At 40.7% G+C, this 72,089-nt stretch overlaps 1 protein-coding gene across 1 annotated transcript; it reads right to left on the bottom strand.

The window, feature by feature from the left end:
- Positions 1-19,166: 19,166 nt before the first annotated feature.
- Positions 19,167-62,208, bottom strand: TRPA1 (transient receptor potential cation channel subfamily A member 1; the record flags this gene model as incomplete). The annotated part of the gene is given in 29 exon segments (XM_084865030.1): positions 19,167-20,014; positions 20,603-20,700; positions 23,120-23,233; positions 23,672-23,740; positions 26,538-26,720; positions 27,129-27,258; positions 29,713-29,882; positions 32,631-32,720; positions 34,733-34,895; positions 35,447-35,517; positions 36,808-36,900; positions 37,433-37,492; positions 38,703-38,796; positions 40,517-40,683; positions 41,295-41,334; positions 41,336-41,382; positions 41,590-41,707; positions 43,501-43,665; positions 43,751-43,920; positions 44,032-44,132; positions 44,553-44,652; positions 45,645-45,693; positions 47,859-47,995; positions 48,450-48,595; positions 49,134-49,242; positions 51,997-52,104; positions 56,692-56,867; positions 59,357-59,516; positions 62,098-62,208. Coding segments are annotated over 29 exon segments (3,444 nt in total). The 3' UTR covers positions 19,167-19,809.
- Positions 62,209-72,089: the final 9,881 nt, after the last annotated feature.

The raw sequence follows: 72,089 nt of genomic DNA, 5'->3' as shown, positions 1-72,089 counted from the left end.
TCACCCCCAGCAACTCCCCTCCTGATACCATCACCTTGGAGATTAGGATTTCAACATATGAATTTGAGGGAGACACACACATTGCATGTATAGATGGAGCCTGGACTAACAGGTGGCAGTCCCAAGCATTACCTGAGAGACTTTCCACCACTGAGCCTCAACAGCTTGGCCATAATTATTTTTATTATATAAAAAAGTGACACTAAAAATATGTGATTAGTGATTTGTTATGACATTTACAAAATTAAATTAGGATAATAAGTTTTTTACTTTTTCATTAGTACACTAACATATTTTCCAGGTTAACCTGAAAACCTTTACTAACATGACTCTTTGAAAGTGTATTGTCAGAAATTGTTCAATAAGTCCAGGAAATATGGATTTCAGCATTAGAGTCTAACTGATACAGAAACCATGGAAGCTCTTTCTCTGGAAGGCTTCAAATCACAATGATTCTGTGTCCTTCCAAATATATTTTTCTAGAATTATTTATTCTCTCTACTTTTACCTAAATTCTATGAGCAACATTTCAAAACTTCTGATGAGTATATGGAAAGTTTTCGTTTTATTTGCATTCTGTGCTGAAACTCAATTTATTTGCATTCTGTGCTGAAACTCAAACTTCTTCCTCATTTACAAGAAGGTAAACTATAAGTAGAGCCTCTAGTAATGAAATTTAACTTTTATTTAGACATGCCGATTAATTTCCTAAAAACCAAAGCTGAGTTTCCAACGTTCTTCATTGTGTTGGGCTGGAACTTTGCTGGTGTTAAACTTTCCCTTTCAACATATTATGCTTATGTAAAGATGATGCATAACTGAAATTGGAGGCAAAATTTTAAATCCATTTCCAAATGTCCACATGTTCCGACGTTAGCCTAGCAGGTTGTAATGAAATACTGATCTTATTCTTAATATTTAGTTACTACCTAACAACATTAGTCTTTGTTAATGACTACATAAAATGAAGTATGTTGAAATGCTTTACATTTCTTTCATAATAGGACAGATTTCTTTATCTCATTATTATGAGGAATTTGATAATTTTTATAATATTCAAGTTGATTTTTTTAAAAATGCCAATGTACAAAAATATTTTTATTTGGTTATTTTCACAACTAGAATTGTTTCTAAATGGAATTATTTATAGCATAGCTCACACAAATAAATGCTTTGGAATTGAATTAGTTTATATAAACACTCATTTAAGTTGGTTTTGCTTCATTTATGGTTCTATGTAGTGCTGTTACTTTTCTCCTCACTTTTAAAATGAAGTGCTTATAGTGGAAATGTTATTATGATATAACAAAAAAGAATCCAAATGAAAGTCACTTTATATGAAATTTGCCCTTCGCCTTATAAAATTAGTGACTATAAAGTTTATGATGCTGACGGTATATGAGGTGTTGGCGGTGGAAATGGCTGGGTGTTTTCATAGGTAGACAAATGTATGTATAGAATGAGTGTAACTTGATCTAGATGAAATTTCACACTGAAAGAAGTAATTTATTGCATATTTGGCCCATTAGATCTGATAGAGGAAAAGTAGTCCAGAAAAAGAATGTGGTACCTCCTAGGAAGAATTTTTTAGATGAATGTTCTGTGCTATTTTGACTTTGAACAAACTGTTTTTTCTTAGTTTCTTGTCAAATAAACTAATTCTCCATCTGACTAAAGTGAGATGGCATATTTTAAAGTTTAATTGAAGGTGAACTTACTTTGGTCAAAGATGGAAGCTTATTTTGGAATGTACATGCAAGTTATATACTTGAATGTAAACAAGAGTGTCTATGATCAAAATTCTCTTTAAAAATTAACTAAGATTGTGGAGTTTGACACAAATCCTCCTCCACATTGTTGGGTTGACTTCTTAAATTGGCACAATTGTCATTAATTTGAAAGGAGACACTAAACGGTCTCAGGGAAACTGTCTGCCAGAATCTGCCTCCCATTCTATTATAGCTGCCATGGCGATGGGGTCTGTCAATTGTGGGTCTTTCTCGTTACTTTAGGTCAGAGGTTCCCAAACTTGTTTGTGCCGTAGACCCCTTGCCATGTTTTTCGGTTTTGGGTAGACCCCCTACTTACCTGATATTGATTTTTTTGTAAATTTCTAACTGTAGTGAAGTTTAGTGTTAAAAACTTGAAATAAAAACACATGTTAAGTTTTATACATTTATTTATTGAATTTAAATTAAAACTACTCAAAATAAAATTTTGTATCTGTTATATAAAATATACGTAACATAAAATTTAATAAAAAATAATGTACCTACTTTTCTCCGGCATTCTCAAACAAAATAACACTGATTCACTATAATTTGTATGATAAACTACCAGTTTATATTTTTTAAATGTTTTCTCAGCACTTTCCTATTCAAGATTCAGGAAACGAATGAACGTATTTTTCTCACATTCATATTTATAGAGTGACCAATTGAACAAGTCGGTGCAAGTTCGCGAAGCTTTGAGACAAAAATTGGCAAGAATGTTTACTGCGCGTATGCTTGTAACAAGATGATACTGGTATATCATTATGTGCAGGTTTTTATCCTACAACTTACACAATTTTATAAACATATATAATAAATTTTTTACTTCATAGGTACTTTTATAAATAATTTATATGTTTTTATATTATAAGATAATATGATGTAAGTAAATAGGTACTATCAGTGTATGTTGAGATCCACTATCGTGGACCCCCATTTTCATTTCATGGACCCCCAAATTTTTTTTTTCACTGACGTAGACCCCTTGCAGGTTGTCATAGACCCCTGGGGGTCGATATAGACCACTTTGGGAATCACTTCTTTAGGTGCTGCCTTAGTGAGACTGGCAACTCCCTACCTAGCCTCCCTCGCTGAAAATGTGTGTATCCTCCTCTCCTCTCTTGTCCTTACCCTCGTCACACTCAGCTGATCACAAATTCCTCTCCCAAAGGCTGTTTTTCTCTTTGGGCCCTTTTCTGGGGCCTCTGAGAATCACATCTCCACCCCAGGCTCCCCATCTCCTTTGTCACCGGTCACATGTCTTTTGTTTCAGGCACACTCAGTTTTTACTTTTCCTGGAACACTTCTGGCCCTTTTACAACCCCATGATTCCCTCTTTCTGGCTGTGCTTTTATTCTACTTAGCCTAGAAACAAACAAACAAACAAAATGACTCAACAGTCAATATTCATCTCAAATACCATCACCTCTGTAAAGCCTCCCTGGTTGGTCCTTCTCTGTCCCTGCAGCATATTTCTTAGAGCATGCAGCATGTTGTACTATAATGTATCATTAATGACACCCTCCCTCCACTAGGCCAAGCTGCCTGTGAGCATTGATGATGGGTCACTGACAGGCTGCATTATGCGTCTCTGTGCCTTAGCACCTGGAATGCAGTAGGTGCTCAAGACATGTTTGCCAAATAATGGTAGAACCAAAACTCCAACATTTGGGAGTAAAACATCCAGCTACCTATGTTTACCAGGTCCATTTCTCTGACCTGAGTAGCAAGCAAACATGGGGAGTTTGGGGACCCTGAAGGGGCTGAGGAGGCCATCAGTCACACTTCACCTGGCTCACAGTGGGGCCAGGACCAGGCCTGGCCAGTGAGATCAATACCAGGAGCTTCAAATAGTGAAAAATGGCCAAAGGAAAGAGAAAGGGACTAGGGGAGGAAGGGTGGGGCATTGCTGGATACTCCGATCACTTAGGTGACTACTCTGTGGAGAAATATGTTTTAAAACAATCATCTGTTGAGGTGAAATTCACATAATACAAAGCAACCGTTTTAGAGTGAAAGATCCCAGGCATTTAGTACATTCACAGGGTTACATAGCCAGGCGGGATGGAGATGTTCTGGAACTAGATAACTACCTAGTTTTAATCGCTCTCCCAGCCACCATTTCACAGTGTCTGGCAATAAATGAAGACATGCATGGCTATCTTCACTCTCAATCTTGAAGCAAATGTGCAGCCCCAGTGTGAGAAATGCATCCAAACGCCTGCATGATTTGAATTCCATCTGGACTCATCCTAGTGTCATTGTGTGATGCAGAGAGAGGAGTAGGAAATGCAGATCACAGGGCAACACTAGACCCAGACCGAAGCCCACACTTGTGCTCTGAAGTTGGGACAAGAAAGACATTTATTGTGGCCATTTTCTCTTTGATTTCAGATAAGATAACACTCCAGGGAATTCCCTTATTTAGGTGAGCACACAGCATGGCAGTAGTGTAACATTGTGCCCTGGGCAAGTGAGTGTGTGTGTGTGTGTGTGTGAGAGAGAGAGAGAGAGAGAGAGAGAGAGAGAGAGAGAGAGAGAGAGACAGACAGAGAGAGAAAGAGACAGGGAGAGAGAGACAGAGAGAGAGAGAATGTATAGCAATGTGCTCTCTTCAGAAGGCTGGCAAACGTTGGTAAGTATAGATATTCGTTGACATGTAGTTATGATTCTTCCTCCTCCATGTTCTCTAATTGTTCGAATATCCCATAGAGTGCCATGCTGAGTAACATTGGCTAGGACAAATATAACATACACAACTACAGTCTAGAGATTGAAATGTGATCAGCACAAAGACTATGTTTCTCTACAAACTACTGAGACCACGTGACTGGGTCTGTATGAGCTGGTGAGTTATGAGTGCAGTGAATGGTGTAATAGGAGGCATGTCAAATCTGCATAGTACAACCGGCTCCCTGTGCCAATGCATCTTATTATTTGGGATTTCTTAGCTTCAGTTTTAGATTATACTTCTCCTACAGGAAATTTCTTTCTTGGCCATTGTGCATTCTGACACATGGAAATACCTCTCAAACTACTATGACCATCCTGTCACCAAGCTAAGACTGTCCTCCCACTGCTCACAAATGCTTGGCTCAGAATAATTTCAAGTGACAACAGGGAACAGGCTGCATTCACCCTCTTAGACAGCACTCCGCTGCGATGCAACTAATGGGCTGTGGGGAGATTTATCCTGATCCCCAATATGTGGTTTCCTTCCAATAACACCGTTTGGCACTTGCCTGTTCGGAGGCCTGACTTCAGCGATGCCGAGAAACCGAACCACACACTCCAGCTCCTGCAAGAATTCACAGCCTCTGAGTATTAGCTTTGTTTTCACAGTGACATCAGTTTGCTCCAACATTCCCATCAGGGAGTCTGTTGTGCGAGGAGACATAAATTAGGCTTTACCTTATTTATTCAGAGTTTCTCCCGAGCAGGATTTTGATGACAATAATCTTTGGAAATCCAAAAGACCCTACCCACCATGGTAGCACAATCCAGCTTCTATCCCATCCGACATCCTTCTGGAAAAAAAAATGCCTCACTATCCCATCTGACATCCTTCTGGAAAAAAAAAAATATTAAAAAGGAAAGGATATTTTAGGCAGGAGACAAACACAAGGGAAAGGAGGGGTGTGGGGGTGAAATTGGGGACAGATGAGAACCCCAGAGCTGCAGGGAAATGGATCTGCTCGCTCGCTTACTCACTCGCTTGGTGCACGGACTGAGTCTCAGTCTTCAGTTTCCTCTGCTTTTCCACCCCATTTACCTCCCCCTCCAGCAAGGTCAGCCGCTCCAAGGAGCAATTTATAAACTTGCAGTTCATATTGTGGTTGCAGTTCCCGGACTGACATGAAATTAAATCAGTCTTGAGTGCTGGACGATGCAAACGCTACCTTTCGAGCTTACTGAGCCTCCGGACTCCTAATAAATCTTGGGGAGGTAGCATTCCACCAGCGACGGCCCATTTCTCCCCTCACGAAAGGACCTCGACGTGGAAGCAACGACGTTTTCTTCAAGGCCACGTTTCATCCCTCGGAGAGAAAGACTTGCAGGGGAGGCACATTTTTAAGCCTCTGGGGCAGGCGCTCGTGAGACTGCGTTAAAGGAGCCAGAACTGCCTCCTCCTCCATCCCAGGCCTGGCCTTGTGGCATGAAGACACCCAGAGAAGTTGACTGCACCCCAAAGTGTTTGCGTTGTTTTTAAGACTCTAGAAACTTGCCTTTGCTCTCAGTGACCCAGAGGCTTATTGGTGAAGGCTCCTCAGAGGCCAAGAAGGAATCACTAGGAAGGCGATGTTGACAGATGTTCAACCCTGAATTATCCCCACTGATGGCTCATGTTTTCTACTGTTTTACAATTTAATCTTAAATCTCGGGACTCAAAGCCAGTGATGCGGTCCTGTGCAAAGTGTTTAGTAGGCATGAACATTTAATGTTCCCCGACCCCCTCTGAGCCAGGCATCACAATAGTCCCCTGTGATGGTTCATTGCATGTGTCAGCTCAGTTAGGCCAGGGGACCCAGGGGACCCCATTTCAGCCAAACACCATTCTAGACGTTGCTGGGAGGGTATGTTTTAGATGAAAGTAGGCTTTAAATCAGTTGATGTTGAGTAAAGCAGGTTACCTTCCATACGGGGGTGGGCCTCAGCCAATCAGTTGAAGGCCTTAAGAAAACGATTTGTGAGGAAGAGGGAATTCTGACTCCAGACTGCTTTTGGCCTCGGGGCTCCAGCATCAGCTCTTCACCTGGGTCTCACCCACAGGTCTGTCCTGCCGATTTCAGACTGGCCGGCCCCCACAATCACACGCACCAACTCCTCAAAATCGTCGCTCTCTCCCTACCCGAGCCCCGAGATTTCTCTGGACAACCCTGACTAATACCTCTCCATTTTAAGGATGACGAAGCAGTCTCAGAGAGAGAAGATAACCCGCCACAGGCCACGCAGCTAGTTAGTGGCAGGACAGGGTGCAGGCTGCTCTTTCCCACAGGGCCATCCCCTTTCCAGTCAAACTCGAGCCCCTGCTCCCTCCCAGCCCGTGGCCAGCAACCCCAGGAGGAGCACGTGAGGAACGGGTTGTGTTTAATCCTGTCATCGGTTTATTGCAAAGCTTTTCACTGCAGCCCGCGTGAAGGAAACCGATTTGCTGGGACGAATGTGGCCACCAATGTGTTATTTCCCTTCATCTAAACAGAGCCTCAGGCACACTTCATTGATCATGCCTCTGAGCTGAAAGGTTGCCTTAGTGCTGGCCAGCAAATATTATGTTTCTCAGGCAGCCCTGTGCTGTCAGCCACATTTCCTGATGTACTCTGATTAGACATATAAACAGCTTCAGTCAAACAGAGCCGCGCTTTGCTGTTAGAAATATAAGATAAGGCTTCCATAAAGATTCATCAACAGCAGCTATGCTGTCTAAGTTGGGCCTACACCCTCAGAGCTCACAGCCGTGTGTGTGTGTGTGTGTGTGTGTGTGTGTGTGTGTGTGTATAAGAAGGGTCAGTGAGCAAAGAACCATGATTTATAATCATGTTTTAATAGTGGCTGGTGCATGGCTAGGGGACACTGTGGGGAGAAAGGTTAAGAGTATTGAGCAGGGTCACAGACAAGTGGCCTTGCATGAACAACCCAGCATGTGGTGGCATAAAAGTAACAGTCTGTTTGTATCTGCTATGAAGTGTTACCTGTCCCAGCTGAGAACAGGGAAGTGGACTGCTGCCTGCAAGGTGCAGAGGCTTAGGAAGGAAGAACCCAGACCCCCCTAAAATGCAAATGAGTGAATCAGATAGGAAAATGAAGCCATCAAAAGCAAACATCTTATACCTGCATACCTTCCTACCTCCCACATGCCTATTTCCCATACATCTCATACTATAAACAAGTACAAGGTGGGAAAAGTTTAGGAATTTTATTATAGACGTGTGTTTAATTGGTATATATTTCAAAACACTCTTCTAACATTTGTGCCGAGGATGGACTAAGTGGCCTAAAGGATTTTTCCAGCTCCAGATTTCTTTAAACAAGAACGTATGCCTTTTTCTTCATTTTCTTTTTTAAATATATTTTTATTGATTTCAGAGAAGAAGGAAGAGAGAAACATCAGTGATGAGAGAGAATTATTGATTGACTGCCTCCTGCATGCCCCACTGGGGATCTAGCCCACAACCTGGCCATGTGCTCTGACAGGGAATAGAACCCTGACCTTATGGTTCATAGGTCAGTGCTCAACCACTGAGCACACAGGCCAGGCAGCCTTTTCTAGGTAATTTTAGGTATTTTTTTCTCAGAAAGATAAAAATGGTTATCAACATCCACGTTTAGGAAGGAAAAGTGAGATGAGAGTAAGAGGACTATCCAGAGTTGCTTGGTGGGGAAATATTGGGTCGGCAGCTAAGTAATTGCGGGTTTCACACATATATGCTTCAGTTGAATTTTTAGGTTTGCAGACGTAGTACAAATGTAAAACACATTTTGTTATTTGATAGTTGGCTATTCAGCTGTTAATCAGTAAAAAAAGTTTTTTGATCTGTTTTGTAGTTTTCGTTTGGCGTTCGTTGAAAAATGGAAAATCAAAAGGAACATTTTCGTCATATTTTGCTTTTTTATTTCCGCAAAGGGAAACCACATCGCAAGCTCATAAAAAGTTATGTGCTGTTTATGGTGACGAAGCCTTAAAAGAACGGCAGTGTCAAAATTGGTTTGCCAAATTTCGTTCTGGTGATTTTTCACTCAAAGATGAAAAACGCTCTGGTCGTCCAGTTGAAGTTGATGACGCCCTAATCAAAGCAATAATCAATTCAGACTGTCACAGTACAACACGTGAGATTGCAGAGAAGCTTCATGTATCACATACATGCATTGAAAATCACTTAAAACAACTTGGCTATGTTCAAAATCTCAATACATGGGTTCCTCACGAACTGAAAGAATCACAGTTAACGCAACGCATTAGCAGCTGCGATTTGCTAAAGAAACGTAATGAAAATGATCCATTTTTAAAACGACTGATAACTGGCGATGAAAAATGGGTTGTTTACAACAATATCAAGCGGAAAAGATCGTGGAGCAGGCCAGGTGAACCAACTCAAACAACATCAAAAGCTGATATTCATCAAAAGAAGGTTTTGTTATCAGTTTGGTGGGATTACAAAGGAATTGTCTACTTTGAACTCTTACCACCCGACCGAACGATCAATTCTGATGTCTACATTGAACAACTAACGAAATTAAACAATGCAGTTGAAGAAAAGTGGCCCGAATTGACAAATCGAAAAGGTGTTGTATTCCATCATGACAATGCAAGGCCACACACATCTTTGGTCACTCGGCAAAAATTAATGGAGCTTGGTTGGGATGTTTTGCCACATCCACCATATAGTCCTGACCTTGCACCATCTGATTACTTTTTGTTTCGATCTTTACAAAACTCCTTGAATGGTAAAAATTTCAATAATGATGATGATGTCAAATCGTACCTGATTCAGTTTTTTGCTAATAAAAACCAGAAGTTTTTTGAACGTGGGATTATGATGCTGCCTGAAAGATGGCAAAAGGTCATTGATCAAAATGGGCAATACATTACAGAATAAAGTTATTTAGTTCCATGAAAAAATTGTCTTTGATTTTCTTTAAAAAATCCGCAATTACTTAGTTGCCGACCCAATATAAGAAGTAAACATACTGGATGAAGTTTTAATGTGCTTTGATATATATATGTAATTTCTAAAGGATATTTTGTTCGCATTCAGAGTGGGTTACTCCCACTTTAATGATCATTTATGAATTTCCTAAATTAACTAATACAATTTCTACTCAATACTAAAAGTAATCGCTAACATTTGTTGAGCATTTACTATGTACCCAGCACTGTTCTAAGCACTTTATAAAAATTAGCGAAGAATATTTTTTCCGCAAACAAAGAGCCTTAACCTTAGCCCATAGAATTATACTTGCAAAATGCAAACCCTTCTTGAATTAAAATAATATTCTCCCAGGTTGATGCCTGGTTTGGGTTAACATCAAATATAAATATCTTTTATTCTCCAGAGATGGTAGCTTTATTTTCTTGGAGTTATTGTAACTAGTGGTCCTTACGTCTCTGAGCATGAAAATCAGGTGAAGAACTTTCCCAAAATGCCAGTTCCTGGGCCAGACCCCTCCCTGCTGAGTCTCTGAGGGCAGTACTAGACATCTGTGCTCTAACAAGGAAGATGCTATTTTTAATCCCTATCTCAGAAGAAGTAACTGAGTCACAGTTAAGTAACAGCCTGAAGTTGCACTGGCAGTAAGTGGTATTGCTGAATACGAACACTGGATGATTGTAGGTTTTTAAAAAATTGTTCTTTAGCTGGTCTTTGTGCCATTTGTGCTTCTATGACAAGCAGCATCTTTTCTTTGTACTAAAAACTCATACTAAAAACGAAAGTGAGATGAGGGTGCACAGAAGATACATTGGGGAACATGGGCCACCTCTCAGGCCTCCAGAGAAATGCGTGCCTCTGGACCGTCCTCCATTCTTTCCTTTAGGTCAGATACCCTTAGGCCTGGTTTATTGGAATGACTGAGAGGGCCCCTCAGACTGAGGAGGGTCCATGTGGGTCTGTGAACTCGGCTGTAGGCTGTAGAGAGGTCTGGGACCAGTCCTGTTAGGGGAGAAAAGACAAGCCGGAACCTAGAATCAGAAGCCCAGGGTGCCAGTCACAGGTCCCTTCCTGTCTGCACAGCCATGAGAAAATCTTGAGTCCTTTCTGAGATCAGGCCTGGCTGTGGCCTTGGACATTTCAGGCCCCGTGAAGGACAGCACACCGGGCATTGACTGATGAGGTTCACAGCTTCCCCGAATGAAGGCTCTGAGCAGAGGTTTGGGCAGGATTTCATGAGCCCATTTGGGAATAAACGCTAATTCGTCAACAGGGACAAAAAGTGAATCTCTGATAAAACCCCGGCATGGGGAGCCTGGGAAAAGGGTCTCACCTTCAGTTCCAGTCGGCTTGTTTGACAGGACACTACCACTCCGAGCCGTGGGTGTTAGGGCAGGACAGGGTGCGCTGCAGAACTAACACTAGATTCTGCGTGTCATTTTTAAAGTTCCCACCACATAGTTTCCCACATTTTCTCAGAAAAGGAATTTCATGTTATAAACATTATGCTCAAGGCCTTTACTGTAACAGTAAGTCATTTCCTTAATGTTGTCTTAATTCCCAAGTACACAACGCAGCGATAAACAGGCCTGGCCTTTGACCGTTTGAAGCTCCGAAGTATTTATGTACAGACCCAGGAGCACTGCCCGCAGTGCACAGGCAAAGGGGATCAGGTTCCCGCGTGTTACAGCCTTCTGTGGTGGCAGTCTCCTGTTTATTCAAGGAAAAGAAGGGCTGTGCTACCACAGACTGGAATCAGACGTAGCCGCTTGCAGGCACGAGAGCTAAAATTAAAGGACCATCTCTGTTATATCAAACAAGCGGTGTTTACTCTGACCTCTCCAGGGGCTAGCCCAGCCCATTTCCTCATCATGTTTATGCAGCATCGCTCCGTTTACATACTTCTTCCCAAACCCTGATGGCAGCTCCACGCACGGTGACTTTTCACCTCCATTAGGTAATAACACCTTTTCCTTATATGTCACGTCCCACACTGATGGAAGAGCATAGTAATCGCCAAATGCATTCTCTTCTGCTGCTGTCCATTGATTACCTAGTAATATCTGAAATAAAAGTGAAGTAGGTGACAGTTTCATTGCCAAATTGCCAAAGAAATAGGACAATTTTCTGCATCCCCATCTTTACAGCATGCAATTCATCCCACCCTCCCAATTAGGTTTAGGCCTCTTCGCCCTACTTCTTACTATGATGTCTTTCAAAATGCAACTGCAATTGGTGAGTAAGCCTTCTTAGGTACAAATCAAGTACCTAAGAAACGCTCATTTTTGGTTTCTGGCTCATCTTCCTATTTCCAGATGTAGTGCTAGAGGGACTTACAGAAATGCAAAGTAAGGAGGTGGTTCAAGAATTAGCAGAAGTCCCTTAAAGAGAAAATTGATCTAGCCTTGAGGGACATCCAGGGGGTAGCTAGAACACATTTTGTAACCCTTTTCTGTTTCGGTTTCTATTCTGATGCAGTTGTAACTCCTGCAACATCTTAAAGGCTTGTACATAGCCCCGAATATTGCTCCTCTCCTCCAGGCTTATCAACCTTGGGCTATGACATCGGGGGAGCAATTCTTTGTGGTGGGAGCTGTTCTGTACCTACAATGTACTATACTCATCAGATGAAAATAGCATTTCACCACCAAAAAATGTCCCTGTCCCCCATTCTCTTCCCTCCATTGGGTACCACCACTTCAATCTTACACTTCTCAAGTCATGGAGGGCAGAGTATGGAGCAGGCTGCATTTCCACCAATTGGGTAAAGGTAGGTACTTCCTGTTGGCCATGTGTGGGCCTTAGAGAAGGGAGTCAGTCACCACCCATTTTGTATAGGACCCCTTCCTGAAGAAGGAAGCACCTCAGCCCAAATTGGCTAGATATAGGCATTGCATATAGAAAGTGAGGGGTGAGAGACAGCAGCCAGCAGGAGCAGAGACATAACCCATGCCAGGGAAGTGCAGTGAGAGGTCCCAGTAGGTGTTCAAGAACTCACAGTAGCATCCCATGGAAGAGTCCACTTTGGATGTCTGCCATACCCACAGGGTACTGATGTTTGAACTGCATTAATCAATGAAAATGTTTCCCCTCCCCTCCCTGTAGGAGCCAGAGGCAGCAGCTGGGGTAGGCCAGGGCAATCCGGATAAATTAGGTTTTCAGAGTGAACTTTTTATTACCTAAAAGTGACTGGACGGTTTTCACCAAGGAGGCAAAAGAAATGAGTCCTCAGTGTGCATTTGTAGGGTCAGACTTAGAGTGAATTACCTGCAGTTTGTAATTTGCCTGGTCTTCAACACTGTCACAGGCATATTCCCAACTCTGAGGTCCTCAAAGTAAGTGGAAACAATGCACATCCTGCATTAAGTTGCCATTACGGGATGGAGCAGACATTCAATAGGAAAATAAAATGCCCTAAAGAAGAAAAATATTGGCCGAAGCTGGTTTGGCTCAGCGGTAGAGCATCGGTCTGCGGACTGAAAGGTCCCAGGTTCGATTCCGGTCAAGGGCATGTACATTGGTTGCGGGTGTGCAAGAGGCAGCTGGTCGATGTTTCTCTCTCATTGACGTTTCTAGCTCTCTAGCTCTCTCTCTTCCTCTCTGTAAAAAATCAATAAAATATATTTAAAAAAAAAAAAAAAGAAGAAGAAAAATATTGGCTTCTGTTCACAGATGCCCTGAAGGTTGCCCAGGCCCCATCCATTTTTGCTTCCTCTCCTGTAAACCATTGACTTTCCCAGGTATTATGTTCTTGCTTCTTACATTTCCTTTAAGTTCTCCATCCTGTAGCCCATGGTGATGAGACACATCACTATCCAGTGTTTTTTCTAGACTCCATGGGAAAGGAACAGCCACAAAGCTCTCACATCACCACCACCACCACCACCATCACTATCATCATCATCATTATCATCCCCTTGGTGTAACAAGGTAATTTTAAATAGTTTTCAAATAAGACATTAAATAATGTCAAACCACCCACTGATAAAGATCTTTCCTTTTCATTTGATGGTCTCCCAGATATTCCTGGGTGGTATTGGTCATACCTATGGACATTTCATCTTTGAGCAGATCTCAAGCTCAGAGCTGGCATTCAATAGCATTGTTTTGCTTTCGTTGTGTTCATTTTTATGACCGCTTTCTATTTATTACAAACAACAGTGCCTTTATTAATGGTAGTGTTTAAAGTATCCTTTAAGTAATAATATTTACAGAGATAAAGGGAGTCAATTTAAAGAACATGTGAAGTTATGGACAGGACAGGTGGTATATGCAGATCAGACACAATCCTGATGATGGAGACTTTTGTCTGAATTTTGGGAGGGTGCTCTGGGGCATTTACTTGTCCCAAACCTCAATAATCTAAATGTTTCTGCTCAAGAAGAATGCTATGACACCTGTGGGACCCCACTACCACTGGCTGGCAACCTGATTGGCACAGGTAGCCAGGCAAGTAATCCTTCCTGCAAAGGATGGAGAGGAGGAAGTGACACCCACTGGTGCCTACACTGCCCTGGTATCAAATGCCCTGGCTCTCCCCCTGGTCCCACAGCCCAGCTGATCCTTGGATATACCCATTGCATCCTGTTCAACAGCCAGGAGGGGTGCCTCCATGGGACATGCTGGTCTCCAGTGTTGAGCTGGTTAACAGCAGCGGCTCTGCAGCAAGAGCTGTGTGGCTGATTTTGAAATGGCTGTGTTTAAAAAGGGGCTGACACATTCCTGAGGATGGGGCAGTTGCCCCCAGGATCCAGTAGCAGCAGGTTCCAGCACCCTGCCTCCCCCACCCCCCCAAAGTCATCCCCTCTGTAAGGATTTGATCCTGTCACTAGCCCCTCCCTCATCTGTTTTCTTCTAAACTTTAAGCTCTAGGAGAGAAGAAACCACAACTGTTTTATTCAACCCTAGGGGCCCAGTGCACGAATTTGTGCACCATGAAAGGAACTGTGGGCCGTGAGGCTGCAGTGGGACCGGGGTGGGTCTCAGTCCATCCTCTGAGCCCCCACCTGGCCCCTCCTGCCACAGCCTGTCTGTTGGCAGCCCGGCTCCTACTGCTGACACTCCCACATGTCGACAGTGCCAGCCCCACTCGCATCCAGTGAAGGTGTGGAGCAATTGGGGCTGACGCCAGCAGCAGATGTGAGCAGGGCCAGCTCTATCAGCAGGTGTAAGCAGCAGCTGCTGCCCCAATTGCCCCTAAGAAGCAGGGGGAACTGGAGAAGCCCTAAGGGGTGATTGCGGCAGCAGCCCCTTCTCACACCCGCTAGTGATGCTGAGCAATCGGGCCCAACACCGGGTGCTGGCAGCAGGTCCCAGCTGTAGCTCTGGTGCCGGCAGCAGGTATGAGGGCCAGGCAGGACCTCTGTGCACAGGAGCAAAGAATTTTCAGTAACCACTAGAGGCTCACCCTAATGACAGCAGCAGGTGCCCTGCCTTAGTCTGGTGTCCTCACTCACTTGCTCCACCATCCCGCTGTGGCTGATGCCTGCCATGTTCTGCACTCTTGCCACCTGCTGCTAATGCCAGCCATGTTCCAAAAGCACCCCCTGGTGGTCAGTGAGAAGGAAAGAGAGATAGAAACATAAATGACGAGAGAGAATCATTAATTGGCTGCATCCTGCACGCCCAACACTGGGGGTCGAGTCCGCAACCAGGGCATGTGCCCTGACCGGAAACAAACTATGACCTCCTGATTCATAGGTATATTCTCGATCACTGAGCCATGCTGGCCAGGCAGGCTAGAGGTTTTTAAATTATGTATCCAGTGGTAATAGTGTGAAGTCTTCAGGAGAGCAGTGCTACTCAGCCTGTGATATGCATGGAAACCACCAAGCAATCTGGGTCACATGCAGGTTCTGCTTTTCTGAGATTCTGCATTCTAATAAGCCCTGGGGATGCTTGTGCTACTGGCCCACTTTGAATAGCGAGGCAGCAGGACATACTAGGTGGAGAGAAAATATTTACCATCCCAATAAGAGGGCAAATGACTCCACTGAAGCCCATCCTACTCCCCGTGAGGGCCACGGTTTGAACAAGGATGCTGTCCAGAGGGGACAAGATAATGTGGGGCAAACCAACACGAAGAGCAAGTTCTGGAGGGAGCAGAGGGCAAGACAAAATATGAAGGATGAACGTATGCAGAGCAGGTCTCATTCAGCTGAAGTTCAGGTGATGAGTTTGTTGGGGAAAGGACATGGGGTGGTCAGATAACCCCTCAATTGGCATATGCACTAAGGTAGCTTCATTTTTTGTCATTAAAACCTAGGTGAGGGGGAAAGAAAGCCAAACTCAGTATTGGTTCAGGTCTAGTTACTATTATCTCTTTTTACCCACAAACTCAAGTTGCTTGGATTATGAATTGTTTTAACTATTTAATTTATTTTTCAGAACGGGATATTAATGTCAGACATTAGAAGGGGGAAAGTAGGCAGGCATAAAAATAGGTTAAGCTGGGTCAGGTGAGGAAATCACAGGACAAAACAATCAGATAGTTAAGGGTTCAGAAGCCCTCTCTCTCCTGCAGACAGAGCCATCTTTCTGACCAGGCCTGTTTTCGCCTGGGAACCTCAGCTTGGCCCCCAAGTTACCGCAGCGGCTGCTGCTCTCTGCTGGCCGCCTTGCCGAGGAGGCTCTTCTCTCCGGTTCCTTGGCAACTGTGTTTTAAGAAACTGTGGGTCACACAGTTCTTAAACGTGGAGCTAGGATTAGCCTAATGGAGGTGTGTTAAGGTTCTCCCACAGCGTCTACCAATGATTCATTTCTACCAGTTATAGCCTGACACATTTTGATAACTTATTTGAAACAAAAACTTCGGTAACTCACATCTTCCTAATAGATCAAGACCTAAATCAGGGGTAAAGCACTATTTTTGCCTAGGTTTCATTTCCCTTAAGTTGTTTGTGTTAAGTTCATTTTGTCACTCTTGTTGTTTACATTTTAGATTTTTCTTTGCTCATCTTTCTATAATACTAGTTTAGATTATTCTCTAGGAATTATAATTTTAAACCCAAATGGAGAGTATATTGCCTTCAGTGATTTTTATGTTTGTGGCCAGGATTTATAGGTTTTATTTGTATAGTCTTGTTTATGTTTTTTGGATTTTTGTGAGTCTTTATGCTTTTCATTTTTTAAAGCTTTCTTTAAATATTGCTTGTTTATTTCTTTTTTTTAGTGTACTGATAGATGTTTATTCTATTTAAATTGTATTTGTGGTTACAATTTTTAAAAGGAATTATCTAACCTATGCTTCAAATGTCAGGTATGAAACAGTGTCTTTAACTTTGATTTGAATGGACTCCTTGCTCAGAAGAATGGGTGATTTAGAATATTTACCATCCCCTGCTCACCGCCCCCCGCCCCCCAGGGCTATGAAATGCAAACACTTGGTTTTTGTAGTTGTAAGAGCCTTTGTTGCTCAATGCTGAAGGCATACTCCGCAGTTACACAGCTCTTGGTCCTTGCAATGTACGGGTTAGTCATCGCCCCATCAACGTGTGTGCTGTGTCACGCATGTCACGCTAGTGTTCCATCTCTGGGAACCTTTGTTAATTAGTGATAATTCATTAGGGTCTCTTCTTCCAGAGGTTAGGCTCAGGCATGACCAGTTAAAATTAAGTTTTAAAATATCACAAAACCATCCAATGCCCAGCCTTGGATGGAAACACATTTCTGCCCTGCGTTTTATTGTTCTTGTCTTATCTGGTGGAATTGTCACATGTCAAATGGTGCTCCTCATTATGGTGAAAAATGAAATGAAAGGTGCTCCCCCCGTCCCCCGCTCTGCCCCCATTACCTTCTGTCCTGAAACAGCCAAAATATACACAGGGCAGCAGCAGGACAGTTTGCCTGTCTCTGGCTTGTTTGAAAAGCACAGCGCAGGCGGGCTGAGTCCAGCTGGGAATTCCCTGGGTCCCCGGTGTTATTAGCAGGGCAGGGCCGAGGCCACCCCGAGCTGACTTTTTGGAATATTTACATGGTAAGGTTAAGTTGGAGGTGTATTTTTGTTTATGTTGCCTTAAATTTTCTCCTTTTAAGGTTATGCTAGCTGCTTAGAGACTAAGTGGTTGTTTTTCTTTATCAGTGATGCATTTTTTTTCTTTCATTCGAAAGCATCTGATACTTCTTGCCTTAATCAAAAGTTGTAATTACACATAGAAAACTAAGTATGCTAGCATAACTGTAACGGGGGAATTGTGTGGATTTCCCTTCTTCTTTGCTAGTGGGAGTGGGGTTTTGGGATGCTGCTAGAATAAGAATTTCCAGAGGCCCTTAAGGGAGGATGAGATGTAGTAGAAAGCTTTATGTACATGGAATTACATCCCTGGGTTTCAGAAGCCCTATTTCCCCCAAACCAGTCCTGGAAAACGTGCAGCTGGGGATCCAGCAGAGCCTAAAAGCAAAGCCAGGGTCCACAGTGTCCGTTCCATGGGGGAGCTGAGCATCAGGCTAGTAGTCCATCAGTCCAGTGTGTGGGGGTCCACATGACTGTGGGCCATGTGGGCAAGTGTGAGCACAACATAGGCCAAGAGTCAGGCAAAAGCAGCAAGAGAGCAAGAAAGAAAGAGAGAGAGAAAGAGAGAGAGAGAGAGAGAGAGAGAGAGAGAGAGAGAGAGCGAGAGAGAGAGCGCGCGCACCAAGAGAAGGGAAGGCGCTCCTTTGTTCAGGAGCTTGTATGGGGTGCACACAATGACAGTGAGCAGTTGTTGGAAGCCCTGTAGTAGATGGACAGAAGGTGACATGGTCATATCTTGTAGACATAATGTCCATTGTGAAGAGGTAAGATAGAGAACAAGAACCATAGCATGATAGCACCTCTATAAATAGAAACACACCTAAACAACACTGTGCAGCATAACGTAGGGATATATACATGGCCAACGAGATTCACCAGAGTGGGTGTCCCCTGGCAAAAAAACAAACAAAACATGAGAATTGGTGAAAAGAGGAAATAAATTAGGAGCAGCACCTTGAGTGGGATGAATGTAGGGTACACCACTTCCCCACCCCCTTATCCATGGATCAGAGTTCTATCCGCCTTTTGTCTAAAATCAGGTTCACACATTTTGTCCAGTTTGATGGAGAGTTAAGTTAGACCAAAGTCCATTATTTATCATAGCCAGAGAAAGAAATGTCTTTTACCCTTTTAAAATTACTTTAATAACTGTGCATTTTTATTTTCTTCTATTTCTATTTCAATGTTTTAGTTTTATCATTTTTACACATGGCTTATAAATGGCAGACAAGGGTCATGATCACAAAGAATGGTAAATACCTTTTCAAATAATTTATATCTTATTTGTCATTTACTGCAGCCCGGATGTTTGTGTTCCCCCCAAATTCATATTAAAACCCTAGCTCCCAAAGGTGATTGTATTAAGAGTTGGGGTGTTTGGGAGGTAATTAGGTCACAAAGGCAGAGCCCTCCTGGGTGAGATGAATGCTCTTAGCCAAGAGGTTCCAGAGAGATCCTTCCTTCTTTTCACCATTTGAGAATAAAACAACAAGTCTGTGACCCTGATAAGGGCCCTCACCCAGCCATGTTGACACCCTCATCCAGGACTCCTCGCCTCCAGAACCATTGTTTATATTTTTTTAAAAAGAGAGAAGCACCTTGAAAAGATGACTGAAGAGGCCTGTGTCTGACACTGGACATCAAAAGAGAAAAGGGCGTATGTGATGGAGGCATTTTTACAAATCTCAAAAAAACTAAATGCAATGGACATCTCACAATAATCACTGAAGTCACTGTATAGGTTTTACATTTATTATGATAAGTAAGAAACAAAAATACAGAAATAACACATGCTATCTGTAGTAAAAGTCATGCATATCACAAGGCCTGTGGATCTGAGCCTCAACTCAGAGTGGCATCAGGTGTGCTGGGAGCAGAAGGGTGGGGCCGTTTATTACGATCAGAGCAGAGCACACAGGGTTCCACCCACAGGATCTCCCAACACAAAAGAGTATACCAAATGGAAGCAGCAAAGGCGACTCTTCACTGTCTAATGCATTACATATTATATAATTATCATAATTATCGAGCAAGACCCTAGTATTGACATTTGCATTCTAGCTCAGCAGTTGCATTTATTACTCCTTATCATCAAAAATGCATGTTCTAGCAAATCACTTTCCACCCATTCAAATAGTGAGAGGTAAAGTCCAACTTGAACATATCAGCAAGGATATTCCCAATGCAGAGGGACTGGCAGAAAATGTGATTAGAAGGAGATAGTTTACTTCTACACAGGATGTGGTTTCAGAGGGAGGGAAACAGAATCAGCTTTCTGCTTTTTCCTCTCCACACTGGATATCAGCGTGTATATCTGCGCGTGTGTGTTAATATGCAGGGGATGCAGAGGCAGGAAGCCCACTGAGAAGGGTGACTCCTGCTAAGGGTTCTGTGTGCGGGCCCTCACTGCTTTCAGCACAGAATTCCACTTGCTGTTTTTTTGCTCCATCTGCTCTCTCTTATACCGGTCTTGGAAAGAACTGTGGTTATCTTCGTCCTCTGTCTCCGAGATGATTTCCATCTTCTGAATGATGAGTTTAATAAGCTCGTGCTGTTTTTCCAGAAGAGAAGTCACGTCCTTCAGCCTAAAGGGACACACAGGTTTCATGAGTTTATTTCAGCCCTCCACATGCACAAGGCCTGGGGACCAGAGTGCTAACAGGTGTCGGGTTACCTGTGCTCAGGTTACAGCCTCTGGACGCTCAGAATCCTGGTCAGGAACACATATTGTCAAAGTATAAGCGATTTTACTACAGTTATACTCTTGGTTCACGGCTGGTTTGTTTCAGTTTCCATTTTAAAGATTAACATACTGTTGCACAGAAAGGTTAAGTGCCTTGAACTCAGGTAAATGAACCCCACAGTCCTTGCACTTAACCACTGTACACTATGCATCTGCTCCTGGGAGCCTCCCAGTCTTTCAGAGCTTTGATGTGTGATGGGAGATGGCTCATGAGGGATGCATGCACCCAGGATACTGCTGGGTGAGTAGCAGCAAATAAGTTATTGGGGAATTCAGAAACTCATGATTCCCAATCCCCTGGCAGCATCAGGGAGCTAAAGCATGCTTTAATACAGAACATAAGCACAAATATACAGTGTAACCCTTTATCATGCATCATTAGTTAAGAATTCTGAGTTTCTCAAATACAGATAAAAGAAGAAATATGTACCGGTATTTCTGCTTCATTATTTCTACTTCTAATGCTGTATCCGCATTTGGTATTTCTTGTCTTACTTCTTGGGTGCAAAATATTTGATGAAATATGCACTGTGGGATAAAAGATGAATAGTTATTCACATTAAACTCAATTCGGGAACTATTTCTTGAACATGTGCCATAATTCAGCTTCTGAACCAGGGCACACTCGCACAGATATCTAACGATAGCCATGCCCTCAAGGAGCTCACAGTCTGTTGAGAAAGATAGACATGCAAAGAGCTGTAAAACAAAATTATACACATAACAAAGCAAAGTACAGGATATATAAATAATCCAAAAGAAGGGGTAAACTGGAGTGGAGGATTGATTAGGAAAAGGTTTAAGTGAATAATTTTCATGGGGAAATTCTCATGAAAAATGTCCACCGTAAGTGGCAGTATTTCACCCTGGCCTGTGTTGCTCAGTGACTGGAGTGCTGTGTGCACTGAAGGGTCTTGGGTTCAATTCCAGGTCGAGGGTACAGCCTGGGTTGCAGGTTACATCAGAGCTACTGGGGCATATGCAGGAGGTTATGGGGCTATGTGTCTCTCTCAAATTGGTGTTTCTCTCTCCTCCTCTCTCTCTGCCTCCCACTTCCTCTGAAAAGCAATAGAGAAAATATCCTCAGGTGAGGATTAACAACAACAAAATAAGTGGTGGTATTTCACACAATATAAGCTATTTCTCTCAAACTGCTCAGCATCGTATGGGACACAACTGAATTTCACATGGGGACATTTCTGAAATGCTATTTTAATATTTTAAAAATGTAGGATCTTTAAATGATTGGTGAACTAGAGAGGATCAAGGGCAGATGTGAAATGACCAGGAGTGAGGTAATTCTAGGAGTCCAGGCAAGAGGAGACCACCCAGGAAGTCTGATGGCCTAAACCTGTGATTGACTGAAGCGAGAGGATAGGAAGAGGGAGGAGTGATGTCAAGGCTGCCATCTGCACAGGCAAATGGTGTGGATGTCAACTGACATAAGGAACTTTGGAGAAGGATAGGCTTTTCCACCCTTTCCCTGTAGGGGATGTTGGGAGGGAGTGATTCGTGGGAAGAATGAAAGGCATGAACTTGTTTTGTAAGTTTGTTTTGAACATGCTGAATTTCAGGAACTTCAGACACACCAGGAAAGATGTCAAGTCAACAGCTGGATACAGGGGCCCAGAATGCACAGAAGAGCTATAGTCCAGAGAAATCAATCACTGAGCTCCTGTGTTAGGTGGCAATTGCAACCATAGATGTGAGTGAAATCAGATAGGGCGATAGTGTAGTCAGAATAAAGCATAGGCTGACATTTAGGTTTCCTGTGTCATGTTATGACTACACAATGGCAACTTAATCTACAAAGAACTCAGAAAGAATATTCATAGAGAGGGAGCCCAGGGATGGTTAAGATTAGCATCCAGTACTTCTGACTCTTAGTATAGTCCCTTTCCCATTATAATACAACTAGAGGCCCAGTGGACGAAATTTGGACATGGGTATAGGGGGTGGTTTCTCAGGCCTGCCTGCACCCTCTCCAATCAGGGACCACTTGGGGGATGTCTAACTGCCCGTTTAGGCCCGAACCGGCAGTCGGACATCCCTTTCACAATATGGGACCACTAGCTCCTAACCACTCATCTGCATGCCAGCCTGATTGCCTGCCAGCCTGATCACCCCCTAACAGATCTCCTGCTGGTCTGATCGCTCCTAACCGCTTCTGCCTTGGCCGCCGCCACCACAGCTTTGTCCAGGAAGATATCTGGAAGGTTGTTTGGTCTAATTAGCATATTACCCTTTTATTAGTATAGATGGACTGGATTAATCTCTGTGTATTTTCTATATATATACTCCATGGGTATGTATCTGTGAATATGTACACGTGTGTTCTATATAGGCACATAGACACACACATACATAAATCTGCACATATATGTAAGTGATATGTGGTTAGGAAAAACAGCACACCTGCATTGCAAAAAGGATACTTAAACAGTACACCCACCAAGTGTTCTCAGGGGGACTTGGCACATGTTTAACACTGAAGCTGTAGCTGAGCCACTTGGAGACAGGCCACTACACTGCCCATCATTTTCTCATCCTGGCCTGATCCCGGCTTTTAAACAAGCTTATTTGTTTCCCACAGGCAGAGTGACTCAAGGTGTGTAAAAAGGGCCTGGTTGATGTGGCTCCGTGGTTGAGCGTAGACCTATGAACCAGGAAGTCCCAGTTTGATTGCCAGCCAGGACACATGCCCAGGTTGTGGGCTCGATCTCCAGTAGGGGGTGTGCAGGAGGCAGCTGATGGGTGATTCTCTCTCATCACTGACATTTCTCTCTCTCTCTTCCTCTCTGAAATAATATATATATATATATATATATATATATATATATATATATATATGTAAATAAATAAAAATGAAAAAATGAAAAGGCACCCTTTGGGATACACAATGAAGCAGTGTCGCACTGTCTATGCCATGTTTGTTCCATGTACTTACTAGTAACCCACGGCTGTATCTGGCTCTGTTGGGATAGACGATGATGGACTTCTGATCCACTTGGCGTAGGAACCAGAGAGGCAGCTTCTTCTCTAAGTTGGTATGGAGTTCCACCTAAAGCACATATTGGATTTATCGATAGGGATCATTCAGTAGTAGCTGGAATTTTCACACTGCACAGACCAAAGTGTTAGCATATCTACTGAACACTGACTGCTGTGTCACTGACTGCTGGAGGGGGGGGGGGGGGTCTGTTTCCTTGGCCCCTGGCAGCTGGTCACCTGCCCCTACCTTTCACCACACCCACCAGCGTGATAACGGCTAGCTACCTGGTTGACCTCAAGAGAGGCTTAGGCAATTTCTCAATTCTTCTGCTGAGATTATTGTAGGATATATATATATATTTTTCATTTTCATTCTCTGGGGACCACAAGTGCACCAGAGAACATGCACAGCAGGCACGGCACTCAGAAAACGCCCAGGCTCAGCAGCTGTTCTCAGGACTCAGCTAGCCTGCATGTGAACGGTTTGCGTGGTGCTGAGGACACTCACCTGCATGGCAATCCTCTTCAGCAGGGCGTGCTTCTGGACCTCGGCAATGTCCCCGACTGCCAAACCAATCTGAAGCACAACACGGCATTGAATCACAACCAGCGACATGGCTCACGTCAGAATGCACTTACCATCTCCCTGGATGCTGCCAGAGTGGCATGGAATTCACCAGCAGGGCCCTTGAACACTTTGCTCCCACAACCCATGGAGAGCCGTGAAGCCTGTATAACTCTTAACAGCGGTGGCCACTGTGGTGGGTCCAGTAATTGAGTTATTGTGAAAAGTTAAGACATAAAAATTAACCTGAAATTCATTTTAATTTCAAGTAAAAATATGTTCTTTTGGAGGGAGCCAGGAGTGATGTGATATCAAATGCCTGGAACTGCAGGAGTCTAGCATCTAGGTGGACAACATAGGAAAGTTAAAACATTAAGATGAGGGGATGAAGAGATTTACATATTATATATGTTTGGCAGGAACAGGGACACTTTAAGGGTGCTTGAGGCCTGGTAAAAACAAACCCTCCTACAAATCCATGGCTGGGTAGAATTAGGTGAGGGAAGTTGTCAGCTCAGTTCTACTGAGTCCAAGTTAACTCACTCTTCCACTGTGAGACACTCAGGACCTGCCTCTGCTGACCCCACCCCCTGCTTGCTGAGGCCAGAGCAGCTCACAGTCAAGTAAACTCCAGCAGAAAGGGCTCTGTCTATCCGTCCAGGTTACCACTCTATGCCCAGTGCATAGAATGGCACAGGACACATAGTAGGCACACAAAAAGAGCTGCTGAATGAATGAGCAGTGAAAGCATATTCCAGGTGTACAAATACAGTCTGCAAGTAGCTTTTATCTGGCAGAATAATGTTTTCTGTTATTAATTTGCAAATCCTATAATGTGAAGTCTCTCTGGCTTAGATCTTACATCAGAGGTACTTGCCTGGCTCTGAAGACATCTAAGCCTGAGTCTGCTGAGCTGTGTGTCCCATAATTTATTAATACAAGTTATAAGCTTGTAAGCCTCACAATTTACTAATTAAAATAAGCAATATATTAATATTAAATATTAATCAAATACTATTAATATTTAATAGTAGCTAACACTAATTGAATGCATATATGTTTTAAATTCTTCATACTAGCTCATTTCAGTCTCACAATAACTTAGGAAGTAGGTTTTATTATTGTCTTCCTCTGATTTGTGTCCTCAAAACTATGGTAACAGACTCCGGTGATTGGGTGGGGTAGCTGGCTAAGAAAGTCTGCCCAGCAGAGATGATGCTTGGCCAGAACGTTGAAAGCTTAAAAAGAGTTAATCAAGGTGGGGGTTTTCCAGGAAACGGAAGAGCAGAACCCAGGAGGCAGGAGGAAAGCCTGGCACACCCAGGGACTGTGCATGCTGCAGCGTGTCTGGATAACACCCGCAGACAGCAGGGAGTTGGGTGAAATCTGGGTCGGATTCAGATCATGAGGATCTTGTGTGTGGAGCTTAAGGACTGAAGCTTTAGAAGTCATAGAAATATAATTGAAAGAGACTGACGGGCCCACTTTTTCATGATCAGGGCATGACTGTGGTGATAATTTGTAGGAAGGATTAGACAGAGAAATGAGATGAGATGGAGGAACTCTTCAGCCTTCGCAGCAGTGGGGATGAGGCACCATGAGGGCGCGAGCTAAGAGGAAGTAGGGGGAAGGGGCAAACGTGTATTTTATGGCAGGAGTGAGGAAAAGGGGCTGGGTAGGTGGAGAATCGGAGTCAGTCTGAGGAAGGAGAACAGTGTCAGTCTTGGCCCTGTGGGTCTGATTTTGCCCTGGGACAAGCAGGTAGTGAAGCTCACTGTGCTGGCCATGCAGATCTGAGGGTGGCACCGACCTGAACTACTGCTAACCCAGGTTCTCCTCTGAGAATGGGCTTCCGAACGGAAGTGAGTCTGAGAGACGAATGTGGGCTTCTTCATTATTCTTAGTTGCCCTCTTTTATTTTTCTATGTCACCAAAATAAAACTGGAGTTGTACCAAGTAAGTGAATCAAAACATTAAGTAGTCTATATTATTATTTTTTCTTTTTGGGAATACTGCCCAGCACAGTCCCTGGTGCATAATCAGGCTCCAAAAATGTGTGTGGACAATGTGCACATTCGAGTAAACTGTAAGGAAAAAACGTGCCCTGTAATGCCGGCTAGGACTCTCCATGGACCTGGGATGCATTCCTGCCTGCACCAGCCAGGGTGCTCGGGGCTGGACAGGTCCTCTGTGGAAAGGCAAGGACATGTCCATATCTGCTGGGGCAGCCAGCCTCTGGCTTTATAGCAGGGGCATCTGAATGTCGCAAATACCTTTCACCCCTCATCCCACACTTAAATCTCTGGTCCATGAGAGATTAAAGAGATGCGTTCTTCCTCCTTCACTCCATGAAGGTCTCTGCCTAACCTTTGCCTTACCCTGCTCCCAGCAACCCCAAAGCAGCACCCACCATTCATCTTTATATCCATATTCTGCCTTGTACTTCTTCATAGCATTTATCACCCCCAAGACATCATGCTGCATACTTATCTGTTTACTGCTTAACTTCATGACTAGTTTATAATCATGTAGGGCTGGGTATTCATCTGTCTTGTTACCTCTGTGTCCCAGCACCTGGGTGAGTGTCTGGATCACTTCGGAGTTTCTTGATAAGCATTTGCCAAGTGAATGCATCTTTGCATCCCGTGGGCCCCACGTTGTGCCCGGCACACACAGGCCTAAGTGAAAGGATGGATTTCACAGGTGTCCCTTTTTCCCTTCTTGGAGGGAGATGGAGGAGGATCCGAACAATTACTGCAAAATGCCTCAAATGATCAAAAAACAGGAAATTCAGGGATACATTACTTACAAGTAAATTCATGAGGACGATTGGAACAAACATTGTGAAGGAAATAAGCTGTATAAAGGACAGAAGTGGATACGCCAGTTCATTTCTCAGAAACGGCTCTAGGAAGGCATCGCGATAATTAATGTCTCCTAGCATCATGCTGAAGGTCTGGATTATGGAAAGCACTGGAGTGCTGAAAGCGTCCTGAGGAGAGACGGGAAGGGAACCATGAAATGCAAAATGCATATAATGAAAAATGGTTCCTGGAGAGCAAAATGATAAAAATCCCATTTAAAATATTTTTAAAGTCATAGGACTACAGCTGCTAAAATACAAGGATAAAAACTACCAATAAACTGATGGCAAAGTCATCAAAATGATCTTTTCTGCACACAAATCATTGTGCATAACACATAAACGTTTTGACAATGGAAAAAAAAAAGTCATGTAATAAAGCAGTGAAAATCATTTGAATGCCACTATATCAGATAAAATGAAAGTATTCAAATATTGTTGTGCTACCATTGATTTTATATACCACTGAGACTTCAGTATAAATATATACCCCCAATATTTACAGCAACAAAATGAACCACAGGCACAGCTCCTCACCTGTATACTGAGGAGGACATAAAAGCTGAGTCCAAAGGCCAAAAGGAGGAAGATAAACACGACTGTGGATCTCAACAAAGTCTTCATAATTACTTCCAACATAACGATGAAAATCCCACAGTTCTCAAATCTAGGAAGATTTGAAAAAATAAAATATTTATTCACTTTTTTTTTCCCAAATGGAACTCCCATTTGACCCAGTAATCCCACTTATAAGAATATATCCCAAGAAATCAGAAACACCGATCAGAAAGAATATATGCACCTCTATGTTCATAGCAGCACAATTCACCATAGCTAAGACCTGGAAGTAGATGAGTGGATTAAAAAACTGTGGTACATCTACACAATGGAATACTACACTGCTGTAAAAAGAAGGAACTCCTACCATTTGCAATAGCATGGATGGCCTAGAGAGCATTATGCTAAGTGAAATAAGCCAGTCAGAGAAATATAAATATCACATTATCTCACTCATTTGTGGAATATAATGAACAACATAAACTGATGAACAAAAATAGTCCAGAGACAGAGAAGCATCTAACAGACTGTCAAACCTCAGAGGGAAGGCAGGGGAAGGTTGGGGGAGGGATAGAGATCAACAAAAGGACATGCATGCATGCATTTAAGCATAACCAATAGACACAGACAGTAGGGGAGTGACGGTGTGTGCTGGGGGAGAGGCAATAGATTATTACACATACATAAATAATACCTTAATCGATAAAGAAAAAAATTTTTAAAAATTTTAAAAAACCTTGCAGGAAAAAAATACATTTATCATTCTTCTGGCCCAGTGTATTTCATTCAGGGTCAATATTTATCATGCATTAGGCACTAGTTTCCACAAATGAGATAACTAAGGCCAGTTACTTTCCAAAATGAGATAATTCATGAAGAGTCAAGTCTTACTTTCAATCCACTCACACTATCTGCCTTTTTTCTTTTCCCTTCTTGTTAATGTTTTATCTTTTGTTGTTTTACCACTTGCCAAATTAGGAGAGAGAAATCATCACTTCCCAGTAGCCAAGATGCTGCTATCAGCTGATGAGGGGATGAGAGAGACGAGTTGTGTGGTGCCTTGGTGGGGAGTGATGAAATGAGCTCACGCTCCTGGAGGCACTGTTGCGGGCACATACATACCCATGCTTCACTCTCCCATCCTGTAGCTCCCTACACTTTCCTGTGTCTCCCCAGCAACCTACATTGTGAAATGTCTGGTTAGATAATGGGTGTCTTCTGATCACAAACTAGTACTTTCCCTTTGACAAGACACCCTGTTAAAAGGGGAGTCACAAGATTTTAAAGCTGAAAGGGACATCAGAGGACGTAGAAGCTCAGTTTCTAGAGACATCCAGGAGCTTGCTCAGGTCACTAATAGTGACAAAGCCAAAGAGTGGCACTGCCTGGACCTGTGTGGATGCCTCTTGCCTTCCAGGTCAGTGCTCTTTCTACCAAATCTAGTCCTTTCCAGGGCTAGGGGGAGTGAGGGGAGGGGGGAGGAGGAGAGGGGGCACGGGGAGCAGGGCTCAGCCCTACTGCACTGTGCTCAGAACAGCAATGCAGACCTATGGTAGACCCGGGGTTGGACTGACTTTGGTAAAATGAGGACATCTGACTTACCAGCTGAGATCTTGGGCAAGTTACTGACTCAGTGCCTCAACTGCTTCTTTTGTAAACTATGAGTAAATAACATTTACCTCTTGTTATTGTAAAGATGGTGTGAAATAACATTTTAAAAAATCCTCACCTGAGGATATGTTTAGAGAGAGACAGAGAGAAAGAGAGATAAACATTGATGGGAGAGAGAAACATACATAGGATTGAACCAGAAACCCAGGCACGTGCCCTGACTGGGAATCAAAACAGCAACCTTTTGGTGTATAGGACGATGCTGCAAAGAACTGAGCCACCTGGCCAGGCTGAAATCACACATTTAACTCCACATTAGCAAGTGTGGGAGGTAGGGGAGCCCGGTCATTCTTTCCCCTCTAGAATTAAGAGTTCCGGGGGTTGACAATTTTCCCTCCTATCACTTTTACTCCCCATACCTAACACTTCCTTTTAATTGTTTTAATCTAAAGTAAATAATTATCAAATGATAAATAAGGCAAAACAAGAATAGCCAATACTTTTATACCCATTTACTCCCACGTTTAATCTAGATTTGACCAGACTGGTAGTTCTTGATTCGAGGTGATTTCCACCCAGAGAATAACTGGCAATTATCTGGAGAAATTTTTTATTGTCACACGGGTAGGGGACAGTTACTACTGGTTTCTAGGAGAGAGAGACCAGAGATGGTACTAAACATCCTACAGTGCATAAGACAGAGCCCCACAACAAAAATTATCTGGTCCCAAATTTCAGTAGTGCCAAGGTTGAGAGATACCTGGTCTAAACTCTGAACTCCAAACCTCCCTCCCCTTTTCCTTAATAATATAAAAGAAATCTTCACAGTTTACAACATTGGAAAAGGAATAAGCCAGCTATATGTTTATGGGATTTATAATAGTTCTCTTTTCATATTAAACATGCCTAAAGGACGTTTAAAGGATATAGAAGTCATTGAATTCAGTTTTACCTCTGAAGATACAGTAAGAAGTTCATCCAATAGCAGTAAATGGCAATTGCTCCGCATTGCCACTGCACGTGAGCTGGTATACTGATGAACAAGGGCGACACGAAAATGATGCTCGTTGTGTAGATAATCCATTCAGTTCCATTGTTATGATCCAATAAGTAATTCCTTTTCTGGGGTTGGAAAGAATGAAGAATTATCCCATGTAGAGATCAAGACATGACATCTTATGGATAGGTATATATTTGTAATGAGCTATAAGAGTTTTTGGCCGAAACCGGTTTGGCTCAATGGATAGAGCGTCGGCTTGGGGACTGAAAGGTCCCGGGTTCGATTGCGGTCAGGGGCATGTACCCTGGTTGCGGGCACATCCCCAGTAGGGGCTGTGCAAGAGGCAGCTGATTGATGACTCTCTCTCATCGATGTTTCTAACTCTCTATCTCTCTCCCTTCCTCTCTGTACAAAATCAATAATATATATATATATATATATATATATATATATATATATATATATATTTTTTTTTTTTTTTTTTTTTTTTTAAAGAGTTTTTGGTTGCAGCTGGGAATTTAGGACCAAGGAGCCAGCTCCTGCCACTCTGAACTGAACTGTGCTCTGAGTCCGTATCATTGTTGGAGGTGGCCCAGCCTCTTCTATTGACCAGGCACCTAGGCAGTCTGATGCCTCTACAAGTTTCTGGGCTTTCCCCATAGAGTCCACTCCATCTTAAGGAAAACTCTTGTGGTGGAGGGATGCAGGTTGGCTTCATAATTCCTTTCTGCCTGTATATAGACATGCATGTGGAATTCCTAGGATACAAAGCAACTAATTCTGATTCTAAGGTGTTTTGAGACCTGTGCTAAGACTAAAATACCATGCCGATTTGGTGTATTTTCTAAATATTCTTAAAGATGTCATGTAGAATAGGCCATTATCAATAAGAAAATGTGGAGACCAAATCTGTAGTTTTCATGTCTGAAAATGGCAAGAGATATTACATAATATGCCCTAAATAATTTAACATACAATAGAGAAATACAGTCTAACTCTCAAAATTGTGACAATTTCCTGAAACTATGTACATACATAGCAAGGATATTCTTTACCACCAGTCCTTTTCAACATTGTACTTTAAAAGTACAATAAGACAGAAAATAATATGTATTTAGAGTGGGATGAGAAAATTGAATTGTCTTTGTTTGTAGATGACATGATCATCTATGTAGAAAATACAAGATACTTGACAAAAACTTCTAGATCTAATAAATTATAGCAAAGTTGCAGGATACGGATTACTATGCAAATCTCAATTTCTTTCCTAAATACCAGCAATGAACAAGTGGAACTGGAAATAAAAAACACAATATTATTTACATTAGCACTCCCAAAAATGAAATACTTAGGTATAAACCTAATAAAACATATATATCTATATGAAGAAAACTTCAAAACTCTGATAAATGAAATTTAAGAACTAAATAAATGGAGAGGCATTCCATAGTAATGAATAGGAAGACTCAATATTATAAGACTAGAGGGGTCCCTCTGCCTGGCCTCTCCCATCTCTTAATCTGAGACCCTTTGGGGGATGTCAGACTGCTAGTTTCCGACCAATCCCCGCAAGCCAAGGTGAGAGATCCACTGGTGCACGAATCCATGTACAGGCCTCTAGTATGCATATAAGATCTTTGGTTAATCTCTTCCTGCCTTACCGCTTTTCCCTCCCCTCTGAGATTCATCAGTCTGTTCCATGTTTCCATGTCTGTGCATTGAGCCCCCAGTAGTCAGTGTGCATCATAGCTACCAGTTACTTAGGCTTTTATATACACTGAATGGCCAGATTATTATGATCTCTAAATGCATAATAAACTGGCCACTCAATATATATCCGATATAATAAAAGGCTAATATGCAAATTGTCCCCTCAACCAGGAATTCGATCAGCAGGCAAGCTGGCCAACCACCCATGTCCCTTTGGCCAGGCTGGCCAGACCTCACCCATGCACAAATTCATGCACCAGACCTCCACCCCCAGAGTTCTCCTTAAGATGGAGTGGACTCTATGAGGAAAGCCCAGAAACGTATAGAGGCATTCAGAGATCATAATAATATGGCCACTCAGTGTATCTAGATAAAAGTACTTGGCAACGTATATAAAAAACAAATCCAAAGCACTATTATCATCATGAAAATACTCAGGTGCTCATATTACATAGTGAGGTACATTTCCATAGAAAATGAGGTATTGTGTAAAAGATATAAAACACAGAAAGTAACATGCTCAAAAAGTATACCCCAAAAATGAATACTAAAAGACTGATGCCATTTATCAACCCAAGTATGGGCCTACAGGGAATTTACATAATCCTTGTATCTGATTTGTACTTGGTTCATCCATTTTAAAAAGTAGAGTAGAAAGTAAAAGTATGCTAAAAATTTCCCCAATTTTATTATAATTTGAAATTTTATTCAATAAAGTATTCCTTTTTAAAAAAGGAATAAAAAACAAAACACATTTGCAATAGAGTCTTGGCCCAAGTAAGCTCTTTATAAAGTTACATTCAAAATTATTAAATTCAAATCTCACTTTTATGTCAGCAGAATATTAAGTCGCTATCAGAGAAAACACAGAAAAGTCATGTATAGCCAGACAGACCCACATGGACTTGTCAGTTTGGACCAACTTGGCTTCAGGTGTGTCAACAGACACTGTCCAGGGCTTGGAGTGTATCTAACACTTCACAATTTCTACATCTGGAGAAGTTTATCTTTGATGTTTCCAATCTATACATTTGTCCAGGTATATGATTTTGTTCTGACATTGAAATATTTATTCTGCATATTAAAATATTTACTAAATTAATTTGCATTCTGCATATTAAAATATTTCCAATTTTAGAGATACAAAATGTATTGTTTACCTGTTGGAAAATTTGGACCAGTTCTTTGCAATATCCAAATAAGCTTGATAAAAAAACTAAAATCATACAAACTTTTATAGGATATGAGTCCTGAAATAAAAAAAGAATAATATAAGCACTTACAAGGGCATACATTAAAACAACACAGATTTCTTGTTTTAAAAATATATTTTATTGATTTTTTTACAGAGAGGCAAGGAAAGAGATAGAGTTAGAAACATTGATGAGAGAGAAACATCGATCAACTGCCTCTGGCACACCCTCTACTGGGGATGTGCCTGCAACCAAGCTACATGCCCTTGACTGGAATCGAACCTGGGATCTTTCAGTCCCCAGGCCGACACTCTATCCACTGAGCCATACGGGTCAGGGCGCAAATTTCTTAATAATTATCACTATTAAATATTTACTTTGTTAGCCTTTTGCTTTATTTCTATATACTATCCATATTTGCTTTAAACAGAAAATTACTGTGATGCCAATATAAAGAAGACACGTAGTCATTTTGTAAGTCCTAAGACAGGTTCAGAAATTGCCAATGGAATTCCAAAGAAATATGAACCTATGCAAAAAATTGTTTTACTCTGATAAAATGTACATAATATAAAATTAATCATTTTGAAAGTTTTATATTTCACCTGTACATTTAAATTTTAAAATGTACACTTCTGCTGAAACCAGTTTGGCTCAGTGGTAGAGCATCGGTCTGTGGACTGAAAGGTCCCAGGTTCGATTCTGGTCAGAGGCATGTACGTTGGTTGCAGGCACATCCCCAATAGGGGATGTGCAAGAGGCAGCTGGTCGATGTTTCTCTCTCATCAACGTTTCTAGCTCTCTATCTCTCTCCCTTCCTTTCTGTAAAAAATCAATAAAATATTTAAAAAAAAAAAAAAAAAAAGAAAGAAAGAAAGAAAGAAAGAAAAGAAAAGATGAAAGAAAGAAAGAAAGAAAGAAAGAAAGAAAAGAAAAGAAAAGAAAAGAAAAGAAAAGAAAAGAAAAGAAAAGAAAAGAAAAGAAAAGAAAAGATAGAAAGAATGGCCCTTCATGGTCACAGGAAAAAAATTCTTGGAAGAAATTTTTTTTTTAAATGTATACACTTCTGTGGCATTAAGTACAATCACAGTGTTATACACCATCATCATCATTTAGTTCCATAACTTCATCACCCCAAATAAAAACCCTGTACCCACTAAGCACTACTCCCCTCTACTCACAATCCCTGGCAGCCACAAATCTGCTTTCTTGGACACCAATTTTAAAGTTTTCTATTTCAGCATTCAAGCTAGGATCTAATACATGTAAATTCCTTTAAATTAATTTATAAACTCATTTATTGACCCATTTATTTTTTTCCTAAAGTCCTTTTCACTTCACAAAGGACTTTAGGAGAAACTGTTAGCATATATTAATTCCATAGGCTATTCATATATGCTATCAGTTTCTCCTAAAGTTTCTATAATAATAAAAGTGTAATATGTTAATTAGACTGGACGACCTTCCAGATGAAGCCAGGGCTGTGAGGGAAGTCCAGGTCCCAAGTGCCAGAGGGAAGCCAGTGCAGGCAGCCAGGGGAAGGAAGTCCTACTCTTGCACAAATTTTGTGCATCAGGCCTCTAGTCTTAGCTAATAATAGAGAAACATGTAAATTGACTGTACCCCTCTATGCCACCAGCCAATCAAAAGTGGTATGCAAATTAACCCAACAAAGATGGTGGTTAATTTGATTACACAGGTGCCAAATGATGGGGGTGGGACACTTGTGTCATCACCACAGGTGTTCTGTACCATCCCAGTGTCTCAGGGCCTCTGGGCAGCATGGGAAGGCAGGGCCTGAGCAGAAAGAGATGGCTCCCGGAGGGGGAAGAGGCAGCTCCAGGGCCTGAATGGAAAGGGGCTGGGCTGGAGTGGAAAGGAGGTGCTGGCAGCCAAGGAAAGGAAAGCTCATTCTAGCCTGAATTTTCATGCATCGGGATTCTAGTTTTAATCATAAAAATCCTGGCATTTCAAACTTCTAATGGGGATAATATTCTTAAGAAAAAAACACACTTTTTAATAAGTTTTTCTTTTAAAAGTTTGAAATATGAAAATAAATGAAAAAATACCTTGGTGTCTAATATTTCTAAACTATCACTAGTTTCATTGATGATTCCAGTTGAGTTGAAAGCCATACCTGGCTTTATACTGACAACAAGAAAGGTCATAGGCAGGAGACCAAGGCAATAAGATCCTAGGTTCATAAGATGGGCTCTAAACCCATAAGCCAACCTACAAAAAGAAAAACAAAAAAATAGTAAACCATAATTGAGGAATTTTAACAAAAATATTTCCTTAAGATACCATGGGAAAAGTAGTTATGATCTCTCTTAGAGATGTATTTGGTAAATCCACTGAACTTTAGAACCAAGAAGATCTTCGAATTCATTTTTTAATTTTCAAAAAAGGAATCACAACTTCCCAGTAAGCCATGAGTTACTTAAAAATCTCTCACCAACTAATGGAAGAGCAGCGACATGACATTAGCACATATCTACTGATTCCATATTGGCTCTTTCCAGGAACACACCCCTCACCTCATTCAATTCCACTAAACTGCAGGATCCAGGAATTCCTCTCATTGTCTTATATAGTGACTTCTCCCCACCCTAAAATATGTCATTTAATGTAAAAAATAAACAGCATCATCATTTTAATACCAAAACATGCCTTCAAAACATTCTTTTTCAAACATGAAAATGCCATTTAAACATAACTATTTAGAAGATTTTTAATAAAATTAATGGAGATATTATTCAAAAGAAATACTACCTAATACCCACCATTTCATAAGTAAATATTCTTTGCACACAGGATGATTAAGAAGCTCTATGCGGTTATGGTGTACCATTGTCTGAGAAATAAGAAAAAATACATAAAAATACAACCATATGAAGCAATCAAGTATAAACTAAGCTTCTTGTTTGCTGGTTTTATAAATTTATCTGATATTACAAAAGTAACAACTATTTTTTTGAGAAAATTTCAGAAACCAAAGTTCTATCAAGAATATATTTAAAACACACACACACACGCGCTCACGCGCTAGACAGAAACATTTTATACAGGTGCAAGTATTTGATTCAGTTTGTCTATTTCCCTTTGTCACTAGTCGAAGAAATCAGCTTTTCAATCTTATACAAGTTACAACTGCAAAGGACATTTAAGATAAATAAGCAAAAGCTACACTCTTGGTCTTACTTTGAAGAAACCCAGGCTTATCTTTCTGGAAGCATTTTAAATAGTAAAGTACATATAACAGTGGTTAAATCAGCCTGTATTTTATAAGTTTTCGTGAGTTATTGGAACTACTAATATCCATCTCAAAATTAATGTTTAATTGTTCAATGAATTCATAGAGGAAGTGATGTCAGCAAGAGGATGGAAGAGGAAGCCCCAGAGCCTCCTTCACCCACTGAGACAGGAGCCGGCAATTTAACAACAACACACGGACCAACAGTGAGTAGCCATGTCCTTTCACACCAGGAGCTCATCACATACCTGGCACCTGCTTCCTGTGCAGTTACCTGACTCTGAGACCCTGGTTTAGACTGAAGTAGATCAGCCTCATGGCTTTTATTGCCTCACCTGCTAGAAATGTGCAAGAACTCTTTGGAATAAGAACTGGTTTAGAACAAGTCTCTCGGGGAAATTTGGGTCCACATTGAGCATTTAGGGCTTGCTCTCTGATTGCATTTACTCTTCCAGAAGGATCTAAGAGCTTCTGAAAGCTGGAACTTACCGAGGGGCCAGTGGTCAGCTGAACTTGGAAGCTATGACTGTTAAATGTAATTACCCACAATTTCCTCTGATTTACACTGGAGCAAACTCTTAAACATGTGTCTGTAGTTGAACAGCCTATGTTGTCCCTGGTGTATTAGATTCTGGGTTGGGACAGGTTTAACATGACCATGAGGATGAAAGTGATCAAGAGTGTGGAACTTGAAGGAGACCAAATTATAGCAATTGTGGAAAGTTATTACTTTTTTTCTTCTTTTTTCTAAAAATAAAGGTTGGGGCCACATGACAGTCATACATAAAACTATAAATCTGGAATTCTCTCCAGGTCCCTTCCTGAAGTATAACACCAAAACATTGCAGAGCCCATGTAGAAATTACCTGGATAATGAAAAGCTGGACTTACATTGATGATTGGGAGAGGCTCATAGGTCACATCCTGTGCATTTTTCCCCTTGAATTCTAATGGACATTGAAGATACCTGAAATTATACTCAATCTATAGGAGATAAAATTTTTAAAAGTTTTAGTCTAGTATAGACCCACAACTGTTCTTGACAAATCACAAGCCTACAATTCTGCTGAAAATTGATTCAAATAAAAGTTGAGTCATGTCATCTGAATAAAAGTAAATTAACTTACTGCATATTTCTTTCAAAAAATAAATATCCTAGGAAGCTGTTATTCAATTGATTTTTAAATCATAGTCATTGATTTTTAACTCATAGTCATAGTCACTTACACCCTTTAGAATTGAATTCTTCAGGCAATACTGTACAAGAAAATAGAAGACTAGAAGTAACTCTAAATAATGCTATTTAAAAAATTAAAATATAAAATATTTATATTCCTTAGAACCCCGATGAGGGTCTAAGAGATAAATTATCTCATAAGTAGGTAATAGAGTAATCTGACAAATGAACATAATAATTACCACCTTTTGAGATTGGGGAACTCTACTAATCCTTTTAATATTCTTTAAAGAATTATAATGAAATAAACGTCAAATGGTTACTGTAAAAGAAGCTTACGTGGTAGTCTCGGCAGGATTTGTCTTCCGTGGAGGGCGTCATGCAGCAATCTAAAAGCACCTGTGGGAGGAAAAGTGGCTAAGATACTGGACAGAAGAGTACATAGGAGACAGGATTTGATTCCATTTCTAAAACAATACCTGAGACATCCCTTCTTTTGCTTCTTGCACCTCCAAGATAAACTATAACCCATGCCATTCAGGAGCCAATTTAAAAAAATAAAATATTAACTACTGCACACCTGAGAAATAAAAGTGATTCAGTAAAATACCATCCACTTTGAGAAGCAAAGTACATTTACTAAAATGTAAGAAATTTTCCCCTGGTTTTGCCTAAGATTTGGCATCTTTCTGGGCTTCTAGAGAAGATGTAGATACATAAGGATTCCTTTGCCCAGCACCTTGTAGTGATCATTTCTTCCCCCTAATCAGCTTCCAGTGGAGCCCTGGGGTCTTTCTCTGGCCGAAGTCCCATCTGCATTGCTGGAGCCTGATACTGATACTGTGTTTGCTTCTGTACCTTGCTCGCTAAGCACCGGGATTGATTAGATTCTTCTAGAGCAATCTGGCCAGGGCAAGGGCGATAATGATACAAAGAGAAATACTGCAGGCTCTCCAGATGCTTCTTTTTTACTCTTCACAATTTGGATAGAGGTATATACTAGTATAGAGAAATATCACTCTACCACCAGGGAATCAATTGCACAAGGACAATATGTGGCAACTAACACGAGGCATTAGAACTGAATATACAAAAGGAGGAGGCGGGAGTGAGAGGCGGGAGGGTGTTTGCCCAAAAGAGCAGCTGCTGCATTGGCCCAGTGATTCCTGCCTTGTGTGCAGGGAGGCCTAGTCACCAGATCTGATTTTTACAGGAAGCCAGATATCTAAATATTTAAGGTGGGGCCTCTGAGTTTTAAATGTTATCCACTAATGCAAATTTGAAACAATAACATGCATTCCAGTAAAAACATCTAGAGGATTTGTTCAGCCAGCAATTGCCATTAGTAATCTCTGCTCTAGACTTGGACTATTTGAATAAAAAGTTCTGTTGCCCATATTTTCTGTGTTCCACATAACTAATAGGATTCTTTAATTCAAATAGGTCCTAAATATTTGTTGGCCAACTTCCTTTATGTACTATGGGAAACTAGAAACTTTTTTAAAAGATGGAAATTGCTACTATTTAGGTTGTGATTACAACAGCAAATCCTCACATTATATTTTATGCCAAGCATATACCCAGACGGAGTTTTGTTTGGAGAGCTTACTTTCATGCACTCGGGAAGGTATTCTACCATTTCCATGACTGGACATCTGTTGCTTGGAGAATTATGACTGAAAACCCTAAGACATTCATCCCATCTGTAAAACAAAATAACACAAAACACAAGTCTTAATTCTTTTGTTCGGCACAACCACAAATCTTCCAATTGATACTCAAGCCTGTATCTTTATGAGAAACCTGAATTGGTTCCAATGGAACCAATATTTGAACCAACATGAATCTATGAATAGGATCTTTGTCTATTAATGGGAATTAGAAATGTGGGCAAATTCCAAGATGGTTGTTATCATTGCTTTTCTCTTTCTCTAAATGCCTTCTAGAGAAGGTAGGCTTTTGCCTTCTTTTCCTCCTGAGATCATAAATTGGTCATGTTGGGTAGAGATATTCATACATTCACATACATGGGAGAGCAACAAGAGTACTGGGCTCAGGATATTTAACATCTAATCCATTTATTCATCATGTATTGAGTTAAACTACAAAGTAACATGGGTCAAGGATATTAACAAGCAGAGTCCTGCCAGAACTCTGCAGAGTCTCACCCATTCTTTCTTTCCATCCAGTTAGATGGGATAAGATATTTATGATACCAAAAAGGAAATATATCTAGGACAGGAAGTAAAGAAGAGCCAATAAGTTACCTCCCAGAGCCAATCTATGTCATAGGAGACTAGTTCTAAAAACTACTCAGATTTTCTGTTAACCTTATCAGCAACTCCATCTATCTGCACCATCAGTAGAAAACTTCAAGTTGCACACTTGTGTTGATGGGTGCTTCAGAAGAATGATCAGCCAGGGATCTCGAGGATGTCCCATGCTCATGGACAAAGGCCTTATCTGCCTGGACCGTGAGATAGTTCACCTCTGTGTCCACTAGTGGGTGACACTGGCCCTTGTGATTATATAGAAAAACTTCAGCACCGGAAGTGGGACAACCACTCTCCAACTTCATTATAAAAGCTCCTGGGAATCTGGTTCAAAAACCCACTGCCACAAAAGACCAGGAGTTAAGGTAGATTCATAAGATGGCACTGGTCACAACAACTTGGAGAATATTTCACCAACATCCAGTTTTGGAGGTTCTGTTGGCAGGAGAGTATCAGGGAAGTACACAATAGGGCAGGGCAGAGCCAGCCTGACCGTGACAAGGGTGCAGACACTGCAATGCCTGAACTCCCGAGTCTCCCAAGACAGCCATGAAGGCGGTCCAAGCTCCAGATACGTCAAACAAAATGTCTGCCGTCACCCAAAGAGTTCATTAAACGTAATGTAAGTGGCCGATGTTCTCAGTGGTTATAGCAGAGGGTCTGCAAGGTATAAAAGGCCCACAAAATCATTTGGTCTGGCCATGCCAAGATGTTAGCAGCGAGTTAATTAAATGTTGGATACTTTTGTATGGCCTGAGAATATGATAAACATCTAAATGACCATTAACAGAAAAAAGGTTTCCCACCCCTGGGTTAGAGCGTCAACCTGAGCACCAAAGAGTCGTGAGTTCGATTTCTGATCAAGGGCACGTACCTGGGTTGCAGGTTTGATACCCAGCCCAGTCAGGGCTCTCATGCAGTAGGAAACCAATCAATGAATCTCTCTCACATCTATGTTTCTTTCTCTCTTTTCCCCCTCCCTCCCTTCCACTCTGTCTAAAAATCAATGGAAAAATATCCTCAGGTAAGGATTAACAACAACAAAAATGTTGATTAACAGCTGAAGCTTATTCTCTTTCTGTTTCCTCTCAGGCTGTGAACTATCCCTCATGCTGGGGACACTCAGGCCATGGGCAGGAAGACAGCACACCTTCGGTTCCTGATGGTCATCAGAACCACCTCCTTCCTCTTGTTGTGAATGGCCAGGTGCAGAAAGGAGGCCTGCTGCCGGTTCAGCAGGATGTCCGCGCCGTAGCTCAGGAGGATGGCGGCAGCCTTGGCGTGGCCTTCCCTTGCAGCCAAGTGCAGCGCCGTGTTCTTTTAGAGGAAATAGAACAGAAACAGGACGATGACAGTGGCTCATTGCCCCTTGGCTATTTTACTGCCATGTTTCTCTGTTGAACTGCTTAAAAGAAATTAGTAACAAAACTAACCATTCAATACCAAAAATGCATACAATTTAAAACTGGTGTTCAGAATCGATCCTTAAAATATCGAGTTTATAGTTCAAGCATGGCACGTGTGTGGGGAGAAGGGGTGGGGTGTATGCGAATTCCAAGTGGTTGTTTTGCCTTGTTTTTTGCAGTGGAATAACTCCAGGAGGATCGAGGACAAGCTATCGGGGTGAGGATGCTTCAATGAACACAGAAGAAAATACCTCTGAGAGATTTATCATTTCGTAGAGCAGTGGTTCCCAGATTTTGGACTTTCACAGGCTTGTAAATTTATTTTTAAGTCAGAGCTTCTATAAGGGTACCAATCTTTTGTTATGCCACTTAAAGACATTTTTAGAAAGTAATGGCAATTTTCTATCATTTCATGAAAGAATTTAGATCCAATACTTAACCTCACACAAAGGAGGAAGAACATCTTAGTAGAATAAAGTATAGTCCTTCAAATCAAATACACTTAGTTTTATGAAGACTTACCCCTTGCCTCTTCATTTTTCTCAGTTCACCAGAGTGGTGGAAACTTTATCATCAGTCCACACAGACCCTTAAGCCGATTTCTGTGAAACTGAAGATGTGTCCTCCACACACACCCCTCAGCATTCTCCATATTCTGTTCCCCTTTCACACGTTCCTCTCTAAGGGTCAGCATAGGAAGAGCCCAATAAAAGGCTCTGAACAGGGCAAGGAAAGGTGGCTAAGAAGACTTCCTTACAATTTTTGAAGTTTCTTATACGCAAAGATTCTGGGTAGGTATGAAGAACACAGTACATACCCCATCTTCATCAACCTGATCAGTTGTGCACCTCAAATTAGTGTCAAGAATGACCTTCATGGTCTGAGTGTACCCGCCCAAGGAAGCATGATGCAAAGCAGTCCAGCCACTGTGGTCACTGTTTAAAGAGAGAAGAAAAGACGTGTGCCTTCCTCTTACAGCTGAAACATGGGCAACACACCACCCATTTGAAAGGTAGGTCTTATCACACAAAAAAAAGCAATCTAAGTTCTAAGGAACTAAATATTTATTACATCTTTATAACAAATGAGCTCATTTCAAGCCTAATGAATGGTATTAAATCACCTATAATGTGATTGAAACTTTTTTTAATTTAGCAGATTAAAATATAAAAGTATATCAGCATAGTATCAGAAACTTGGGGGCCCATGAAACTAGAGTTAGTATGTCTGTATCATACTTATTTATCCCAAGGCTGTAACGTACTTATACACATGACTTTAAATATTGTATCTTCTTCCATTGAGCATTATATCAAATATCTCTGTTATTAGTCTTCATGGCCACTAGTTATTACTACTACTAATGATAATAATATCATCATCTCATAAACATGACTATAAGATACTTAACTTAGTGCCACTTAGTTTACTAAATGTTCAGGTTCAAAGGGATCTTTTTTCTGTGCTCTTAAAGATGTTTGCTTAATCCCTTTGTTGTTTTTTATGTGTGTATGTTTAAATTTAGTTTATTGATTACCGAGAGAGGATTGGAGAGGGAGAGAGAGAGAGACACATCAATGATAAGAGAGAATCATGGATTGGCTGCCTCCTGCACGACCCCGACTTGGGAATGAGCCCACAACCCAGGCATGTGCCCTGACCAGGAATTACACTGTAACCTCCTGGTTCATAGGTTGACGCTCAACCACTGAGCCATGCTGGCTGGGCCTTACTTAATCCCTTTGGAAAATATTTGTCTTTTCTCACAGAAATTTAGTATTAAATACAATGAAGGTTGACATTTTCCCAAATTATATATAGGAAAAAAGTGTTAGATCCTGACACAATTTAATTTCAATGCCAGTGAGCAACTGTGTGAGGGTGCAAGAGCCACTGCGCTATTTCAGTGATGATGTAATTAAGAAACCAGTCTCTGGCTGGGCCCACTGGGGACCCCTCTGCAGGTCCCTGCCTGGTGTTCCCATGGAAGCAGGAAGGAACTGAGCAGAGCATGCAGTTCCCAGCTGCATCATGACGATGCTGGGATTGACAGTCTGATCAAGAAATGGAGTTTTGAACATTAGCTTAATGAGCTCTTTGCTCAGTCACCTGAGTGACATCAGCTAGCTCATCATATGTTTATAAAACTTTTCTGGGTTTTTTTCCCTTTTACAAAGATGTCATTTAATTATGGTACTCTTTATTATGCATAATTACTTTAATTTGATTTTGCTTCTTGTGTGAGAGTTAAGTATAATGAAATTCAGGGGTATTTTATATCTCATGTTGTGGTTTAAAGGGCACTTTTTATTTTACCATTCATCAGATGGAATGAAAAGTAGAGTCTTAGCATTTGTATGGGGTGTGCATACATGTACACACACAGTTTTGTACCTGCATTAAAAGATGGTAGCATGATGATGAAGTAAAATATGAGGAACTGTATTATAAAGCTCCTGGGAGCCACTCTGCACAAAGCCATTTATTCTGTGACCCTGAACCTCAAACTCTGTAAATCTCAGTATCTTGATTCATCAGTTGGCAATACCATTGACTTCTCTTTCAATATTTCAGAGGTTGCATATGTTTCAAGGAGTAAATTAGATAAAAGTACATAGGGAGATAGAAAGTTAGGTACCATCGTTAAAAATAAAATAGAGAAAAAGCCTGGAAATGGCTAGCTAGTTTAAAAGAATACTATGTAAATATTCTAATCACATATCCTCACCTGAGAAATAAGGCACCTTTTTTCAGAAGAAGTTGGACAACTTTGTCATGCCCATTTTTCGCAGCCAGGTGGAGAGGAGTCATTCCATGAAGGTCACCTTCATTCAAAAGCCTTGTATCGCTCATGTCTCGCAGGAGCCTCTGACAGGTATTGATACGCCCATAACTTGAAAAAATTAGGTTTCATATGTTCAAAGTAAATATCACACAAAAAGATGACAGGCTCATATGTCACATCAACAGACCCTTACCTGGCTGCAAAATGTAGGGGTGATTGTTTATCTTTGCTTTTGGAATGAATGGACACATTGAAGCCAAGTAGGTTATTTACAGAGACAGGGACCCCCTGTCTACATGCGTAATGTAGAGGAGTACACCCATCGTTGTCTTCATCCATTACCAGCTCTTTAATGTGTTGCATCTATGGGAAAAAAATCAGCCTTCATAATAATAAAAATCATAAGCAAAACCACTTTACTCTCTGCTGAACCCAACTCACTTTCTGGGAATACATACATAAATTATATATTACCTGCATAAACTCAGGTTGCACATTTCTTAATCCATAAGGTTGCTGTACAGTCAAATGCAAGAAATTACGTCCAAGATGATCTTTTATGTCTACTTGGGCACCTGAAAAAGTACAATATAAATATTACTTCTGTTCATTTATTTAAATCATGGCCTATGGTGGAGTTTTAATTTAAGAAAACAAAAAGAGTCGAAACTGGTTTGGCTCAGTGGATAGAGCGTTGGCCTGCGGACTGAAAGGTCCCCGGTTTGATTGCATAAAATTTAACCATTGAGAGAATATAGATAAAATGTTCAGCAAAATGCCTGGGACATGATAATTGCTGTATAACTATTATCTATGAGTGTTCTGAAATAATCTATTTAAGTATTGATCCCTGACTGCACTGAATATTATTCTAGTCATGGGAAATATTCTATTTATCTTTGTATTCAAGCATCTGGCCTGATGCCTGGCCCACACTAAACATTTAACCAAAATGAGTGGCAGTTCCAAAGGTTTGGTCTGGTCCCTCATGGTACCTTTAGAGAGAAGCAGATTTACAACGTTCCAAGATGCAGAAGCCGTCGCTAGTAACAGGGGAGAGCGTCCTTCAGAATCAGTGCTATTAATATCTGCTCCCTAAAATAAGACAGTCATTCAACAAAAACCTCATGCACCGACAAGTCAGCTTACATTACAACCTGTAAGTAATATTCATTCATCAGGTTAGAGTGCCCACAATATGGCCAGCACCCAACTGTTTGAAATTTCTCTTTAATTCATATGTTGCAACATCGGAAATCAAGGCATTCTTTTATCATTTCGGCAACAAAAATTACACTCACATGTTAATCTATTAACTGATACCTGTATTACATCTATGTTACTACTTACACCGCAAAAATAAAATCCTTTGACAATAGTTGAGTTCTCACTTTAAGATTTTTAAATGTCCATAACAAAAACAATCTTCCACATTTATTGCATACATGATTTAAAAATACAAGTGTTCACTTTTTTAAAAGTCTCCTTCATCTGAAATAGATGTTAACTATCACCATAACTAGAGTTGCTATTGACAACTAATACATGTTAAACACTACAAAGGTAACTATATTTGTTGCTGATATGGTAGGACTTAAATAAATACATCATATATTCATCTGTTAAAATTTAACCCACAGTTAATTCCCCAGTTTTTCATTACCTGAGAGGCAGCACTGAGGCAGCTGGGGTGGAAGCTTACAGCGAGTGGTGAAGTGGCCAGTGCTGCCACCTCCCCCCTTTTCCCCACCCCCCCAAAGCCTCCCAACCTGAAGAAGGGTCAGCGGAGTGGCCAAACCTGCTACTCAGAAGCTTTTCTCGCCATGTATCCACCCACTCCCCACACTAAACACACTGACACTGGCATCAGAATACTCTTGGGTTCTTCTAACTTCATGGTGGTGACATTTGGCTGTTATGTATTCATGGGTAATAAATACACTCTACCTGCACATGTGTCAAACATCTTTTTGTAAACTTTTTGCTAATAAGCAAGAAATTAAAATTTGGTTTATTTTTTAAAACTCATACTATGTGATTATATGATTTTCAACTGTAAATAGTAATACAAACAACTGAGTACTTACCACTGAAATTAAGTACTCTGCTAGTTCATAGTGATCAAATAATGAGGCCCTGCAAAAGGAGAATTATAAGCATATCCCACTACTATCGATACAAAATAAAGCTACTAAACTCAGAAAGTCATTGTAAATGATCATTTTATAACATGACAAAATGCTAGAAAATTTAAGAAACTTTCAAAATCTATAATTGGTTCTGATTAGGATACTATTTTCAATGTAATAATAATAGAGCAACATCAAATACATTGCATGATTTTCTTCCCCATTTTTTCATAAACCTGTGTTCTCCGTGTAAAACCATCATGAAGGTGTTCTGAAGTGAGTGGTGACATCTGTCCTAAGAGCTTAAAGTAAAAGAACTGGTTATTACCACTGTTGACCCCGGAGAATAACAAGAGTTCATGCACCTAAAATTCATCTGCAGGATTCAAACTGCCCCCTCTTCAGCAAAAGTTAACAAGGCAGGGTTAGCTGTCCTGAGGTTTTATGAAGCCAAAATAATTACGGTGAGAATTGAAATCATTTTGGTATTGTAAGGATAATATTAATAAAGCAAATGAAAGTTTTCAATCTATATCAAAGCACCATAACAAATGTCAATGACTTAAAACTTTGTTTCCTATGGCAAAGCTTACTTCCTTGTTCCTGTTCAAGATTACCTTAGCTATACTTAGTCCGTTGTATAAAAGTCTCAGAATCTGCTTGCTAGTTTTAACCCAAGATTTACAAGAGGTTGTATTTTATCTAAACTATATCAAATGTATTTAGTAATTTTAATAATTAATGACATCAAGACCTTATTTTGTTTGTTTTTCTCTCTCCCCAGTCCACAGCATTGCTATTCCAAGTGTGGGCTGCAGACCAGCAATATTGGGTGCATCCGAGAGTCCATTAGAAACAAAAATTCTCACTAGTTCTGGATGCTGAGGCTGGGAGAGGTCAGATGACTTGCCAAAGGTTACACAGCCAGGTGACCCCAAAGCTCACTCTTTCAGCCAGAACAAGCCACTGCCTTTGAACCACAGAAATAATAAAATGCTAAAAAAAAAAAAAAATGTTAAGAATCTTTCAAAATCTGTAATTGGTTCTGATGGGGGCATTTTCTGTTATTTTAATCTGCTTATTTTAACATAACTGGTTAGTCCTTTAAATTTCTGAAAATCTTAAATAACATTATTTTCAGATTACCATATAATTCCTATTTCCTTGGTAATAGTCTTCAAAAGTTTTCTTTTACACTGGGGAATTTTAGATAATAAACTCATCCAAAGTGAGAGTTCCTTGGAGTTCCTTTCTATTCAGACAGACCCCACTGTGCCTGGTGGTTTTGCTAATGTACATCCATTCCCCTGCGCAGTTTAGAACCAAAACTTATTTTGGTAGGTAAAGTTTCTATTTCCCTGAGAAGCATTATAGATTTACAATATGTGTATCTCAGCTCTCTTCTGCCATTCCAGGCCTCCAGCATGCTCACACGTGTGTGTGTGTGTGTGTGTGTGTGTGTGTGTGTGTGTGAGAGAGAGAGGGAGAGAGAGAGAGCAAGAAAGAGAGAGAGAGAGACAGACAGACAGACAGACAAGGCTCATCTCAACCACCTTTTGCACTTACTAGGAAGCATGAAATCCTTGTCTTCCTGAAGAAATTGAACTCTCAATCTACATGCCTGTTCCCCGTCCTAGCATCTAGTACTCCTATAGCTTTAGATGCGTTTCTCTGATGTGTATTTCTGTTAAACTCTACAAAAACATTTATCTTGTTTGGAGCTTAGCTATTATTTCCTAAAATGATGTTTTGAAACTTTATCATTTTGGGGGTGGGAGGAAAGGGAAACAGGGAGAAAAAACGAAATACCTGTATGTATCTGTTCCATTATTTTCACTAAAAATGAGGATAAGACATTGGTGGAACCAGAACAGATTATAAAGCATGTGGAAAGCCACATATGTTGACCTTCTGAGCATATCGAAAATTAGTCTTGAATCTATATCCACTAGATTAAGAATTGATATAGACTATGCCACTGGTGATTTTTTATTCTTCCAAAATCTATTTAAGGTTCTACTTTGATTCCAGAGGAGCGTGTGGTTTCCATTGAAGCCCAGGATTTTTGAGCCATGGACTCTCTGATGTGGGAGTGCTGACTTCTCCCTGCAGGGTATAACTTCGCACCTGAAGACTGAGAGTCTGAACACAGAATGTGAGTAGAAAACTTGCCTGTGCAGCGGCGTCTCATGGTTTCCATCCACTGCGTTGACAATATCGTTGCTACCAGAGTAGGAGTTTATCATCAGTTTTACAATCTCAGTGGCCCCCTGGGTAGCAGCAAAATGAAGGGCTGTGCACTTCCCGTTCTGTAAGTTGTGACACCAGAATCAATGTCTAAGTCCCAATTGAAGGGTATACCCTAAATTCAGCAGGGAGATTGTTTACTTTTCCCCCCAGGTCAACAAAATCATGGAAATGGAATTTGAGAGGATGAGTAATAATTAGTTTCATCTGTTGAAAAACATAGTATAAAAATCATAGCTGGCATTTTTGCTTCCTTGCAACTTGACAGCTGGGACAGTATTTCCATCAACAGTATCATTGTCATCACTGATCCATATTTGTGTTTGCAGTTGTTTGGTAGCTCTCAAAATTCATTACATAGATTGAAATTTGGGAGATTCTCTTGTGCTGCTTCTACACAAACAGCAGGAAATACCTGTATCAATCTAGTCAACTGTCAAAGAGTTAGGAAGCATTTTGGAAAATAATATATGACAGTTCTAAAAGAAGAGTCTCGTGTAGAATATGAACAGTTACCTCCATCAGCTCTACTTGGGCACCATTGTCTAAGCACATTTTAATCATGCTCAAGTCACCACTCTGAACGGCCATGTGGAGAGGGCTGGCTTTCCCGTTATTCACAAAGTTAATATGCGACACTCTGTCATATCCATTTTCTTCGCCTTTAGAAGAAAATAAAATTCAAGATAACAAATCTTATATAATAACAGGATAATATGCAAATTGACCGAATGGTCAAATGACCGGTCACTATGATACGCACTGACCACCAGGGAGCAGAGGCTCAATGCAGTAGTTTCCCCCGGTGGTCAGTGAACTCCCATAGAGGGAGCGATGCTCAGACAGAAGCCCAGAAGCTGGGCTCACGGTTGGCGAACGCAGTGGCGGTGGCAGAAGCCTCTCCGACCTTCATGCTAAGGATGTCCAACCCCGAGGGCTCCCCTATGGGAGCACACTGACCACAAGGGGGCAGCTTTTGTGTTGAGCATCTGTCCCCTGGTGGTCATTGCGTGCCATAGCGACTGGTCATTCCGCCATTCGGTCAATTTGCATATTAGTTTTTTTTATGTAGGATAAAAGCAGTTTTTAAAAAGAAAAGGCATTAAGTACTTAGATTCTATTAAATATTTTTCAAATTATTAGCAACCACCAATATAGCTTCTTTGTAATAGTATATAATGTAGGAAAGCTTCTACTCACCAAACTTTAATATTATTTCCATGCATTTTTTGGATCCTGAAAAGGCAGCCTGGTGAATAGGAAAACATCCCAATTTATTTGATTTACATGGTTTAGCTCCATTTTTTAACTGGAGGAAAAGAAAGAACAACAGCAAAAAAGTCAAATGACACAAGTTAGACCCCACGTGCCAAGGATGAACAAGGAATTACATCACTTTCCAAACTATTTCATTATTCTGTAACTATGTAAAACTACAGAAGAGCTTCAAATGATATGAAATCTAGAAAAGAAGGTAACTTTGGAACTAGGCTAAGATTCTGAAATAGAGACACTATATTTCCCAAAGATGAGGTGACAATGCAGACACAAACCATCAATCTCGATAGCCCAGAAAACTAAAGTGAACACATTTTTCAATGGGATTAATGAGGTTTTTTTAAACATTAACATAACTCTTCCTACACCCATTCTCAATTCCTTATACAAATAGGGTTATAATGTTTTCCAGATTCTTCCCCTATGTTTTTTATATAGAATTAAATAACTAGGCCAGCATTCTTGTTCACTATAAAAATCAGGTATTTTCTTCACTAATGTAAATTCTCCACCAAAAAATATATTAGAAGTTCTGAATCATATATTACTTTGACATCAGAGTCAATAATTTCCAATGGTCATTTTCTATAGATCATTGGATTTTGGTTGCATTGTAAGTATCTTTTATTTTCATAAAAGAAAATATTTTGAAAAAGCAGTAAAGTGTTACGAGGCAAATATTGATCTGTAATCTCATCTTCTAGGGACATCATTGGGTTACATTTTAGAGACAATATATTTTTTGTCTTATTTGCAAAGGTAATTTTTATGTATATAGTTTGTAGTTATACTGTTCAGAAAAGCATTCGCTTACTAGTATTCATACCTACAGTGAATAAAATTCCCCAATTCATGAAAATTTCTCTAGCATTGTATATCAACAAAGTTTTTTTCATCTTTGATTATTAGAGAAATTAATTAAATGTGATGTGACCCCTTGTCAGTTTCCCATGGAGTAGTGTTGTTGTTTTTTAATTGATTTGTAAGAATACTTTATAGGTTAATGTATGTCCATTTAAAATTAAATATAAAGATATAATCATATGCTTTCTCTGTTCAGGCCAATTGATGTGTTATAATCCAGCAGTGAACTATCCGTACATGCTCTGCATAAGGCCAACATGTTACTCTTAAATATTTTGATGAATTAATTGCTATTACTTTTAAGATTTTACATCTACATTTACTTTTATGGTGCAATTCATAAAAGCCGTATCTGGCATTGGCCTATCAGAGGACTTTTCTCTTGCATTAAGACTATGTGGTAAAACTAGAATGTACTTTAAATTAAATTATTTAAAAATAATTTATTAAAACAAGCTGTTTCCTAAATACCTTGACTCTTTTTAAAAAGCACACAACCTCCTACCAGACCCCCCTGTTAACAGAATGTGTGCTAATGTGTCAGCAAATGAATTAAGCTTACTAAATTGTTCCCCAAAACAAATGAAACAGATTTTAGTTACTAATAACACATAGAGAAATTACTGATTGATGAAGAGAACACAAGCTTCACTAGATGGACTTAGGCACTTTCCTAGCAAATGCTAGAGCAAATGTAATTTTAGCTCGCTCCAGAGCTTTGTAATGCATTTTTTTAAAATGGTTAATGGTTCCCTACAGGTCTTTACTTTTTTTAGTTATTTTTTAAAAATTAATTATTTTCAGCTATTAATCCATTAAAAGGGGATTTATAATTTTTTTAGAATTATGCATATTGATCTTTTGTCACTTAAAAATTACCATCAGATCCAAGTAAAACCCTTATTTCTAATTTTATTTACTCATTTGTGCCTTATCTTCTCTTGTTAAAGTTAGACTTATCAATCTTTATTTGGTTATCTTTTTCAAAGAAATGACTCTTGATTTATCAAACAATTTCAAAATCATTATTATTTGTGTTCAAATTTACTATTTAGTCCAATTTCATTTTGGTTTTATTTGAGGCTCTTTTCTAAAGTCTTGGTTTGAGTGTTATGTAATTTATTTTTATTCTCTTTTTGGTCTAATCATGACAGCTTAAAAGAATATGAATTTTTCTCCATGACATACAGTAAATATGTTACAACATATTTGTGGAATTAAATATTAGGAAGATATTTTTAAGTTATATTTTTAATAATGATTAAGGAATCTTAGGAAGAAAGCTCTTTACTGGAATTCTAGCGCCACACTGGAAGGGGCACTGAGGAAAGCAGGAGCCCGTCAGATGGCGGGCCCAGTTTCCATGGACCCCAGAGAGAAGCGGCTCCCTTCAGGGCTGTGGCCAAGGGTTAGCCATTCCTGTCACGCAGGGCTCCCTTTGTGAGAACCCAGAGCAGCAATTTTTCTCGTCTTGGTAACATGAAGGGCTGTGTGTCTCTTGGCTTTTATTTCATGGGCCCAACAATAAGTCTGCAGTGACTATATTTACCTTTCCTTTGACTATTCAGAAAGTTCAGAATCAACAGTATGAGCCACTGTAATTAACACACAGGCTATTATACTTTGGGTTTCCTATTCTAGCCTGACCACCAGATTCATCTTAATTTTCCCTGTCTATACTTTCCTTCACCTTGATCTTCTCACAATTTCTTTAATGCTTTCCTGTTAGTCTTCGGAATCCGTTTAAGATGTAAGGTGGGTGTTCATAGATAAAAACCCACAGAACTATTTTTATGACATATTTTCTGAACCTCATATTTTGCCTAAAAAGAGAAACTGGGAGCTGTTGGAAATAACAATAATTCATAATGTACTAATGAAAAGGGAAAGAAAACAGAAAAAATAAGGTTCAAATACAAACCAACATCTGCAGAGCCTCACTGTTATCTTTGGCGCATGCAATTATCACAGCTGTGTTTCCATTTTCTCCTTCCAAATTAACATTTGTGCCACTGTGCTCCATCAAGACCTGTGAGAGAGGGGACAACTGTCAAGATTTAACCTGCAGGTTTCCAAACAGGGTGTTCATAATAATAAAAGGGTAATATGCTAATTAAACCAGACGTCTTCCAGATGTCATTCCAGACATCCTTCCTGACCAAGCTGGGGCCAGAGGGGAGCCAGCCTGAGTCCCTGGTGCCTACCTGCAGCCGGAGGAAGGTAGGCCTACTCTTGCATGAATTTTCGTGCATCGGGCATCTGGTTAGAGTATAAACTCTCTGATGCCTGGGACCATGTCCTTATTCACTGTTTTTCATCCCTCTCCCACACAATCTGGCATAAAACCTTGCACATAGTGGGTGCTACATAGATTTCTTTTAAAAATTTTTTTAAAATGTTTTTATTGATTTCAGAGAAGAAGGGAGATAGAAATATCAATGATGAGAGACAATCATTGATTGGCTGTCTTCTGCAAGCCCTCTACTCGGGATCAAACTCGCAACCCAGGCATGGGCCCTGGACTTGAATTGAACCCAGGACCCTTCAGTCTGCAGGTCGTCACTCTACCTACTGATCCAAGCTGGCTAAGGCTTAAATTTAATTTTTCCATCACCATTTATCCCATATATGCGCTCTTCCAACTCCACCCATCCCTCTCTGGCCCTGCAATAACCATACTGTTGTCTATGTCTATGAGTTCTCTCTTTTTTTTTTTCTTTTTTCTTTTTTGCTTAATTCCTTAAAGCTCCCAAATCCACCCTCACCCAGAGCTCTCTGCCTATTCTCTATGAGTCTGTCTCTGTTTTGCTTCATAGTTCAGTTTGTTCATTAGCTACATAGATTTCTCAATCAGATGACTGGTGGCAATCTCTATATCATATCCACTGAAGCAAATGTAATAACTTCAATTTTTACTCTGTACATATAATAGAGTAAAAATTGGAGTTATTAGTTAATACGATTCACTTCATAATTCTCCCTTGTATTAAATTAACCAAAGTCTTCAAGAATATAAATCTGTTGGAATGTATGGATTGGGGAGAAGAAAAAGATGCAGAAAATGATGGCAGGAGAGGGAAGGAGAAGAAATGTGTGTTTTTCCCCTCTAGTCTTATTTCTTTTACAGAAATTGCAAGTATTTTGGGAAATGTCAATTAAAACTCCATTGTCTTCAATAGATAAAGTTTCATGTAACTATCGTATAGCTAACTCAATTAATTCAGATTTAGCCTGGAATAGAAACTTTCACTAAGATGTAAGAAAGTAGCATTCCTGACAAAATGGTTAAGCAATTTTTCTATTGTAATTTGTCTGAAGACCTGTTACCCCCTCACCTGGTTGGCTTCCGATGATCACTGGCCAAGCATCTACAGATATTTAACCAGTCTTTATATTACATTAAACCTAACAATACTTATCTCACATAAATGGGTCTCTCAAGAAAGAAGTCTGGGATTGGCCTACTAGAGGACGTTTCTCTTGTGGCGAGACTATACAACTAGAATGTACTTCAAATTAAATTGTTTAAAAAGAATTTATTAAAACAAGCTATTTCCTAAATACCTTGACTCTTTTTAAAAAGCACACAACCTCCTTCCAGAGCCCCCTGTTAATAGAATGTGTGCTGACGTGTCAGCAAGTGAATTAAGCTTACTAAATTGTTCCCCAGAGCAAATGAAACAGATTTTAGTTCCTAAATATAGAGAAATTACTGATGGATGAAGGAAAATGAGAACATAAGCTGGACTTAGGCACTTTCCTAGTAAATGGCAAAGTCACATGCAAACCTACCCATGTTTGTAAGAGGAGATTCCCCCCCTTGACTGTCTTAGACCCATAGCCATAGACCTGCGGCAGGTATTAGGGTGTTCTTGTGTTGCCATAGCACAATCTTTCATAAAGCTGTGTCTGATTATAGGTGCCGGGGCCCAGAGAGAGCAACTAAACTGTGCACCCACCTGAGAGTCACTCATGTCCAGGCACGTCTGGAGGTTCTCAGGTGAGGCCTCCAGGTGTCCCTTCCATGAGAAAACAAGAAGCCTCCTGGGAGGGTCAAGCCACTGGATGCTTTGAAGTTAAGCCCCAAGGACTAAGGCCTGCAACCAACTGGGAAACAAGGCCCCCAGGCACGCTATGCACTGGGCCAGTGCCCCGGAAACACTATGCATGCCAACAGAGCCTGCAAGAACTAGAGGTGACCGTGGGTAACAATTTTTCAGTTTACAACCCTATGGGCCATGGTGGCAGGTTTGGGGAAAGGTAGGCAGACCAGACAATGGAAGAGCATTCTAAACTGGCCAGAACCGGTGGGGTCCAGGCCTGCCCCGGGGAGAAAGAGGGGACCATTTGCCAGCACATAAGACACTTTAAAGTTCTTCCTCCTTTTATTCTCTTCATCTTGGGTGAAACACAGGTGTTTGAAGATAGTATTTAGAGGAAGTTATGGCTGGTAAGGGCAAATGAAAGAGTTTATATCTTTCTCTTATAACTCCACTTCTCTTCTTGTCCTGGTGTATCCCAGGAAAATTTGTTACAGCAGCCATTCTAATTTATAAATCACTTATGGGCTTATTTATAAACGCATGTTGGAGAGGGCAAGGGAAGAAATTCTTTTCCATTTCTGTGTGGTACCCACCTTTCTGTATTTGTTGGCCAGAAGAGTTCTCATTTCTATTTATCAGCCTTTGAACTGTTACTGCCTTTGAATTCCCAACTCACACTTTCAGAGCCCAGACTAATTAAGCCAATGGGCATTTGCTTCTGACAAAAGCCTTCAGAGGAAGCCCAGGAGATCCTTGGGGAAACACTATGAGACATCTCTGGGGTGGCAGGTGGGGTCCCTGCAGTCACTAGCAGCCCAATTCAGATGCTTCATGGATGATGCAGACTTTTAAAGAACAATCAGGCCACTGGCAGAGGCCTTTCCAATAACTTCCTCAAGGGGCCGCCCTGACTCCTCTTCTTAGGTGCTGATACCTAAACTCTCCCTGTTTTGCTTCAGCCAGAACCCCTGATTTACTCATCCATCCATCCATGCACTCATTTAAGAGTCATCCTTATCAGCAGTGCCAGTGCCGACAACTATAAAGATGAGTCACACACAGCCCCTCCTTCAAGAATAACCAGCCATCCAGGGAGAGAAAGCCATAACCTGTGATTACAATACCCTGCGCTAAGCATCAGGACAGACGACGGGAAAGTGGGAAGGGGGCTCCCCTCACGCCCTCTCTGCCTGGAGTACAGAGACGTGGGACTCCAAGGGGCTGAGAGGACAGTGTTTGGGCTAAAGGGAGCATAGAGCTCAGAGACACCCATGCTTTGTGTCTTCCCTGAGTTGTCTTTGGTGATTTATAGACAGTAAGTTGTGGTGTGGTGTGATGGGCCAAATGTTTCTGTCCCTCAGAATTGAAATCCTATTGATGGTCTTAGGAGGTGGGGCCTTTGGTAGCTAATTAAGTCCTGGGAGCAGAGCTCCCTTGAAGGGAATTCGTGTCCTTATAAAGAGATCCAGAGAGCTCCCTTGCCCCCTCTGACATGCAAGGACACAGCAAGACAACAGCCATCTATGTACCAGGAAGTGGGTCCTCACCAGACGTAGAATCAGCCTGCCCCTCGCTCTTGGGACTTCCAGCCTCAGTAACTGTGAGAGATGTCTGTTCGCTGTGTAAGCCACCCAGCCCATGGTACTGTCACAGCAGCCCAGCACTGACCAAGTTGGCTTAGCACAATAGCCAAGACACTTGAAATTTTGCTTCTACAGGGAAATTTATTACAAATTCCAAATTGCCTACCTTAGAAACACATTTCTGGAATATGTTCCACTTGTAAATTGCATTCCTCTTTAAGTAAGCACGTGAGCTTCCCAGCATATCTGTGAGACTCAGATGTGTTTGAAAGCCAGGCCTACACTTTTCCTTTAGGCACTTACCAGGGTTTCTTCTATTTGACCTAACTTACTCTCAAAAAAGAAAGAAAGCCTTGAAAATGTTAATTTCCCTATAGTATCGAATGTCTTCTGTTGAGATGATCACATTCTGTCCACTTGAACCAAAATAGCAAATTATCATTATGTTTTGTCCTCACTGAGGCACTTGTCACCTTCTGCCTTTAATGAGCAAGTGCGACAAGGAAGCTTTGTAGTTGAAGGAACCGCTGAGCTAAAGCCAGCCCGCACTTTCTGCCTTTGAATCAGTAAATCAGTCAGGAAAAGCGGTAAAGAATTAACTTACCAACATCAAGATCAGAACAGAATTCCTAATTCTTGTTTTTGCCAGTTATCTGACATTAGGCAAGTGATTTAATTCTCCTTGCCTCAGTCTCCTCAGCTGTGAAACGCGAGTAATAATAGTCTTACTTCATAGTTTGTTAAAATAAGGATTTAAAGAACTAAAACATATAAAGTCCTTAGAAAAATGCTTGGTAAATGTTTTGTTTGATAAAGACCATATCATCATTATCATCATTATCATCATCATCATCGTCATCACCACTAGCAAGATCATTAGTTGGTCAGAAGTAAAGCCAACCCTGTAATAGGTACATGTGCCCTGGCAGCTGAGGTTGGCCATTCTGGCCCAGGCAGAGACACCTGGCCAAGGTCCCAGCCCAGGCTTACCTGCGCCACCTCGTTGTGCATGCCCTGCACCGCCAGGTGGAGGGGTGCCATCATGCTGTGGTTTTGGAGGTTTGGGTTGGCTCCTTTGCTGAGAAGAAATCTAACACTTTCAACCTGGTTTTTCTCTGCAGCCCGGTGCAGAGGGGTGTTCCCGTCATCGTCCATCGCATTGAGCACTAGGAAAAGAAAGCAATACACGGGTTAAGTTTTGCTTGGACAGGATTGAATGCCTCTTGCATCCCTATTTACTTCAAAGCTCAGTGCCAGGTGCTACTGTGACAAGCTTCACCTTCATCACACAAATAAAAATACAGCTTCTGGTCTCAAGAAACAGCTGATGGACACCTGGAGGGATGCACAGAATTAGGACACTGACTTTGTCAAATGAGTGAGATGTCCATCTATGACATCGGTAAGAAAATAGATCTTCCAATTGCTACATGCGTTTATCTGTGGTATGAATTTGGGGACTGTTACTAGTATAACATATTGTGCTCAATAAAAGCAATAATTACCATATATGCCAGTCACTCTACTAGGTTCCATATAACCATTATTTTAATGAACCTTCCAACCGCCTGCAAGGAACCATGACCGTTTTTCATAAAGATGAAGATGCTGAGGCCTCAAGTGGCTCAATATCTTGACAACATTACACCTCTAAGTAAAAAGAGTTAAGTAAGTTGCCTTACTTCCTTTAACCTGTTTTCTCATATTCAAATTTGATTACAAAAAAGAAACATACATATATATATATATATATATATATATATATATATATATATATATCTTCATGCACAGTGTTTGGCTCTTAGCAAGGTTGAGAGACCACAGAACTGGAATTAGAGCTTGAGCCTTCAGTGACATACATGGCTACAATATGACATACCATGCTATTTATTCTGTGAGCTCAGCACAGCAATGAGCAGCATCTTTTATCTGTTCTAAAATACACATGACTGTCTGCTTTACCAACTATTTTAATTAGTGGCAGCATATCTTTATGTCTGAGGAGGGAAAAATACTCACTTTTGAAAATGATTTGGGAACCATCTACAATGCCTAGACCTATGTTGCAGCCATGTCTGTTTTGTTTTGTTTTTAAATTATCTCTGCACTATTTCCTTTCACTCATCCAAGAGCCTTATTCTTTTTTTAAAATATATTTCTTTGATTTTTTTTTTTTTAGAGAGAGGGACAGAGAGTCAGAAGCATCAATGAGAGAAACATAGATCAGCCGCCTCCTGCACACCTCCCACCAGGGATGTGCCTACAACCAAGATACATGCCCTGACTGGAATTGATCCTGGGACCCTCAGTCCACAGGCTGATGCTCTATCCACTGAGCCAAACCAGTTAGGGCCAAAGCTTCATTCTTAAATATACATACATGCACAAAGATTCACATAACCCTTCACACACACACACACACACACACACACACACACACACACACAGGCACGCATACCTCTTAACTATTCTGTATGATCATGACTGAGCACTTTATCAATCAGCACTAAACTTTGTTAAACCAGGCCTAAACTTACATACTTCCAATCACTAATTAAATAATTTGAATTTGGATTTTGTCTCCGCCACTTTTCAGAATCATTTCTACAAAGTTCCCAAGTCCTTCTAATGTGAGGGTGTGCTGTGAGCACATCCCTTGTTGGGTATATCTTCACTCCCTTTCCCATCACTCTCTTCACCGTCCTGCTCCTGGCTTTTCCTCTGCCATCTGACCCTTAATGTCAGTGCTCTCTCCTTAGCTACCTTTATGGGCAGTTCTCTGGTCTCCTAAAGCATCTCCAGGCATTCCCATAGTCCCGGCTACTTCCTTTACAACAGTGGCTTTGTAGGGCTGGCGCCTTTCCTTCTATATTTCTAGTTGTCTACTGGATATTTCAAAGTGCATATCCCCTGGGCCTTTTAAACTCAGTAGGACCAAACCCAAGTTATTATCCCATCATATGTCAGACACATTGTTCTTGTATTTTCCTCTATGCCTCCTTTTTTTTGTGGTTATACTATCAGCCTCATCTCTTTTCAGAGTCACTTCTTGCCACTTCCTCCTTACATCCAATCTTTTATCACACACTGTTGACTCCATTTGCAAAATAGCTCTCTAATCTCTTCCTTTCTACTATTTCAACTTCAAAACCCTAGTTGACGCATTACACTAAAATAGCTTTCCAATTGGGATTCCACTTCCAATGCTTCTTACACAACATTGACAGAATTATTTCAACTTATAAAAGCCTTATCTTTCCACCTCACTGCTGACTTCTCTATGGCATCCACTTTCCTTGACTACAGTTGAGTTTCTAAAATGAGGCTGGTGTACATGGTAAAGTTCAGTTTTATTCACTGATGAGCAATATAAGTGTAGAATAACTTCAACAGAAATAGCAGAGAAGGATACATACAATGTATATGCATTTTTATGGCCTATCAAAGATTTGAAGTGCTTGCTATGCAGTGTCCCAGGTCTCTGCACTGTCCTTGGCAGTGTTTTAGTGGGGAAATTCCTATAGGGAAATTCACACTCTGAGTGAGCTCGCCAGGCCCTTTAAACCAATCTACCTTGAGAGTAACTTCTCAGCACTTTTTTCAATGAACCTAACGGGATAAAGGATAGGGAGCAATCACTGTAACATTTTGTTACCGTCACAAGAGGAGTCACTGATGATCATCTCCATCAGCCCAATGTCACCTTCTTCTGCGGCATAATGCAAGGGGGAGGCGTTCACACCATCATATTTGGGTAGCTTCTTTCGTTTCTTCAGACACCTTTGTAATTCACTTGCATTTCCTTCACAAACCACCTAGAAGTATATTAAAAACTTTTCATTACAAACAAACGTATGTGAAATTTAGTCATATAAGTTCATCGTTAAAAGTTATTATCATCCAAAACTACTTATCATGCTTGCAATACAAAATGTTCATGGACATAAAGAAAGTGCAAGCAAATGCCTAAACATTGATAAGTACCTTAAGAAACTGATTTCATTTTCAGACTATAAATGTGTATATACTATAGAAATAAAGATCTCGAGAAAAGTTTTAAAGCAAATGTAAGGGGTGTGATATGAGAAATAAGGATAGTGACACTATAGAGGAATTCTCCTTGCCAGGTGAAAATGTAAACTACAGTACAAGGGATTTTGGTGAGATAAGAAAAAAGTTTTTCATGAATGCAAGAATTAAGTCCAGGAATCTAAATTGCTATCCTGTCATTGGTCTTCATGCCTACAGTCAATTCCCATCCAATGTTTCCCTTCTTATATACCAGAGCTAGAGTCCTGCAGCATTGTCATGTCACTCTCGTGATCAGTAGTCTAGATTGGCTTCCACTCACCCCTGGGAACGAGCAGTCCTATCACTAGGGTCCCGTTGCAGCCAAATCATGTCAGGCTCACCTCCTGGGTGCTCTCTGCACCCAGGAAGAGCTAGTGTTATTTGCACTGACTTAGGACCCTACGTCAGGGCATTGCAAGGTTCTGTCACTTGCCCAAAGGCACAGTAAGTGGCAAATTCTCTATTAACTGTATTAAAAAAATACATTAAGCACATTAAGACTTTATTTTAGTTCATGGTAGTTTTTCATTTGAATAGTGGGAAATGTTCTGGTCATCTGTAAGATAACAAATCATGGGTTTTGACACATATATTGCCATGTGTCAAATGTGACCTGTCATAGTCAAAAGTTGTCAGTGTCCATTGATTTGGCTTATATGCATGCATATAAGTCCTTTGGTTGATCTTAAGTCAGATGGTTTTATCCACATTTCTCATCTTCTGAGGTTTCTGCCATCCTTCAGTTTTGTTAGTATTTCTGAGACAGTATGTGGGCTGGAGAAAATATTGTACACAGTATCTTTTTAATCAGGAAATCCTTAGAGTTCAGAACTATGAGGAGTGTTATATGTATTGATCTTTAATTCTTCTCAACATTGAGATTTCTATGGAATGATCTGGAATTGCTGCAGGTCATAAAATAAAATATATAAAGCCCTCACTCTGTAAATTTTAACGTGGCTTCTAAAACAACACAAATGGCTCTACTGCACTTAAGTATGCAAAGGAAGTATTTCTGGTGTGATTTTCCAAAATTTTATAATTTTTTCCTGACTCATAAAATTAATTCCAGAAACACTATTCTAACGCTGGAGATTCGCTCATGACTTTGGTAGTAGGGATGAAGCCAAAAGGCCATGAAGCAAAAATCAAAGATCAAAATTTTAAGAGATTTTGTTTTACTTATTTCAACCTAACGTTTATTATATGAATCCTAAATGCTCAGTTCTTTATTAACTATATTAAATACATTAAGACCTGTTAACATTGAGGAGGAAAATAGTATTCTGTTTGGATGTGCCAACAGATTCGGCTTGGGAGGCCTGGTTTGTGGGGTTGTGCTATTTACTCCCAATGTCTGGCTCACACACGTGAGTATCAATTGGTAAGTATCAATTCCTGCCTCCTGTTTAGAGAGTTTTTTGCTAATTTAATTTATACCAAAATGAAAGTTATACATACCTCTTTAGTGGATAGATAGACAAAGCCACGTCTCCCTTCGAAGATACATTCAATCATATGAAATAACAAAACAAACCAGACACAGCCCAAGTGTTTATGCATGCAGAACTGGCTAGATACATCGTGATGCCCTCAGAGAAGGGAATACTATAAAGCTGCTAAACATCCTGAGGTACCTCTCCAGGTGCTGATTTGAAAAGCATTCTGAAATATATTTTTGTGTGAAAATAGAAGTGCAAACCTCTGTGACATCCCACTTTTGTAATGTGTATCTGAATAACCCTCCCCCCCCCCCCAAAAAAAAAAAAAAGAACTGCATAGGACCTGTTAATTCCGTTGTGGAAAGGGACTTGTGGTGAGGGTTTGAGAGGCATTTGTAAAGCTCTATTATCGTCTGAAAAGAGACCCTTCCCCTGCTGACAACCTGAGAAGCCCTGGGGTGGGTTTCTGAGGGCTTAGAGCTGAGCCCTCAGACTGCGCCGTCAGAGGGTGGCAGTGGCTCCTGCTGCCTTCAGAGCAGAAGCCAGGAGCAGCTTAAGAAACAGAAGCCCCACCTAGTCCTTGGGACCCCATGGACCACCTACCCATCTTCAGAGAGCCTCCCTCTCCGCTGAGCTTGTCCCGACCACCCCCCACCCCCACCCCCTGCCCCAGGATTCTCTCCTCTAAGATTCCAGTAATGCTTCTTCCTTCAGGTGCAGGTTTCCGTTTTACTCCACGGGACAAGTATGCCTCCCACCGCCAAGGCACTTCCCGGAAACCCGACTTCCAGGTATAGCCATTTAGCCCTTTAGTTGAAATAAACCTACAAGGAAAGGACTGGCGACAGGGCACACGCTCCCGCCCGCCGACCGCCCAGGGTACCTTAAAGGAGTCCTTGGAGTCGTCCATGTCGTCCTCCACGCCCTGGTAGACCACGCCCTGGGGCTCCTTCTCCCCCACGGTGCGCAGCATCCTCTTCAGGCTGCACCGCATGGCCCCCACCCCGGGCGCCACCTGCTGCAGCTGCTGCGCGCGGGCACCTGGGGCGACAGAGCGCCGTGAGCGCCGGGCGGGCGCAGGGAGGCGGGTCCGCCCGGCAGTCCGGACCGCGGAAAACTTGCTCTGCTGGAGGCCAGGAACTTCTGCGAGGAGCTCTGGGCCTCAGCTACTTGCAGTGCAGGAAGGAGCAGGGGTGTGGGGTGGATGCAGGACGCAGACAGCGTGGCCCCGCGCGCAGGGATGGGAGGGAGGGGCGCACCAAGTGTCCCCAGGGCTCACTCACTACTTAGGGAGGAAAGCGCCTATTTCCTGTCCCTCCCCTCCCCACCTCCACCCCCACCCTAGTCTAGGTGTCAGATAGGAGTGGATCTAGCTAATAAAAACACTAAGCCCTCCACCCTCACACATGCCCTACCCAACAACCTTGGGAGGGTGGGCGTGGAGAATGAGATAATAACTGGGTACGTTGGGAAGATTTCTATTTTTTTAGGATGTATTGTTTCCAAAAGCCACTGCGCCTGTTTTCCCCTTGTCCATTTCATTTTAAAAGCTTCTTTGGAGATACAGATTTTAAAAAGCTCTTATTTTCTAATAGAAGGCCCCACTTCCTCTGGGCACATTTCCTGTGGATAACAATACTAAGCCAAATTAAGGTTTGTTTTTTCAGAATGGCTAATAAAATGACTGTATAGGTCAAATTGACTGCTGTTTACCATCAGCGCTGTTTGAAAGGCCCATCTCCGTGGGCCTGCACTGCCTGCGTGATCAACCGCGTAGGTGCCGGTTGCAGAGTGGAAGGTGTGTCCTCTCAGTGGGAGAGCTAGTTCTGCATTTAGGTGCGGACAGCGGGACCTCTGAAGCTGCTGCCTCTATGGTTTAGGTCACAAGGTTAGGAAGCAACAGACTTCCAAAGCTTGTTGCACTTTGCACAGGAGAAAACTCAGCCAGTCTTTTATTTGGACACACCGCATGCCTTTGAGACCCTGGATTGTCATATCCAGGTGGTGGTCTCCAGCACCTGACGCCAGTCTGCCCGCATGCAGGCTCTGACATAGAGCCAGCACTAAATACAAGCACGTAGACTGCCTGACTTAGGGGCTACCCCAAGCTGAACTCAAGGATAGTAGTGAGGCCATGATGCTACTGAGGCACTATGGGAAGGTTCCCTCAACTCTTGCAATTAGATATGACAGGTTGCCATCAGTTCCACCCCTGGGCCTGGAATTCCTTAGAAGGTGAATGCTGAGGTTATCTCCAGTCATCAGCCCTCATGGCCTGCTGGAAGATGGGTGGAAGATACCGCATTCAGCTCTGCCACCTGCAGTTTTCCATCAGCCTCTGTACCCAGGGAGTAAAGGCCAAGCATCAGCTGCATCTCTGGCTGTTATCAGGCTGGAATTGGTAATGTATTTAGGGGGGGAAATCCAAAAAGATTCAGAGGGATAGGGAAAGAATAACTTGGAGTCACTGTTGTCTGCTGGCATTTTACATCTATTAGTTCCTCATTTTAAAAAGGAAATGCCTCAGAGGAATATTAAGGTTTTCTATTTGTTATCATCAATTTACTTTGATCAATCGCTTTTCTCCTAACACTTAGCTGAAAAGGGTCACCAGGGCAAAAAGAGAATAAAGGAGGTTCTGAAAAGGTCATTCTGGAAGCCTGGCAGAGGGTGTGTCCTAGTGGCAAGCATCATTTGGCTTTGAGAGAGGACCTTGGGGGCCAGGGAACTTCAGACTTAGAGGGGTGCAGGCAGGAGGGTCCCGGGACACCTACTCCCTCCTTTCCTCCAGCCTCTCTGTGGCTGCTCCTCAGTTAAAACCTGTTAACCGAGCGGGACCTATAAATATGTCAAACGTAAACAATATCGGGAACGGGTAGGACGTATGAATACGTCCTTGAAATATATGTTGTGCCCGAAGAAGGATGGTATATATTTTTTGTAAACTTTTTAAAAAATATTTTATTGATTTTTTACAGAAAGGAAGGAAAGGGGAGGGATAGAGAGTTAGAAATATCGATGAGATGAGAGAGAAACATCAACCAGCTGCCTCTTGCACACCCCCCACTGGGGATGTGCTGGCAACCAAGGTACATGCCCTTGACTGGAATCGAACCCGGGACCTTTAGGTCTGAAGGCCGACGCTCTATCCACTGAGCCAAACCGGTTTCGGCTATTTTTTGTAATCCTTTACAAAGGATTTTTTGTAAAATTTATAATTTTTTAATTCGACGTGTCCATTTTTTTTTGTCGGTTTTCTTTTCTATTTTTTTTTGTAATTTTGTATTTTCCTTTGTGCTTTATATATATATATAAATAAGTGAACATATATATATATATATATATATATATATATATATATATATTTCATTTATTTTCATTAAGTATAAATTTAAAAAAAATATGAAATTACATCCTCCGGGCGTGACATACTGACACGTCCTAGTGAAAGAGTACGCGCCCTTTACAGGTTGCATCATTAAAAAGGGAACTCCCTAGTTAACAGGTTAACACTTACAGACCATCTCTGTATCTTGTGGTCACTGGTTCCCCCATCATCCTTCCCATCTCAGTATTGCTTTGCCTATATTTAACTGGAGTTTTCCTTTATTTGTTTATCTCTGTAGATCTGGTCCTGTCTGCCTTCCATTTTTTCAGAAGTCTTTAACATTTCTAGACTGCTGGTTCATTATTATGTTTACCCACCTTCATTTGACTTAACTCTGTAATACAAAAACTTATATTTTTGCCATTTCACATGATTGCAGATGGGAAGGAAAATAGGTGTGTGTACTGAGACAATGATCTTAATCATATCGCTTTATTACCTAGATGATTTTTATTTATTTTTTATTTTTTTGTTTTTATTTTTTTCTTTTTAAATTTTTTTTCCTAGATGATTTTTAAAACTTATACCCTGTTTCTGCCAAATTGCATGGAAAGGGAATTTTTTTATATATATACAGCACATCTTAACATACTTAAGTTACTTTACAAAAGGATTGAGTCAGGAGGAAGGAGGACACTGAAGTTCATGAAGCTCTACTGCTCACCAGGCCACGGTGCCAGTTTGGTGACATGTAGTCCCAGATGGAACATTCTGGTTAATATGGACAAATTGTGAGATGATTACACGCACACACATTTTACTGTGAAATGCTTTTTCCTACCAGGGAACCAGAGAAACTGGAGTACTTTGTTACAGAGAAACCTGAAGCAGATTCTGTCCTGTCCGCCTCCCACAAGACCGGCTGATACACAGTACCATTCCCAGGGCCCTTAGCAACCATGTTCTAGAGAGATTATGAGAGTCATTAATAAAGTGCAAATCTGATAAGGTTATTTAAAATGTCAGATATTTTAAAAGCTAATTAAGTTGGCCTCCTACATAAGGAAAACCTGCTAAGAGTTCATTGTGTCATGGTGAATAGATTCCAAGTTTTAGGATAAAGTAAGGTATTTGTATTATGTGCTTATAAACCAGTACATATTTTATGCCTCAACTGAATCAGATGATGGAATCAACCTTTATGTTGTAAATATCTATTTCTAACTATTTTACCTGAAGCAACAGCCAAAATGTTATGGTAGAATTAATCTTTTCATTGTGAATTTTTTATTTCTAATTATGGCCAAATTTTAAATTTGTTTCTATGCTATCTGCCAAGCCTCTCAGCGAACTCTGAACAACCATAGCTCAAACAGTTCAAACAGAATTAGAGGTAAAATAAAGTTTTGTTTCATCCAATTCATGATGAGATCCAAGTTGCACTAAAACTCAATCACATCAAATATAAAATGACAAACTGCATTCTTTACAGTGGTAACCCAAACTGGCATTTCAGATATATAATTTTTATTATAATTAAACGAATTCCTTATGTCAGAAACCTTGACTCATCTAATATCTGAAATAAATGTATTATTCCTTAAAATGTGAAAGTTATAAAGTATTGAATAAAAATTATGCTTACCTTCATTCTTGAAATTTGACATCTTGTTTCAGAAGTTACACAGGCAAAAATACCCAAGCAGAGAGCTGTTCCTTTTCTCACAGTCAGTAGGTGGCACCCACTTTTGTAGTCCCATATAATTACATAAGAGGTGGGTCATTCTAAGAGTCAATATTATGCCTTTTTATTAGATTACTTAATATAAATGATGGATGAGCATTAATTTTTCATAACTCGAGCTTTCAAATTTGATTACTGGTTACTGAAAAAGAATCACCTAATTTAATTATTGCTTATAAGTTTATCTCAGCTGAATGGCCTCTTGATAATCCAGTGCCACAAATCAAAATAGTTAATAGATAACCTTCAGAGAATTATCTAGCTTTTTTGCAGAAAACTAAGTACTGTACCATCCTTCTACTGATTAAAAGGCAGAATACCAAGAATAGTAAATGAAGGATTGAAACATTGTCATTTACTTGTTTAAATCTGTTATATACCAGTAAATTGGAGACAAAATTGAGTTACCCAGTATAAAATTATCATGACAAATATCTCATACCATAAGCATGTATCTGTGTCTACCACAGATAAGATGGGAGAGGAAAAAGCCCAGAGCAGCTGGAGGGGTATTGTTTGGGGCCAGCAAGGGGGGGCTGGGAAATGTAGTGTTTGGGAGGAAGAGGAGGCGTGTTTATTGACAGTCCCTTCTGCAGGTGCTGTGGAACCACAACTATGGGTCGGGGAGGCTCCCTGAAGGAAGCAAAGCTCATCTAATTTGATGAGTAGTAGCTAACCAGGAGAGAATTGGGGTGGTGAAGCTGGTAAAAAAAAAAAAAAAAAAAAAAGATGAATGCGAACAAATCATCACAGACAGAAGAAAGAGCATGGGCAAATCATGGAAGTGAGAGAGGATGGTGACGTTAAGGAATTGCAACAACATGGATTCTCCTGAGGGAGCAGAGGGAAGAACTGTGGATGCTTTTATAATTGGGTAGTCTGTATTATAGGGTATTAAACTCTTCTTTTTTTATTTTTAGCTCCCTCCAACAGTGCTATAAGGGATGAACCAGGTAGGCCAAGAGTGGGGTCAATAAAATCAATAAAGATGGCATAATGATCATGAAGTCAGAAAGGATAAAGTCCTGAACCGGGACAGTGGAAATCAAGAGGGAGGGAGGATTTAGTGGACCTCCAACACATAGGCACCACAGAAGTTGGAGGACAACTGGAAGGGTGAGATGAGTAAAAGTAGAGTCTAGAATGACTTCCAGGCTTCTGATTTCTTGGGGAGGAGAGAAGAGGCTGATAAAGGTGGGGAGTGTTCAGATAGGAAGGAAGAAGAAAAGATTCCATCACCCAGAGAGCTATGAAATGAGAGTTTCAAAATGGTAAAAATTGAACTTTCCTGAAAAATCTACAAAAATGGGGACCAAAAATATCCTTTCAATATGGAAACAATCTCACTAGTGACCTTGCTAAGAGCAGTGTGAGAAATTAAATCTATAATAATAAGCATTTCAATATAAATATCATGTTTATTGTGATACATAATAGTAGTTTAGTGTTTAAGTGATTTAATTATAGATAGAAGGGACTTTGATGGTTGACATAATTATATTGGGCAAAGTTTAAATTCTGACTACATTCTGATACAAAAATAAAAAATAAAAAAAATCTCTAGTTCATGATTACTGAAGCTCCAACCTTGATATTTCTCTATGTGAAGACTTTCATCTCTGACTAAATTTGTTGATGATAATGCACATGATTAGTATTTGTTGCAGTTTGCCATGTTTTCAATAATTCAATATTAAAATGATAGAAAACAATGCTATAAGTGAGAGTGATTACGTGAAGTTTATAATAACAAAGTTTTAAGGTTTGCTGAATATGAAAGTATTTTTCAAACCCTCATCCTGAGTAATAACATGGTTAAGTTATTATTTGGTTGTCAAAAAATGAACATTTTAATATTCCATGTGCAGAACAATATCCCTGAAGGAAAAGGAGCAGCTTATAGAAAATTAGCAAAACTGGAATTGGTAGAATAGAAAATTGTGGTTTTACTAAGAAAATAAATTCTCAAAAATTAAAATGTAATACTATATTATCTGCAATAACAAAATCCCCCCCAAAATTCAAAAAATTAAATTCAAAAATTCAACTAAGAAAGATATTTGGTTATTCTATCATTTATATACTTAAAAACTGAAAGGGCATTCTTTTTTTTTACAAAACATCCTATGAGAAGCTCAAAAGCTTAAGAGGAGAATGACCTGCATTTATTTTAAATGTATACTATGGTGGGTTATTACAAAGAAAAAAGAAGTAGCCTGTCTTTTACCTTTGTTTGTTTGTTTTTGTGTGTTTTCTGGGTTCGCCAGGAATGAAGTAAGTACAATAGTCCCCTATTACAAAACAAACATAGACCAATATAGAGAACACTCCAAAAGCTGGACTACTCCCCCAGGAAGAACTCCGCAAAACCACTTCCAAATTACCATCTGGCCATGAAGACTTCACAAATGCTCTGCTGAACCAGATTTTTCCAAACTAAGAGACCAGAAAGTCAGACTGTGACATGGAACTTGAAATAAGAGGAACAACGTTTGAATCCCTACCTGCCATCTGGCAATTTTGTAACCTTAGGCTGGTCATTTAATTACTCCAACTTCCTGATCTCTTGGACACTAAGTAGGAATAATAAGCCAGCCTCATTAGGGCGATACTAGGAACAAATTAGACAATGTAAGAAAAAAAATAAAGCTAATAAACTGTAAAGCTCAGTCATGTGGGTTTTACCAGCAGCGTTACAAAATGCTTCTTTATTGTGCGGATGACCATTTAGGAGAAAGCATTAGGAGCGCAGAACAAAACAGAACCTTCAGGGACCTCTCAGGTGGCCAAACAGCGACGCCCGGGCTCTTCTAAAGTCAAAGGTGCTTCATTGTGGTTCTCGGGGGGGAAAAAGACAAGCCTTTGGGGAAAAGAACTATGGAGTAATTTTTTAATTGAGTCACTGTAATAAAAGACAAATAGTGCTTTCTGCTTCCTCTTCATTCCAGAGTCACGATGCTTACAGTAATTACTGGACATTGTTTATTATATTGATGGCTAACACACTTGCTAATAATCACAAGGGCCAGCTTTCATTCTTATCTCATTTAAGTGCTTTACATTTATTGTCTCACTGAATTTATTTTTATTTATTTTTTATTTTTAAAAATATATATTTTATTGATTTTTTTTTACAGAGGAAGGGAGAGAGAGAGTTAGAAACATCGATCAGCTGCCTCTTGCACACCCACTACTGGGGATGTGCCCGCAACCAAGGTACATGCCCTTGACCCAAATCGAACCTGGGACCCTTCAGTCCGCAGGCCGACACTCTATCCACTGAGCCAAACCGGTTCCAGCTGTCTCACTGAATTTACATGGCAACTTAGGACGTAGGCCCTTTATTTCCCTCACTTGTAACATGAGGACATTCTGAAAACACGAGATGGAAATTTCCAGAAATAAACAATGATAAGTTTTCATTTGCAGGCCCTTCAGAGGAGGGCGATGAAGTCTCGCGTTATCTTGCTGCCCCGCCCCCCACGTGACACACCCCTTTCACCCGCATGGCCACGCCGCAGGCACTCCGCCATCTTGGTCACAGGAGGGCCGTGGAGATCAGGTTCCAAGTGCTCGTGTCACCCCCACGGGACCCGGAGGCTACGTCACCCGCCTACGTCACCCGCCTACGTCACCAGCATCACTCTGTCTCATCACGTCGGCATTTCGTCACCTAGCATCGTCCCAAAAAGAGTGAGTACGGGATAAGGAGGTACTTTGAGGGAGAGAGGACATGCTGGTAACTTTTCTTACAGTATATTGCTATGTTGTTTGATTAGTTATCGTTCTTGATCTCTTATTATGCCTAATTTGGCAATTACTAAGGTGACCAGATTTTAACATTGGTAAAGCGGGACATCACTGGCGGGGGGGGGGGGGGGTGTTCTTAATTAAAAATGTCGTCTATATGGAGCAACAAAAATTCTAATAAAACACAAAAATAGTATTGTGATATATTTTTAAAAATTTCAACATAAGTACAATTTACAAATATAATAAATAAATAAAAATTATGTATAGTCGTGTCACGTTCAAGGCCGGCGCTAGACTTTTTGCCGCCACTATAAAATATAAATAATACGAGTACTGTCTGCTAAATTCAAGAAAATTTATATATTTATGAAATAAATAAATTACTTACCTAAATTATCTGAATAGCTGATTTTTAACGACATCACTTATTTAACTAGCTTACTAGCACGCAGTACGATGTGTATCATCTGAGAGACAGTTACAAAATGTTTTCGTCGTTGCCAATCCCAAAATTTGCCTTTGTTGCATAAGTCCAAACAATGGTGGTCGAATTCTAACAACTGATCAGCAATGCGAACTTTGATAAGCAGTTCTCAATAATCAGTTCTCAACAATTATTTGTTATTTTTAAAGTTTAACATTATAAAATTAACAAAAATAATATAAAACTCATATCCCAGCTAAATAGCCACATGGCCACCGAAAACTGTATATTCCCTTCCCGTTCTCCCGCTGTTCCCTAGCTTGTCCTGCATTCTTTCCAAAAATTGGGACTTTTTTAAAACGCCGTGGGACGTGGGACAAATTGTTAAAAATCGGGACTGTCCCGCCAAAAGCGGGACACCTGGTCACCTTACAATTACACCTTATTAGAGGTGGGTAGTTGTAGAAGTGAACCTGGTGTCTGTGGGGTTCGGTACTAGCTGTGGTCTCGGGCCTCCGGGCATCCATGAGGGTAAGGGGTGAGGACTGTGTGGCTTTCAAGGACTGGGAAGAGATCCAGGAGCATTTCGTTGTCAGCTCTCACATTTCCTAATCTCCGTGCATCAGCAAGTTGCTCACCTCCGCCTCTCATTGCTCTGCCCATGTAAATACTCTCCTCTCCTGCAAACACTGAAGTCTTCTCAGTCTGATTCATTCTGACTGTGCTCCACAGATACTTCAGAGGAATCCTTCAGATATAAATATCCTGTGTTGTAGTTAAAAAAAACAAAAACAAATGTTAATTGCTCCATTGCTCAGTAAGGTACGAAATTAATCCAGATTAAGGTTACTATTTGACAGCTCAGTTATCATCCCCATTGGGAGGTAACCCAAACAAAGGGAGACAACCAGTTAATCTTTAATAAAGGCCAAATTGAGAGCCAGTGTGAACATAATCATCCTTTTTTTTTCCTTTGTATAGTAAAAGGTGGCAATTTATTTAGAAACAAGCACAGACTCCCACGTGGTGAGGGGGAAAGAGTCCCCATAATCACCCTTTCTTTAAAATTTGTTTCACTACTACTGAAAATATCAACTGGAATATCAGGTGTTTTGTGTGTGTGTGCGTGTGTGTGTGTGTGTGTGTGTGTGTGTGTTAATGTACATATTGAAATAAAATTAAATATTTGACCAAGTATATTAGGCTAATATTTAAGTTTATAAATTTGTGTGGTGTGTGGACGATGTTATGTGAATATCCAAATGGCCCTTGGCAGGAAAAAGGTTCCTTACCCTTGTTTTACAGGGAAAAGCCCTTAAAGTGTAATTTCAGGAGTTGAGAGATGTGGAGAAGGCATTTGAGGCAGTAAAAAAAAGCAGAAAGGGCTTAAGGGCCTGAAAATCTGATGGAACTTTTGATGCCCTCTTGGGACATCAAACTGATTAGGTGAGTGGCTTCATAGTAGGGAAGTGAGATTGTCAAAGGCTTTATGTCTTATCTTGTAGGTTTTGTGAGAAACCAAAAAAGGGGAGCAATATTCAGTTTGCTGCTTAGAAAAATTAGTCTGGTGCTGGTGTGAGGGAGGGGTTGAAGGCACAAAACCTAAAAACAAGGAGACGATTAGGC

Source organism: Pipistrellus hanaki (genome assembly GCF_964339955.1).
Source record: "Pipistrellus hanaki genome assembly, chromosome: 17".
NCBI lineage: Eukaryota > Metazoa > Chordata > Mammalia > Chiroptera > Vespertilionidae > Pipistrellus > Pipistrellus hanaki.
This window is presented reverse-complemented; position numbering and strand designations above follow the sequence as displayed.